Here is a 72,089-nt window from a genome sequence, read left to right as displayed (position 1 = left end):
TTGGGAAGTCTGAGGTCTTCTGCCAGCGTTCAGTAGGTGTTCTGTAGGAGCTGTTCCACATGTAGATGTGTTTCTGATGTATTTGTGGGGAGGAAGGTGATCTCTGCGTCTCACTCGTCCGCCATCTTGAAGCTCCTTGAGGATTTTTTTCAATAGTAGATATGACTACAGGTCCTGCAGGTGGTGGGATCTGCAGATGTGGAACTGCTGATCCGGAGGGTGGACTGTAAGGTTTTTTTAGTTCTTTTTTTTTTTTTTTTTTTGGATGAGCCGCACAATCTTAGTTCCCTGACCAGGGATCGAACCCGTGCCCCCTGAAATGGGAGCGAGGAGCCCTAACCACTGGACCGCCAGGGAATTCGGGTAGACTCTACGTTATCAGAGGACTTGGAACTGTATGGAAGGTAGCACCCCAACCCCTGCGTTGTTCAAGGGTCAGCTGTATTTTTATGTGCACACTGAGTCTTCATAAGGAAAATGAAGATCTGAAGAAGCAGGTAGGACCAAGAGCTTACACACATTTTAAACAAAGAAAGAATACATTTGTAAAGTGACAAGACAAAGAGGCTTGAGCTGGGGCAGTGGATTGTGGGATAGTGACCAGGAAATATATGAGGGAAACTAATGGAAGATCAGGGTTGTTTAGGTTGGTTTGTTTGGGGATGACTCCCAGTCTCTAGAGATAAGAAAGTTCTTCTCTTCCTGGTACCGGAGGGCCCATTTCTCACGGGAAATCTTATGACCTGTTTTTAGGGAGAAAGGAGGAGGGCAGAGAGCCCTTCCTGTATCTGACGTTTCTCAATTGCCTTTGTTTCAAAATAATCAATATACCAAAGCGTTAATGTTTTGGTGTGGCATATTCTGAACCCCTTCAGTGGGAAGGAAGAAACAAGGACAAGACCATCAGGACCTGATGCCGGATTAGATGGAGAAGGCAAAGAGAGGGAAGTGTCTTAGAGGACGCCCAGAATCTGAAGAGATGTGAAGAATAGCAGGGAATGGGGGTGGCGGGGCGGGGGGTGGTGGTGGGCGGGGAAGGTTGTATACTTTGTTTGAAGTCAGCAGCACAGCCCAGCTAGGAGAAACAACGTGCATACCATGTGATCTTGAAGCTCTGTTTGGCTGGAGGACAACAGCATATAGATGATTTGCCAGCCTGGAGAACTTAGAGAGTCTTTAATTGGAGAAGAAAAATATTAATGTACTGGCTTTGCTTGTCAATCTAAAAGACAGTAATGAAAATAGTTCTCTCATGGAGACCCAAAAAGTGATACTGATCTTTCTGGTTCAAAATTTGCATACACCATCAGTGACTTCTAAACTTCATAAAAAATCAGAAATATGAATATAGCTTAATATTTTGACCTTATTCATTACTGCCAACTGCAGATGTTAAAGGCAAAAATCCAATGATAAACATGATGAATGTTTAAACCAAGCAGATCACCAAGACCATCGTTTACCAAGGCCAGTGTAATGACAGAATACACACACAAGTTCCATGCCATCATTTACTATGAAGGAAGGGTTTCTTATAAGGAGTGAACTTTTGTAGCATGAACTACTCTGCATGAAAGAAAAACTGGCTTTGGTTTCTAGAACTGAAGATCTAAGTGTGCAGAAAGTGGGCCAGAATAACTACAAAGTGTCAGGACTGTAAAAACAGTTCTGCAGCTTTTCCCAAAGGTGTTGCCTTCGAGTCATCTGGGATGCAGTGTTGTAGTTGTTGGGTGGGTTTGTACTTGGATAGGTTACGGATTCTTCAAGAAATTAACAGATAGTCAGCAACTACAGGGCCAGGTATTAAATTACACAAATTTTTATTGCTGAAAAGTTGACCCTTCTGTGAATATGCCAGAAGCAATGATGAGACTGCAAGTCACAACCGGTCTATCAGGTCCTACCTCATTAGGCTCCCATCAGACTTTTGCATATTCTCTGCAGCCCGCCTTCATCCCACACAGGAAGCCCTCCTGACGCTTGGTGGTAGGTGTTGGGAGCCATATTGAGAAAGCCAAGAGTGTGACCAGATGGTAGCTCTTTCTTGGACTTCTTCCAAGATTTATTTTTTTCTATGAAGCTGAGGGAATTGGGCAAGTCTGCCAAGCACATGGCCTTTTTTGTCATTTCATTATATGAGGAAGCCCTGGCTAGTCTTTTGGCAGCCGGGAATTTGGCAGGCTGGCAATCTTGGCAATGCCATGTAGCTCACAGACTCAGGGGCCCTTCAGACTACAAAGCAATTCTTGCAGTTTGCAAAGTTCCTAGATGAAAGGGGGAAAAAAAAAGAAAAGAAATCATCCATCTCACGCACCTAAAGGCATTCTGGAACTATGACCAGCTCTGCCAAAATTGAGAGAGAAAAAGACTGTACTTAACAAACCTTTCCAATAGAAGCCTTATTTTGAAAGTTTTTAATGCATAAATGATGATTGGGCATTACAGAATGCCATCTGTGTATTGATTTCCACACATTTCCCAGAATCAGCTCAGACTCCAGGCATTTCATAGTGAGGGTACACACTTGTGATTTTGTAATTATATTAGTTCCATATTTTAAGGAAAGGATAACAAGGGCCCTAGAGGGTTATAGGCTTCCACCCTCCAATCTTTAACTTTTTTTAAGAAAAACAGCTGTATTGAGATATAACTCATATGCCATATAACTCACCCATTTAAAATGTACAATCATGGTTTTCGCTATATTAAATTATTAATTTAGTTAAACTGTAGTAAGATATATGTAACATAATTTGCCATTTTGACTCTTTATAAATGCACAATTCAGTGCCATTAATTACATTCACAATGTTGTACAAACATCATCATTATCTATTTCCAAAACATTTTCATCACCCTGAACGGAAACTCTGTAACCAGCAAGCAAAACCTCCCCATCCGTGCCCCCGTACACACAAGCCTCTGGTAACCTCTAATCTACTTTCTATATTTATGAATTTGCTTATTCTAGATATTTAACATAAATGGAATTATGCAATATTTTTCCCTTTATGGCTTATTTCACTTAGCATAATGTTCTTCTGGTTCATACATATTGTAGCATGTGCCAAGACTTCATTCCTTTTCATGGCTAAGTAATATTTCATTGCATGTATCTATCACATTTGTTTATCCATTCATCTGGTGATGGACACTTGGGTTCTTTCAACTTTTTGGCTATTGTGTTCAACTGACTTTTGTCAATTGAATGACACTTCAATGGGGATTATGTGTCCCAGGTGCACTTGAGAATCAGCAGCACATACATGTCGAATATCTTTCAACTATAAATGCTCTAAAGACAGGCATCCCCTGATGGGCCTTCCAGTGTCCAGCACCGATGAAGATTGGTTGGAATGAATTGCATCTATATAAAATAAAGGGAAGATCGCTGAACATTTTTCTTAACATAATCTATTTGGAAAAAGGTAATATGGTTCCCTTAAGCATAAATCATGCCTGATTAATCAAATAGACTTCTTGGAGGTGATACGTATTTATGTGGGAAAACAGACACAGAGAATATGGTTTGTTTAAACTTTCAAATTGTCTTGGAGAAAGTTTTACAGCAAGGCTATTAGGTTTTAAGGAAATCACCATAGAATTAGAAATAGGAGCCAAGTGTTCAACTGTTATAGAAAACTGACATTTAATTTGATGAATATTTATTACGGGCTTAGTTAGGAACTATGGAAAACACAAAATAAGACATACTCTGCCAAATCCACAACCCAGCAGGAAAGGAAGTAAAAAGAATAAAATAAAATGTGTATGGCATAAAGGGTCACACTTGTATAAAAAAATGTAAACAATGGAATTCCTTAGAGAATCAGATCTAAGATCAGTCCTATTTTAAACATATTTTACATAAAGTGGTGGAGACCATATATGAGGAAATCCCCGGGTTTACATATGCCAATAAATTCTTCCAGGAAGGAAAGCCACAGATGAATTCATGCTTCATGAATGAACAATAACAAGAAAAAATGACTAACACGGTCCAACTGAGCATTGAATAATAATAATATAATACAAATCCAACCTAAAAAAATGGATTTTAACTTATCAATGATGTTCCATCAAATGTGACCCAGAAAAAGTGACTAAATGTTTTCCCCACACCAAAATTATTATATTGAACCCACATGATTTTAAAAAATGGCATAAGGCAATAATAGGAAGGCTATTCAGGAACAAGCCAGAAAACATCTCCTAACCTAATCATAGTCTTGGAACAGTCATACCTAGTCCTGGAATTAGATGTTCAAAATTATCAAATTATAGAATGTATATAATCCTGCAGTTTCAAAAGGTCCATTTCATTGAAAACATCAACTTTATAAGATAATACAAATCTCACTACTAAAAGCATCAGAAATGTGTTTTTTACAGAAAAGCAATCCCTAGATTCACATTTTATGCAAGACATGAACAATACTGTGGTATGAACTATTGAAATATTTTGGTTAAAATTATGTTTAAAAAATGTATTTGAAAACTCAGAAAAAACACATCAAAATTAGCAGAATGATCAGAAACAGCTGTTCAGCTTTTAGCAAATGTTATTTTCACTGTCAATGGTTTCCAATGTATTTCCAGGTGGTAAAGTCTGAGTTACCTAATTATAGAAATAGTATAAAATAATATAAAAACATCATTAAACTAAAAGAGTTTAAGACGTGTCAGAATACTCAACAAATGCCAAACTTTAAAAGTTTATGCTACATAATAGTCAGTGATCTAAATTAACCATGGGGCTTGTTACACGCCAAGCTCTCCCTTTTTTTTCTGCTCACGAACACAAATTTAATAGATCTATTTGTAATGGGTAGAATATAATTGACCTGGAAAAGATCCAGAGATGACAAGTAAAATGATCAGAGTTGTGGTGAGCGATGTCAGGGAAGACAAATGAAAAAGTTTAGAATTGCAGTTGGAAAGGTAAAGACTAAGTGAGACTATTTTTGATGTTAAAAATTGCAAAAGGTGAAGATAGGGGAGAACATCAGCTAGTTCATCAGATCCTGGGATATTAGAGCAAGAAGGAAAGCTCTTCAGTCTTTAGGGAGGAAAGTTTAAGGTTAATATCAGGGTTATAACACTTCACAGTGCAATGTGAGCTAGTGTTACAGAGTCTAACCGTGAAGAGAAAAGAAAATGATTTAAGTCAACTCAAAAATTAACAAGTTCTAATGTAAGAGGACAATTAGTAGATGGTAGGATTTTCCTAACCTTTATAGCAGATGACTGTGTAGTCAAACATATCCATCTTCCAGAAACACATCTCTGCTGAGCAGGATATAAACAATAACCCCAATCTACTCTTTTGATTCTTAAACTCTTATGTTTAAGACAAGTTTTAGAGATGAGATCAGAGTGTGCTTTAATGAGAAATTAAGCAGAATCTATATTCTAAAAGGGTAGGGACTTTCTCCCCGAGAGCCTAACTCCATGCCTGACAGTAGATTTTGAGCCACTGTGCAGAAAGCTAATGCACGACATTCTCCTTATTCATTCACTCCAAGAGGTAAAGAAATCCACACATTTTAGAGAAACAATGGGGAGAAGATCTGAAACCACACAGATTCTGAAAATATAAATATATATGTGACATCACCACACTCAAAGTTGCTAGAAAAGAAAGTAATATTTTCAAGAGTTTTTTTTTTCTGGAAAACTATTAATGAATCTTACAATTTACATTTATTGTTAAAGTATTATTGTTACAGTCATAATATTTATCTAATTTTTCACAACTTTGCTTGCACGTGAAATGAGTTGGACTGTAAATCTTGCCTTTTCTAAGTTCTTCTTTTTTTCAAAATTAAAGCAAATCCAAGTTGAAGAAATGTGGTCTCAGTCAAAATAGGCTAATGTGTCTTTGTCTTTGGCAAAACAGATACTAGTTCATACATAATTTGGATCAGGGTTCACCTGGTTTCATGAAAGTTCCAATAACTGCATCTACAAAACAGGGGAAATAAGCTAGGATTTTATCAGGACAATAAACAAATTAGATCAGTAAAATGAGGATAATTATTTACTTTATCAGGGTCACCTCTAATCCTAAAATGTTCCAGCTGGAGCTAGAAGGATAAACAGACGACTCCAGTAATTTAGTGATAAAATAATGGTTGACTTAATTCAATTCAGAAACTATTGCCCTTTATCTGCTTAGGAACAGATGCACTAGGTGCTTCCAATTATGGAACTAGGATCAGAATTCACTCTCCCTCCAGTAAGAAAATTTAAAAGTAAAACCAATGTCTCTCTCCTCTAGGTGCAGATGTCTCTAGGTACTTTTTCTGGAAATAATGCATTGGTGAAAAATGCTAAATATGCTTCAGTTGAAGTGCTGTATCAGAGAGCACCATCTCAAGATCCATCATTCAACAGTTTAACACCCGGATCATGTGGGAGCACCGTCTGCTCACTGGCCAATTGCTGGAAGCTTCAAGAAATCTACAACGACACAGGAAAAGAGCTCCATTTTTTTCCCCACAGAAATACAGTAGTTGATACGTAAATGCTATGTCATCTGGAGAATTCTGTAAGGGAGCTAGGGACCGAGTTTAGGCTGCATGATAGGAGGACAAAAATCTTGATGAAAAAAAAGAAAAAAAAAATCTTGATGAAAATTTATTAAAGTCAAATCACCAAATTTCTTGAAGGTGGACCAGATGTCTAGAATTGAGTGTCTCTGTATGACTTGTGAGATTCTTTCCTTTTTCATCTGGATGGCCTGGCAGTGGGTGGACCAACATGTGCCTTACATTGCACCTGCTCCTGAGAACACTCTTTGTGTAAAGTTAAACTTTCCTATTTTCTCCTACAAATGATTTAACTATGTAAACTGGCTTGACTTCACCAACAAATTGTGGCTTTCATTAAATTGTTTTAACTGCCTGTTTTTAACCCTACACAAAACCCACCATTTGATCGGCCTGAATTTTCACTTTCTGAATTGGGAAGTTGATTAAGCCAGTGCTTCTCAAAATTAAATTCTGATTCAGTGGGTCTGGTGTGGGCGTGGAAGGTCTGAATTTCTGACAAGCTCCCAAAACAGGCTGATGCTGGTGGTCTGAGGATGACACTTAGGAAGGCAGAGTTAAGCAATTATTATTATTTAACCCATCAGTGATAACACTTGGGTGTATTCTGAAGATACTCTGACAGTGCCATTGAAATTCTACATTTTTATGTTCTGAAAATTGCCACATTTTCACTCAGGAACTGATTCTAAGTGTGCCTGGATCATTCGGCATGGATTTCCTATCTTGAATTCACAAAATCAGACCACACTTTCTAAGGACCACGTATAAATCAAATAAGGTCACCCAAATATAGAGAAATGCCTTTGAGTGAACACAAATCACTTTTTCTTTCAAGAAACTTCGCATATAAAGAGTGAAAGTTGTTTTCTACTTTCAAAAACTTCTTATCAAATGGAGCGAGAGTGAACATTTGGAAAGGTGAAAAGATTTACCTTGGGTTTCTACAGCTGAAGGGTTTCATTACTTTATCTGTGGAGTGTTGAGCTGCCTGGACTTTGAAATGAAATATCTACTGTTGCAAAAATTGATCTCAAGTATTTCAGTTGTTCACAGGTAAGTTTCTAGCTGGAAAAGTTTGTGAAATGCTGCCTAGCTGGTTCGGGACATTGCCACAGGCTGTGGAAGGATTCAGGCAAACCCTTTTGAAGCATAAATAATGATATAAAACATAATACATAATAGAATGTATTTAAAAAGTAGGTTGAAAACATAAATAATTTAATAAATTAAACAAGTTGCTACACTAAAGTAAATTGTAGATTTCTCACGAAAAGATATTAATACATATTAGTTGAAATTCTAATCAAATAACAAATTTTAAGTAGAAAAACACATAGGAAATAGATAAAGGAGGATTGAAGAAACATAGGTGAGCATTAATCTCTGCAGAGATTCAAGTGGATTAAATATTGAAATCTCCAATCTTCTCTCATACTCAAATCCCCAAATTTTATGGTTATGATTTCTTTTACATTAAAATTCCAAAATTCTTAGTGTATAGACTACAGAAAGATAGAAATTGATAAACAGACAAAGTGAAAATAGTGGAAGCAATTAAATACATGTTACACTGATTTCATAGGCTCTATTCAAAATTGAAAACCAGTGTATTAAATGTAGATATTAAACTATCTGATTTTATTTAGGATAAAGTACTTCTATAAGTAGAAAAGCATTAATTTGCACCATTTTATAGCATAGTTATTTTTATTTTATTGAATTGGTTTATTAATTTGGGAGGCAAATACCATGATGTATTTGTTTTGTTCATATCAATCAATATAGGTGAATGGATTCAATGAGTGATGGTGGCAAATAATATTCAGTAGTACAGAGAGTTTAAAGTAATGGAACATATATACCAACATTCTCCACAACAACTTAAGAACTAGATTTTAAAGTTAAAATAAATATGGCTAGAGAATCTGCTCTCTGAACATAATGATACTGCTAATAGTATAATAGGTAGAGGAATAATAAGAGAAAAGTTATAATTTGGACAATAATAGAAAGAAAAGATTAAAGATGGTAACAGACAGGATGGAGATAATCCCAAAGAGAGTACTAACTCGTTACAAGCACACACACAACACCTTGGGTTTCATAACCCAAGGAAATACTTCTTTCTAATTAGATTTGGCAACAAGGGTACAAAGGAAGTGCCCTTAACACAATGCATCCTTAAAAAGGTCTCTTCCACTGTAAAAACTGAAGCAGTAGTTATATTACATAACAGGTTATGGACAATGTTGTGCTTTATACTTTAAGATGTGTTTCTCCAAATGTTCACAGAACTTATTTTTGGTTGTTTTGGTCTTGGCTGATGGTTTAACTCAGGAAAAGATTTCCTTTGCTATGCCAAGATTCCATTTAGTGGAAATTTAGGATTATTCTTAATGCTGTGGCTATTGGGAAGAAGAGAATTTGTTTAATAATGATTTTGCTAACATTAAAAAGTTTTCAAAGCTCAACTGTGAAATTCAACAAGACATGGGAAATATTTGCAGGAGACTCTGCATTAAATCACCACCTTGAAATATTTTTTTTATTCTTTTCAACCAGGTGGTGTTATCAACTATGGCTGCTCTTCTCCTCAGGGCCACTGACCCTGGCAACCATCTCTAACCTGATGTAGGGTTGCTTAGGTTAACAGGGCAACGACTCCTGACTCCTCTGGAGGGCTTCTTATTCTTTGGTCCTCTTCCAGGATCACATCTGTTTTAAAGAAAACACACTAAAATGACTTTACCGTGGCACGATTTCAATATTCCTAAGTTAATAAAGGCAACTTCTTGTTGATTCCCCTTGCTTGTCTATCTCATATCCTCTCCTTTATTCCTTCGTCAGCCTCTTCTATACCCCAAATATCTTTCTGCCTCTGCTTCTCTTATTTCAGTATCATAAAATTGATACAATTTAATGAAAAGCTTTCCCCACATTTTATCTACACTGAGGGTAGGGGAAGCAAGACAGGCGCCTACAGAAGCATGCGTTTGACTCTTTAGGAACATATTTTTATTCCTGTTCTCCTTTCTTTCAATTTTTAGCTTCTAAAAAGTTTTAAGTGGTCACACATAAATGAATTTCTCATTGAGGCCACCCTCCAGTTAATTATTTATTACTTTTTTTTTATTGGAGTATAGTTGATTTACAATAATTATTTATTACTCTTAAAAGGATTTAATGAGTGCTGTGTTCCCGGCACAGTACCAGGAGCTGTAGGCATAGAGATTGGGACCACACAGCCTTTGCCCTCAAGAGACTCACAGAATGATAGAGAAGACCAATATTTTCCCAATAAGTACCTGATGACTAGTATTAAAATGGAAAAGGGATAGAATTCTTCATTTGTGAAATTGTCCATTCATATATGAGATGTTCATTCATTCATTCATTTATTCATATATGGTGAATAGAAAAAATAAGGTCTCTGTCCTTGGGAGCTGGGAGCTGAAAAAGACTGCCCACATGTGCCTGCACGCCCGTGAATGCACACGCGTGTGTGCACACACACACACACACACGCATGCACAGAACCTATACAGATACTGACTAGAGTTTTGTTTTCAAAGGTCATGTTTGATTTTGCCATTGCACGTGCAGCAGGTAAGATCTGTGAATGCTCCTCCATGCTCTGGTGGGACTGTGTTCCTGACATCAAGCTCAATATAAGCTCTGTATCTCCGATTTAAAATACTTTCCTGGTGAGTATTTTACTGACTACAGCTCTACCTGCAGCTGATCATGCAGGCAGGCAGGATACTCTTTGGAAGAAGTGTCCTGCAGTGTCAGCTATGCCCGGCGGGACACCAAAGCTTGGCATTTAGCTATGTTTATGGAAACCCATGATCATGTTTGGTATAGGGATGTAGGCACAATATAGGCAAAAAGAAATCTCTGTGTGTGAGAGTTGTCAACAGAAATGGCTTGATGAGCTAACATGGTAAAGAAAATGTGTCAATATTTTCTCACATTGATAAGCAGCTACTATTTTTTATTACTTTAAAAAAATTTTTGTATTTATTTTTGGCTGTGTTGGGTCTTCGTTGCTGCGCGCAGACTTTCTCTAGTTGCGGCGAGCGGGGGTTACTCTTCGTTGCGGTGCGTGGGCTTCTCATTGCGGTGGCTTCTCTTGTTGCGGAGCACAGACTCTAGGCGCGCGGGCCTCAGTAGTTGTGTCACGTGGGCTTCAGTAGTTGTGGCTCGTGGGCTCTACAGCGCAGGCGCAGTAGTTGTGGCACATGGGCTTAGTTGCTCCACAGCATGTGGGATCTTCCTGGACTAGGGCTCGAACCCGTGTCCCCTGCATTGGCAGGCAGATTCTTAACCAGTGCCCACCAGGGAAGTCCCGATAAATAGCTACTTTTGACTCCTGTCGAATTTACAGATTTCTTATCTGTTTGGAATAAGTGAATCATTGATAGGGAATAAAAAATAAGCCTGGAAAGAGTTCGTGTTCTCCTTGAACAAGGAAAGAAGGAGCCTTCAAAACTCACTTGTAGAACTAGGAAAAGCTCAACCCTTTTGAAAGTGAGTTGTAAATATCTTAGAAAAGGGTGTGTATGCTAATTTCCTGTTTCAATGGAGTAACAAAATGAAGAGAAAATAAGGGAGGGTCTTATCAAGATAATAGGAGTGAAAAGAAGAAGAAATTTGAATCACAGGGACTAGAAAATAAAAAGAGAGTACCCAGTCAAAATTCCAGCAAGTTACTTTGTGGAAAGCAACAAACTGATTCTACAGTTTATATGGAAGGCCAAAGACAGAATAGCCAACACAATACTTAAGAAGAAGAACAAAATCAGAGGACTGACACTACCCAATTTCAAGCCTTACTATAAAGCTAGAGTAATCAAGACAGTGCAGAATTGACAAAAGAATAGGCAAGTAGATCAATGCAACAGATAGAGAGCCCAGAAATAGACTGACACAAATATAGTCAACTGAGCTTTCACAATGGAACAAAGGCAATTCAATGGAAAAAGAATAGTCTTTTCAACAAATGGTTCTGGAACAACTGGGCATCCACATGCAAAAAAAAAAAAAAAAAAAGCTATGAGGGCTTCCCCGGTGGTGCAGTGGTTGAGAATCTGCCTGCCAATGCAGGGGACACGGGTTCGAGCCCTGGTCTGGGAGGATCCCACATGTAGTGGGGCAACTGGGCCCGTGAGCCACAACTACTGAGCCTGCGCATCTGGAGCCTGTGGTCCGCAACAAGAGAGGCCGCGACAGTGAGAGGCCCGCGCACCGTGATGAAGAGTGGCCCCCGCTCGCCGCAACTAGAGAAAGCCCTTGCACAGAAACGAAGACCCAACACAGCCATAAATAAATAAATAAATAAATAAATAAATAAATAAATAAATAAAAGCAAAAAAGCAAAAAAAAAAAAAAAACTAGACACAGACTTTATACCTTTCACAAAAATTAACTCAAAATGAATCATAGACATAAATGTAAAATGCAAAACTATAAAACTGGAAGAAAACATAGGGGAGAATCTAGGTGGTCTTTGGTTTAGTGATGACTTTTTAGATACAGCACCAATCAAAAAAATTGATTAAGTAGGACTTCATTAGAATTAAACACTCCTACCCTGGGAAAGACACTGTTAAGAGAATGGGAAGACAAGCCATAGAGTTGGAGAAAATATTTGAAATACACATATCCAATAAGGGCTTGTATCCAAAATATACAAAGAACTCTCGCAAGTCCACAATAGAACCTTACCAAAGAAGTTATACAGATGGAAATAAGCATACGAAAAGATGCTCAACATCATATTCATAAGGGCACTGTGAATTAAAACAACATTGAGAGATCACCACAAACCTATTAGAATGGTCAAAATCCAAAACACTGACAATGTCAAATACTTGTAAGAACATTAAGCAACAGAAACTCGCATTCATTGCTGGTGGGAATACAAAATGGTACAGCCTCTTTGGAAGACAATCTAGCAGGAGGGAGGGGTATTCTCTAATTTCTACTCAATTTTTCTGCAAACCTAAAACTACTCTAAAATATATAGTGTATAAATTTGTTTTAGAAAGATATTCCTGAAACAAAACTCAAATAAAAATACCAAAAAAATAAAAAGAAAAACAGAAGCAAAAGCCTACCCTTTAGAAGAAATCATAGGACAAGAAACTAAAAGTGAAGTAAAACTGCCAGTAGAATTTAAAAGTTTTTCAATGGGTCTATGATTTTTCAATGTAGAAACAGAAACAGCAAACCCAAGATAAAAAAATCAGGGGGATTCAATCTCACATTGCTTTCATAGCCAAATCCCATCAGGACCTCAAAATTACATGGCTATTCTCAGTATCCCAAAAATTCATTTGTCTCTTTTGGCATATGCAATATTCATATTCAACTCTAATTGATATTATAGTAATTAACAGTCTAGGAGATGGGCCAACTAATTTAATTAAATTTTCACAGGGAATCATCATCATACATTAATATTTAATGTATTACATGTTGCAAAAGTAAAATAACAGAATCATAATTCCATGTTGCAACGATTCCTGACATCTTCGTGAAATTTTTTAAAAAGTTATTTTCCTGCTACCTGGTATATTGGTAAATGAAAAGGGGAAATGATGTAGAATTGCAGGTTATTGTCTGAAGACTCAATAATAAACAGCTATTTATAGATATTGGCAAATGGCACAGTATTCAAGCAGCCAAATATACCCGCCCTGTGAATGAGTATAACACCAAAGAGGAAAATTGGGTTGGCCCTGAAAGCTAAGAAGTACTATAGTTACTGTTTTGGTTTTGGAGGGTTCCTTGGGCATTTGTCACTATGATTTAGGGTGGTATTAGCTTTTGGCAATTAAATACTCTCTTTTTAAAGGCTTGATTGTTACTTGATTATTATTTATGATGATGTCTTTTCTGTCTGTTAAGATAGATTTTTTTCTAAGTTAGACTGTGGGTGGTGTAAATTGACTCTCAAGTAAAATTGTAGCGTCAAATTTGCCCTCCATCTTTGGGACCAAGCACAAATACTTTGTACTTCAAAAGACAGCAGTGGCAGCAAACTCGAGTATGTGGAGTATGTGATGGCAGCCATTTTTCCTGGATTTCACATATCTGAGAAGCTTTCTTTCTACCATGCAATAGACAAAATAAAATGTCACCATGTTCCTGAGCCTATAGGACACAGACATTCTGTCATAGTTTCACTGAGTAATCAATGCCATTTGCTGTGGACATCTCCACCTGCTCATTACAGTGCAGAAGGAGAGCTATTAAACTCTCTGGTCTCTTTTATAAGGGCAATAATCCCATTATGCAGGCTCCACCGTCATGATCTAATTACCTCCCAAAGGCCCCACCTCCAAATACCGTCACACTGGGGATTAGATTTTAACATGAATTTGGGAAGGACTCAGTCATTCAGTTCCTAACATCATCTTTACCAACAGAATGCCTAAAATAAAAAAGACTGACAATACCAAGTGTTGACAATGATGTGGAGAAACTGCAACTCTCTTACATTGCTGTTGGGAAATCTAAAATGGTACAGTCACTCTGGAAAACAGCTTAGGAGGTTTTTTTTTTTTACAGGTACATGATCAATTACCATATGACCCTGCAATATTCTTAAATATCTGCCTATATTAGTTTTATAGGGCTTCCATAACAAATTACCATAAACTTTGTGGCTTAAAAATAACAGAAATTTTTTCTCTTACAGTTCTGGAATCCAGAAGTCCAAAATCAAGGTGTTGGTAGAGCAATGATCTGGCTGAAGAGTCTGGGGTGGAGGGGAGAATCCTTCCTTGCCTCTTCCAGCTACTGGTGCTCCAAACATTCCTTGGCTTGAGGCAGCATCACTCCAATCTCTGCTTCTATTTTCACACCATCTTCTCCTTTTTATCTGTGTCCTTTCCTCTTCTGTTTCTTATAAGGACACAGTCATCAGATTAAGGGCCAACCCAGATAATCCAAGATAAAGGCAGTGTTCCAACTGGATGAAGGCCACTTAAGGTCTAGTGCCCAGAACTCAAACAATGTCACTTCCACCACATAAAGGGAATAGCTCCTCTTAAGGGAAGGAGCTGCCAAATATCGTTGCCATGTTTTTCAATCATACTTTGTCCTCTGGTCACAATTACATTTTTCCCACATGCAAACTCACCGTCTCTCTCAAAAGTTTCATCCCATTAGAGTTTCAGACTCAATATCAAAGTTCAGAAAATTATCATTTAAGTCATACCCAGAAGCAGATGCTGCTTTTAGGTGCAGACAGGTCAAAAAAAGTAACAGGTTTCTCATAACACTCCTCTCCCTCAAATCCTTTGATGTTTTCCCATTGCCCTGAAAATAAAATCCGAACTTCCAGTAATGTCCTATGCAACCCCAACTCCTATCCCATTTCTGCCCCTCACTCACTGCTCCAGACACACAGCCAGAGTCTGCCGCACCACAGAGCCTTTACGGGACCCTGTCCTCTGCATGGAACCCTCTTCCCCAGTTCTTCCCAGGACTTCTGAGCATCTGTGTCTCAGCCCAGATGTCAGCGAGGCCAGCCCCATCCCTCCTTTCCCCACTCCCAGTCTTACTATGTTCAATGTTCCTCTTTCCTTTTCTTCATGTTATTTATAACTATCTGAAATTATTTCTTATTTTCAGCTTTTCATTGTGTTGCTTCTCCTGCTACTGCAAGAGTGCAAGTTTGATAAACACATATGCCTTCTCTCTTTTATTAACCACTGTCTACCAAAACATTAGAGCACAACCGGATAGACACTCAATGCACTACGGAAGCAACATTGCTCTGTTATTAATGGAATAAAAATTTAAGACTAGCCTGACCTTTTCTGTAGCTAATTCCATAGGTAGGTTTTCTCGACCCAACCTTGCATGCATTTATTCTAATACTTGGTGTTTCAACGTTACCGAGATGCAATTTACATATTATACAACTGACGCATTTAAAGTGTATAATTCAGTGTTTTTCAGTATATTTAGAGTTGTGCATCCATCAAAATGCAAGTTCTTTATCAGATACATGACTTGCAAATATTTTCTCTTTTTCTGTTGGTTGTGTGTTCATGTTCTTGACAGTGTACTTTGCAGCACAAAATTCCTTAATTTTGCTGATGTTCATACTTATTTTTACTACAAGAATTTATCTTTATCAGTAAGATAGGCATATAGCTTCCTAAAGGACATTAAATCTGTGTCATATAATGAGCACTACCTAGATGAGTTTACTTAGGATGATGATTTTGATAAACAGTGAAAATTTTTTTTCCAGGATAAATTCACTATAGAAAAACTTGGGGGAACAACTCTTATGTAACTATCTGATATAGTCGTATTTCAGCTACCCTTCTGAGAATTCACCAGAGCAATAAAACTTCTCTGGCCATTATAACTACTAAAGCACTTACTGGATTTGTTTAGTACAATTAGGTTTAGTAGAATCAGCTTTAGTAGAATTAGCTTCACAAAAGGTAACTTTCAGGTTGGTTAAAATATGTGTTAATTAAAGAAGTTATGGTGTTGTGATGTTCCATGGGATGGGGCTCATGCATTCTTGTTCCTTCTAAAAATCTGCAGATAGAAAAGAAAGAAAGATAAGATTTACTAAGCTCATAATAAGTGCCAGATACTTTATAAGGCATTTTACTACATGGTAAAATAATTCATAATAGAGTCATTCAAGAGAAGGTTGGCCGCCACAAGTTATGACACACCTTTGTTTCCCTTGTCCCTGTAACATAAAAATGAAGAAGTCATTCAATTTGTCAAAGAAAATTTTGCTGAGTGCCTACTATGTGCCACGTATTGTACTAGATATTGCAATTACAAATGTGATCTTATCCTCAAAAGGGTGGTAGTTTGGGAAGGCTGAGGAGAAAGATGTAAACAAATAAATACAATGAAGTGTTACTGGCAAAAAAAGTTATCTGTAGGACACGGAGAGAAGAACAAAAGACAATACTAGCAAATATTTAGGTGTTTTACATAGTTATTTCATTTTAATACACATAATAACCCTAAAAATCAGATTTTTCATTTCCACTTCACAAACAAGAGATATAGGGATCAAGAAAGTTAAGGAACTTTTAAAAGGTCAAAACCAAGTCCTCCCGGGTTTTTTTTCCAGTTTGTGAAGTAGCTTCTCAAAGACTCATTCTGCTTATCCCTTCAGTCAGGCTAATCACACAGAGGTCAGCAAAGAACAGACCCGGAAGCATCAGACATTCTGCCAGCTCATCTGTCCACCTGTATCTATTGATTATTATTATATTCTCAATATCACTCTTCTTCACATCTAGACTCACCCTACTTCACTGTCAGACTACAAAAGTTATCAGGAATATCTACTAACTCTGGAGAATCTTTTTCAAACAAAGCATTTTGGAGCCCTTATTTTGATCTGAAAATGATAATCTTTGTGGTTAATTGAATCATTGACCAAAATTCTTTACTCACAGGAATTCCCCTGGCGGTCCAGTGGTTAGGACTCCGCGCTTCCACTGCAGGGGGCCTGGGTTCGATCCCCGGTCGGGGAACCAGGGTCCCACAAGCCCTGCGGTGTGCCCAAAAAAAAAAATTATTTAAAAAAAAGTTATTTACTCACACCCTCCCCTACCCTGATGCCTTATATATCTACAAACTTTGCCACATGCTTTTTCAGTATTAATGGCTAAAGTGGGCAGAGTGCAGTGCCCAATCCCATTGACACTGGGTTTGGCCATTGACTTTATTTGAACAATGGAGTAAGAGCAAATATGATTATATGCCAATTCTAGCTGAGTCTGACAAGGTAATGGGTGTGTCTACATGAGAATGTCGTTCTGTCGTGAGCATCATGATAATGATATGAAGAAGTTCTTTCGTAGCTGCTGCATCTTAAGCCTGAACCCCACAGTAAACTCCTTTGGACCAGACCAGAGCCCAGCCTGCACTGAGAAACCCAGCCCAACCCAGATCAGCTGAACCCCAACTGTTCCACAAATGCATGAGAAATAAATGCTTTTGGTTATATGCCACGGAGATTTTTGTGGTTATTACACACCCCGAAAGAGCTAACAGAGACAGCCTCATTCTCTTGCTCATGGGGAATTTAGACTATGAGCATTCCAGATGTACTTACCCAATTTATAACTCCACTTGGCTGCATCAAACTTAACAGCTCAAAAAGCACTTTGTTTTCCCCACTTAATGTATTCCCCTTTTAGTTTTCCCATCACAGTAAATGGCACTATTGTTTAGCTAAAAACCCAAGTCATCCTTAACAATTGCATGTCACTGCTCACCACGTCTCATCCATCAGCAGTTTTCCCACAAATTTTCTGGAATTCATTCACTTCTCTCCTTGGCCCCCTACAGTCTCTACTCTGCAACCAGAGCCATGTCTTCTCCTCATCAACACATACCATGAAGAGAAAGACAAACCACATGTACACGTACACAAAGATATGCTACTTACCGAAGATTGGTATAAGGCTAGAACAGTGGTATCCAATAGAAATATAATGTGAACCACATATGCAATTTAAATTTTCTAATAGTCATGTTCAAAAACATCAAAAGAAACAGACAAAAATTACTTTAATGATATGTTTTATTTACTCTAATTTATTAAAAATGTAATCATTTCAACAAGTAATTAGTATAAAAATTGGTAATAAGATAGTTTACATTTTTTTAATACTGGCTTCAAATTCAATTTTTATGTTAACACTTACAAAACATCTCAGTTTAGACAAGTCACATTTCAAGTGCTCAACAGCCACGTAACTACTAGAGTAAACAACACAGATCTAGAATATACAAATGCTTATAAATCAATAAGAAACAGAAAACAGGCAAACGACATGAACATAAAGATGAGTACATTCAGCCTTCTTTAACTTTGTTCATATTTATGGATAAAGTATATTTAAAGTGTTTTTCTGAGATCAGACTGAGACACCACTGGGGGAAGGGGGATTTCTTTTCCTCTAAAAGGGGTAAAAATGGCTACAAATCTTGATTCTCCATAGTCATGATTTTATTTGTTATATAGAGATTAAAGAGGCTGGCCACATTACCACTGAAGTTTCATGTTTGGTTCTATTATAATTTAATCGTTATCAATGTCCTTAAAATTCTAATTATTCAAGATAATTTTTATTCCAATAGCCAATTCATTCCTCTTAGGGAAAACTGAGCTTCTATGTGACAGAATCTTCACCGTCAGCCTGACATCCACCCCAAAATTAATGAGGGAAAGGAAAAAAAATCATGAAGGTGTACAAATTTACATATTTTCCTAAAGCTACAGGAAAAGAAACTAAGCAACCAAGTTTAACTTCTAGTTCATTGCCGACAGCATCCCCAACAAAAGGACATTTTCTTATGTCTTAAGAACATTCACCTTGTTAAGTCCATTTCTTTATATATACCTGAGAGTTCTGTCCTTTTAAAAGAACAATTATCGTAGCAATTCTACTAGATGGCTCATGAGAGCGCTGAAAAGGTTATCGCTTTCATAAATGCAACTATTAGACTTCCTGGAGTTCTTTGTTCATGGAGTTCCCGGTAAGCCTCTTCAGAGAAACAAAAGAATACGGGAAATAATTATTGAGTCCCAAGAATAAAACTTTTGAAAATCTGGGGTGGGAAAATGACTCATTCTGGGGATGGAAGGGGCTAAACATTTGAGCCTCTCCTAGGGTGCAAGTTCATTATGAGCAGGAAGGAAGTGCCAATTCTGCATCTCAAGTGTCCTATGACCCTGACCATGAGATCTAGCATGGATTTTTTTCAAGACAGGGAGTAAAATAAATAAAAGCCATACCTGAAGACATGGTAAAAAAACAATAAGAACTACAGCAACATTGTAAGGAAAAAAAAAAGAACCTAGTAGAGGGAGGCCATGTTAGCTATAGGCTAAGAAAGGAGTAATGACACCAGGGGTGAATACTGGTGACCACGCAGCAAGCCTGTGAGTGATGATTACCACTGGGTCCAAGCCACTCAAAGCCCCCAGTCTGGCCATCAGGATGGACGTTGCCATGGAAACCAAGAGGGGGCTACCTCAGCCACCACAAGGGTGTAATAAAGAAACAGAAGAATTTTGGGTGAACCTCCCAGATTTTCCTGCCAAGGTAAGGGAAGTTGTTGAGTGACTTGAGAGTCCAAAGAATGCACTTTGTGGAAACACAGGGAGACAAAAGCTATTTTCCTTTCACTGGAGTCCCCATCCCCACCCTGCGGTACCCTGGAGATTGTAGCCTCCAAGTCATTCTCATCTTACTTGTTCTGAGTGTTGCAAAAGTTTTCAGTTTCCCATAAGCACTTTTTTAAAACCTACTTACCAATTTATGGACTACTTATTTTGTGTGGTAGGTGATTTATAATGTGAAAAATCCCAACCAGTCTAGTTTATGACCAGGAAGATGGTTCTACTGAGCTTTGGAATTGCTGTACCTGTTCTTCGAGCTATAATATATAGCTCAAGTATTTCTGGGATATTGCATCAGAATCCAAAATTTGAGCTGAAAGAAAAAACAAGCAGATTACTTTAAGTGGGGTCTTTTCAAACAATATTTCCCCATTTTCTTTCCTTATTTCTCAGTTTTCCTCTAGGCTGTTAAAAAGTAAAACACTACTTCAGAAGATACACATTTAAACTACATTGTAGCGGGCATGTAATCTGAATCTAAAGCACCCTAAATTACCTGTCCATTAGCAAAAATCAGATCTCATACTCCCCAAACTATTTTGTTTAATTGAAAGTGCTCAAAGAGCAACCCTTCATAAATATTCAAATTCAGTGACTTGAACTAATATAGCTCTATTTGACTATTCTTTCATGGGATGAAATCGAAAGTAATAACGCTAATAAGTAAAAGTAATGAACTACCTCCACCTGGATTAATATAGATTAATGGATTAATCTACCTTGATTAATATGGAAAGCCAGTCTTAAAAATTTAAGCAAAACAAACTATTTCTTTCCTTCTTGGTAGCAAAAATATTTTAAATTAAAAGTACATATTGGCGTTTTCCCCCTAGTTTTCTATTTTGAGAAATTCTAAACCTTTAAGAGGTTTATAAGAATAAGACGATGATTGTTCATGTGCCATTTACCCAGATTCATCAATTACTAACATTTGGCACATTGCATTTGCTTCTCTCTCTCTTTTTTATTTTCATGACCTATTTAAGAGTCCGTTGATATCTTGACAGTTCACCTTTAAATGCTTCAGTCTTTATTATCTAAGAACAAAGGTATTTTCATACATAACCATAATTCGGTAATCCTACTCAAGAAATTTAACATTGATACAAGTCTATTTCCTACATTCAGTCCATATTCAAATTTCCTAAATTTTCTCAGTGATAGCCTTTATAACATTTTTAAATCAAAGATTTGATAAAGAACCATACAGTGAATTTAGCTGTCATATCCTCATCTACTTTAACCTACAACAGTTCACCAGGTTTAAATTCTTATTCTTTTTTTGGACACAATTCTGAGAGGAATTTGCAGACATTATGCATAAATAACACAGTATGTATTTCTAAAGAGTAAAGGCATTCCCTTACATAAACACAATATGATTTTTTAAATCAGTATTTTTTTTACTATTATAAAATTTATTGTTTCTTTTTATAAAAAATTTAGGAAACACAAAATAGTAGAAGATAGGGAAAAATCGTTACCTTCCCTTAGTGAAGAATGGTGACTATTTTGTTACACTTCCTTTTAGTCATTTCTTTATAAATTGTTCATTTGCCTATTTATTGATTTCACATCATTATATGGGAGGAATATCCTAATTGAAAATTTTAAATAATATATTTTAACTTCCACTTAACAGCATCTCTAAAGCCAGAATAACACAAACCAGAACACAGCTGGAGCAATGAGATCAGAAGATTCAGGTTAATGACAGCAGAAACCAATGTCAAGATCCCCCAGACTGCAAAATGTTACGTGGAATTGTGGCAGTAAATTGACACCTGGAATCTTTCCATTATATTATTCTTTAGAGTTTCAAGGTAATTTGTAACCAATAAAATGGTAACTTTGGCCAAACTAGTCTGAACTCTAGAATTTTCTACTGTGACATCTAATTGAAAAATTTGAAATGGATGAGAGAGCATACGATGTTTGAGAGCTCCTTCAATTGCATGATTGTAAATTACCCTAATTCCTCTTTAAGAACTGCCTAGAAGGTATTAGCAAGATAAAAGTATAGTTTTAAAATAAACTCAGAGGCAATAAAGGGCATCAAAAAAGTCATAAAATTTGAGTTGATACAGTCTCCGAACAAATTCAAAACCTTCAGCATTTCACTAGATTTTTTTCCCTTTATCATCGTGAATGTGCTTTATATTTCCCGAAGGGAAAGGGTCCTCAGAGCCATTCAGAAAACATTTCAAAGAAATGAGGATATATTACATGTATATTGACCTGAAGAGGCACCGCAGAGACCAGCACCTGATTAAATGAAATGTCTAAGGTTTTCTTTGGTGTTTCTTTCAGTCAAAACTCTATGGGAAGCCAGACCTAGACAACTGAGATTAGAATACTGCTCAAAGCATATATATTTATTACCAATCTGTGAGAGTTTAATATTCATGTTTGATGAAAGTATGACAAATTTTTAAATGACTGGACTCTTCTGTCTTCTGAAAGAAAAGAGCAAGAGAGAAAAAAATGTAGGAATCCTTGGCCTCTTATAACCACAAAGGCATAAACGTAAAAGGAGAGCAATTTATTACTTTAGAGCCATGTATTATTTTCTTTATTCAAAGTATTTATGTACTTTGAAGATTTCTAAAATAATTTTACATGACCTCTCTTCCCATCATTGTTGAAAGGAACAATTCATTATTTTATGCATTTATAATTAAAAGGATTAAAGTAATAAATTATAAATAATAGCTGTTTGTTCTTTGAGAAAGACAGTTATTTTTCTTTTTTGGTAGCTTTTACAGTTCAAAACAAAGCTTCTGCTTTTATGATATCATTAAATGTAATTGATATTCTTGATTTTTCCTATTACATTTTATTTGTTTTTTTTAAAAAGAAATATCCATTTGTTCATATTAACACGTTTAGATAGTTCTCACAGCCCATATAAAAATTAGACACCATGTATTTTATATTGACCTACTCAGAAAAATCCATTTGTAGCATAATAGTTTAATTGGTACATTTTTAAATGAAAATCTAGCTATTATTTGTTACTATAATGTAGCATAAAAGCGAGAGAACATTTCAAGAAGTAAAGTAACTTTAAAACCCTAATTGTATAACTTCCATATGAATGTAATAAAATTCAAAATTAAATTTTCATCAAGATAAGTTATATGTATGAATACATACATACATGCATATATATATATATATATATATATATATATAGTGCAAATTCTGTAAGTCTTATCTGATTGACAATGTCAGGAAACAATGAAGTAAGAAATATATTCTTAGCACGAATCATTATCTCAACCCACAGTACATGCCTTGACACACAGGGTATTGCTCAGCTGTGTGAATGAAGATAGAAAATAAATGTATGCGTCATCTTTTCTCAGATGACACAATTCAGTTTACGTAAAGGGCTCTCTAAGATGACTGTCAAATTACTTCCACTAAAGAAAGAAAATATCCACCTAACGCAGGACCCTCCATTTTCAATCACAATCAGACAACTAGACATTTTGAAACAACACTTAACGGGATTTGTATCTTCCAAAAGGAGAAGTTCCTACTAAAAAAGAGACTATGCAACAACTAGTACCTCAGATGCTAATTGTTAAATTCACATCCAAGATATGAACTTTGAAAACCTTAGGTTATGTGCTGCAAAAGGTAGCAGAAGGAGCGGATACCAAAGGATTCGGGAAGTAGGCTTCATGTTGCAGAGCATGAAATGGTTGGGATGACGAATGCACTGGAATATACCTCGTCCGTAACCAGTAAAGATCTATTAAAAAAAAAAAATGTCATGACAGTCGTGATTGCAGAGGGCCATTTGCTAGGGCGTAAAATGCTATTAGTGGTTTCCATCTGTTCTATTAATGAAAAGGAAAAACAGCAACTACTTTAAGAGGATGAGAACCCAACTGCTTCCAGTCTCAACAGCAGAGATCACCATTCTGAGTACAAATGTACTTTGAACTCAACCATTTCTCAACAGACTTAGCTGTCTGATTCTCCCAAGCACCTGCAGGGGTTGAAATAGCATTAGATTTAAAGTCAGAAACCGTGGGTCCAAGTCCAGATGATGCCATGTCTCGCTAAGTACTTTCATCTACATTATCTCCCTTAATATTTGCAGTGATTTGATGTGGCAAACATTATCAATTCCATTTTTACAGGAGCATACGAGAGTTTGGAACATAAAGTTCCAAAACTAATAAGCTGCATAACTGGGCTGGAACACAGGTTACCTGATTTCTGGTTCAGTCAGAATTCTCCCCTCGTCTCCACACGCCATTCATTCACTCCTTTGCAGGATCACTATTTGTACAGTGGCTCCCTCATAGCTGAGCCATCCTTGTACTGTCTACATAGGAGCTGCTCATTAAACGTTTGTCCAATAAAGGTTATATGCTGAGCTACAGGTATTAGGCACACGTCCCGTTACATGACATACAGCAGTGAACAAAGCAAAACCCGAATCTCGTGGAATCCATATTATATATAGAGAGAGGGGAGGCATGAAGATTTATGAACAAATCCTTATATATCAGAGGGTGATAAGAATCTGGAAGAAAAATAAAACTGGACCAAGGGAGAGAGGGATAGAGACGTACTATTGTAAATGAGGTGAGCAGAGAAAGCTTCTCCAAAACAGTAGCAGTAGGCAGAGGTCTGAGTGAAGTGGAGGAATGAGCCATTCAGGAATCTGGGGGTAAAGCAACCATACTCCAATAAAAATTAATAAAAAAAAGAAAGAAAGAAAGAAATCTGGGGGAAGAACATCCCAAGCAGAGGAAACAGCCAGTGCAAAGGCCCAGAGGCAGGGCTGTACTTGCTGTGATTGAGAGACAGTGAGGGCACCTGTGTGGTTGGAACACGAGGAGGGAGCCAGGAGTGGCTGCAGATGAGGTCAGAGAGAAGGTCGCTTGGCAGGTCAGGAGGCACATGGTAGGGGAGGTGAGAATTTTGGATTTTACCCCTAGTGAGGTGAGAAATTGACAAGAGTGACATAATTACACTTCAAAAAGATCCCTCTGGATCGTGGAGAACTGCGAAGGGCAGGAGTGGGGAGGGCTGGGATTGGAGCTGGGGGTCTTCGGAAAACGTCTGCAGAAGCAGCAGCTTTGATAAGGAGTAGGGGCTGCTGACGGAGGTGGTGAGAAGTGGTCTGATATTTTGGATTTGGGGACTATTTCTATTTGAGCCAGTAAAAGGGTTTAATGGGTCATTTTGGCTACTTATTAGTTCAGAAAGCAGAGATTACCCCTCAGAAGATGAGGAAAAGCTGGTTTAATTTTGGGGTGGTCTGTGGGTTTACTTAGACTAGAAAAAGGAATTTCCCGGCACCCACAGCATCAGTACAGCCAAGCTAAGGCTCCTCATTAAATAGGTATGAGGTCGGGCTTAAGGGGGTTGGCCAGCCAAGCTTACTGAAAACCTACTTGACCTATTGCACAATTTAATTAAGAATTGGATTCTTACTTGATGGACTCATGGCTTTTCCATAATATCATCTTAAAGGCGGGGCAGGGAGGGGGAGCTTGGAATCACCAGATAACTTTTTTTTTTTTTTTTTTTTAAATTTATGACTGTGTTGGGTCTTCGTTTCTGTGCGAGGGCTTTCTCTAGTTGCGGCGAGCGGGGGCCACTCTTCATAGCCGTGCGCGGGCCTCTCACTGTCGCGGCCTCTCTTGTTGCGGACCACAGGCTCCAGACGCGCAGGCTCAGTAATTGTGGTTCATGGGCCTAGCTGCTCCACGGCACGTGGGATCTTTCCAGACCAGGGGTCGAACCCGTGTGCCCTGCATTGGCAGGCAGACTCTCAACCACTGCGCCACCAGGGAAGCCCTCACCAGCTACTTTAACTTTAAAAAGGCTGAGACGAAAATGGAGACGCTTCATCTCTATGAAGAGAACTCTCCGACTATCATAAGTGATTTTATTTTTAATGCATAGAATCAGTGCCTTCCTTCCCAAGCAATTATCTAAATAGATATAAATGTGCTTTGGAATTGTCTCATTTTCCAGACACCATTACTGTGACTTTGGTTCTGCCATCCTGAAGCCCAGAGTGCAATCATTTTTGATAGCTAAGGACTGTTTTTCAGGTGGGTTTCCTTTGAAAAAGAGGAGTTTTTCCCTAGGTTTCCATTTCAAGAAAATTAAATTGAATTGGATTTTCAGGTACCATTAATTGATATAACAGAGAGAACAGAAATCTGATGATTTGGCTCAAGGCTTTTTTGTTTTAAAGAAAAAGACTTCAGTGGGGAAAGCCTCCAGGCCTAAAATACCAGCCTTCTTGCTGCTTCCACAGCAATACCTGCAGTAAAGAAAGGAAACAGCATGCTGGATCATTTCCCTAGAGGCTGCATGTTTTTAACTGCAGTTTCTATATTCCGTATTTCAGAAGAAATCCCAGAGATAGTTTATTTATAGCAAAAGTACGTTTAAGAGACACAAACACTGAACAATCTAGAAAAAACTTTTAAGTATGTTTCACTTTTTTTCCCCCAATCTAAATTTTGATTTCTATTATTTCTAATGATGACATAGAGAAAGCTTTATTTGACACCATTATGTGCCTTGTAGGCTGACTGGATAATTAAAAGGCTCTTCTTGTGGGCAATGATATATTAGGTCAAGGGTGGGTTTTTCTAGATTGAAAAAAATGTGGGTGTTGTTAATTTCATTTTGGAAAATGTGCATTGAGATGCACATGTGTATCTAGAAAAGTTGTTATACTATACTAAGAATTTCTTGTCTGGAAGGATATTGACCCCCAGCTGGAAAGCCCAAAGATGAAGAGAGAAGGGGGAGATGGGAGAGCTGATATCCAGAGCATGTGTTCACAGCAGGGGTGATATTGTCCCCAATGGGGTGAAAATTGGTTCTCAAGGGGCCAGAAAATATTAGGCATTACGATGGTTGTTGGCTTTCTGTGGCAGGCAGAATAACAACACCCTCCCCCAATCCTGGCCCCATCCCATCAAAGAAGTCCATGCCCTAATCCCTGGAAACCGTGCACATGTTATGCTCTGTGGCAAATGGGAATTAAAGTAGTAGATGGAATTAAGTTTGCTAATTCACTGACTTCAAAATGGGGAGGTTATTTTAGATTATCTCCGTGGGCCCCCTGTAGTCACATGGCCCCTTAAAAGTAGAAGAGGCAGATAAGACAATGAAGAGAAGTCACAGATGCAACATTAGCTTTGAAGGTGGAGGAAGGGGACCCCAGCAGAGGCATGTGGGTGGCCTTTAAAAGCTGGAAACAGATTCTCCCCTTGGTTTCCGTAAAGGAATGCAGCCCCTCCAGCCTCATCGTTTTAACACAGTGAGTCACACTTCTATTCCTTCAGATGTATGATAACACATTTGTGTGTTTAAGCTGCTAAATTTGTGGTCATTTGTTACAGCAGCAACAGAAAACTAATATACCATCCACCCCGCCCACGGGCCATAGTATATAAACAGATGTATAGTGTGTCTATAGTTCTAAAAGCTATCGGTTGGCAATTAGGGAAAATGTCTAAATAAGGGCAATAATGAAAAAATTTTGAGAAACATTGCCCTGGGAGGTGGAAAGCAGGCTCTTCTGCTTGTATTTCATAACAGGGGACATAATCAATGTTTGGATGAGTAAATTTTATAGCACCAGGATCTGTTGCTTTCTCTGGAGAAGATCAGAAAATTAACACAAATAGAGTTATTCCTAAATATGAAGAACTACGAAAATATTCTTCAGGGAAAAGGTGGAGGGAAACAAAATAGCTTACGTGAAATAGAAACCTGAAAAGCACTGACATGGAAGAATGCCTATACGTACTTTCTTGGTGGAAGAAAATACTTGAAAGTTTTTAGGCCACTATGTTAATAGTGGGTTCTCTGGGTGGTCGTTCTCCTTCTGTTTTGTTGCTGTTTGTTTCTTATGACTTTCCTACAAGAATTATATATTAGAGGAGGTTTTTACTATATGACAATAGTTGGTACCTAGATGGGGACAAAATTTTATAATAAATACGTTTTTAAAATTCAATTTGTATAAAATGATCGGATACAAGGTTATATTGTACAACACAGGGAATATAACCAATATTTTATAATAACCATAAATGGAGTATATTTAAAAATTGTGAATCACTATATTGTACACCTGTAACTTCAATTCCAGTTTGAGTTGAGTCTTTATCTTTAAAAGTAGGACAAGAATTATAAAATAAATTTACTTCATCTTATATGTTGTTATTATTAAATTTATGTTGCAAATAAAACTATATTGTTAGAACTGTGTTCTTAGAGAGTATAGATTCTTGAAAATAAAAGTAGTGCTAATTTTGTTTTTTCTTTCTTTCTTGGACAAATTTATATGATTCCTTGGAAGATCTTTCACTTCATGTCTAATAACTGTGGCATAACTATACAGAGGGTCATGTTTGCAAAAATATTTGAAGGCTTCATTAGTTTTCCCAGGGGTTTTGCCTAATCCTTCTATAATCAAATTATTCCCTTTTGAAATAACTATTCTGTGGTCACCTTTGTGCATTTTTTTCTCTTCCTCAGTCTCTCCCTCAGTTTAATTGGTAAATTGTGCCAGACCCTCATTTGTCAATGATGTGCCCTATAGTTGGAAGAGTTCACCAACATTTCTTTTCATCAAATTCATTACTCCCATATTTTTAAACAAGATTTTCAATTTCATTTTGCATTGGATAATTAGATGCTTAAGAGTTAGGCATGGAGGAAAATTTGAGTGAGTGCTAATTTTATAATTTTTTAAAAAATATTTATTTATTTATTTATTTGGTTGTGTGGGGTCTTAGTTGAGGCAGGTGGGCTCTTTAGTTGTGGCTCCAGGGCTCCTTAATTGTGGCTCACCGGCACCTTAGTTGTGGCATGTAGGCTCCTTAGTTGTGGCATGCGAACTCTTAGTTGTGGCATGCGAACTCTTAGTTGCGGCATGCATGTGGGATCTAGTTCCCTGACCAGAGACGGAACACAGGTCCCCTGCATTGGGAGCGCAAAGTCTCATTCACTGCGCCACCAGGGAAGTCCCTTATTTTATAATTGTTTAAGCTCATTAGTTAATAATATCCTGAAGACCTTTGTTTCTCTACATAACATCAAACCGGCAAGAACTTAGATAATGAACATTTAGATAAGAAGACCACCCTGCATGTGAATAATTTTGTAATATTTCATCACACACACATAAATGCACACATACTCTCTTATTTATATTCTGTATCTTATTTTCAAATACATGAGTGTAGAACTTTTGAGAAATCTGCTGCCATACTTTTAAGAGAGACCTCAAGGCCATTTTACCACCACAAAACACATAGCTCACAGGTTTTTAATGAGAATTTAAGTATATTATGTTAGTTTGATTTAACAACAAAAAAGGGACAAATGTGCGATGGTTTCAGCATAGTGTGCAAATATACATCCTCACGGATAAGAAACTGAATACATATTGATGGCACCAACAACCAGCAGAGATTCTTTTGGCCTAGGTGCTGGGGACACATAGAACTTACAGCTCAGTGGGTTAATGAAATTGCCCATCTCTGTTACTGAAGTTTTCTCAAAATTCTTGTTTAGTCCATTGTCTTTAACAATCTCAGAGAATGAGCGTCTTTTCTAAAGAATTGAGGGTTTCCAGGGCAACACCCCCCCCAACAACCGCCCCCCCCGCCCCCCGCACTGGACATGTGTCCCTGGCCTTTGATGAGCATCTTGGGGTGGAGTCTTCACCCCTGTCTCCAGCAGTGAGGCTTCACTCGATTTTGACATTCCCAAGAGCCGTTCTTCCAGCCCCTGTGTGTATTGTCTCAAAGCAAAGACTGTTGGAACTGAGAGTCTCCTGTTGAACATCGAGCCGTACGTCATCATTTCATGGATAGAGAAACAAAGTGCCTTGGGCACTACTGGTGGTACTGCTGACAGCAGAGCTCATCAGACATAAATACTCCCAAGGAAAATTCCTCTGAGAAAGGAGGCTGTGAAGATGTGATCGTTCTGAACAATTCTTAATCCACACAAGGCAGATTCATCCCAACCTGGGTACTCACATTGGTCGAAGGGGCAGAGTCCTGGGGGATGAATTGAAGAAGAAAATTTGTCAGGGCTTCAGAGGACTCCACATCCACCTAGCCCTTATCTGTAGGCTCTCCAAGATGCCCTTCAGTGCCCAGGTAGGTAAATGTTGTTGGAAGGTTGAACACTGTTGTCTTAAGCAAACAGGAACACCCTTCCAGATGGATCAGAGAGAGACACAAGCTTTGGTCAGAACCAGAGTTACCATTGGAGCATGTGCGGCTTCGGGCACCTTCCCCTCTATTTGCCCATAAACCAGGCCTTCCTGATCTGTGGGATACATTTCTGAGTAAAGCTGTACCCCCCTCACATCCTCACACTTCTCCCTACAACACCTCTCCCTCCCTCCTGCACCAGATGCCTGGGGCTCACCCCCTCCTAAAACCCTTTTCTATACATCCCTCTTGCATCCACTTTCACATTCCCTATTTCCCTTAGGACACACATTTCAAGAGTCAAATCCTTCCAGAAACTTCTCTGGCTTATCTCATAATGCTTACCACTTTACTCTGTTCTCCCAGCTTTTGGAGAAATACTTTTAGATAGTTAGATAGACAGACATAGTAGATACGGCAACATAGATTTGGTTTCCTCTATTAGATTTTAATCTCCTAAAGCCCAAATAGCACATTTTCTTATTTCTTTTATATTCTCCTTCTCCAGTTTTTTACACTGTTTCACCCCCCCCACTCCACACACACACACACACACACACACACACACACACACACATGTACACACACAAACTCTTTGAACCACCTTCCTCAGCTCTGGCCCTGGATGAGCCTCTAATGTGTTATCGGGCTCCATTCTTGCTGACAGCATTCTGGGCCTATTACTTATGTTGTTGAACCCAAGTATGTGTGCCCGATGCACAATGAGGCCAAATAAACCAAAACTTCGGAGTTTGGAGCAGAGAAAGGTTTATCGCAAGAGCCGTGCAAGGAGAATGGGCAGCTCGTGTTCAAAGGACCCAAACTCCCTGATGGGTTTCAGGGGAGAAGTTTTTACAGGCAAAATTTAGGGGGAGGGCTGCAGGGTGTGAGACCCTCCTCTGATTTGTTGGTGGTGATATAAGAGGGTGGTGCTCTAGGAATCTCAATCGTCAGCCTTCTTTCTGCTTCCAACCAGTCTGGGGTCCACGGCTCGTGCTCAGCCTGAAGTTACCATCCTCCACCTGGGTGGGTGCCTTATTTCCTGCAGAAAAACTCAGAGAAATGTATCAAACTGATATGCACATGCCCCCCGCATCGTGAGGAGGAACCAGAACCAGGTCCCGTGCTACACTGTAGTTTCTCTCTGCATTCCCTCACTCTCCTAATTGGTAACTGTTTGAATCTGCCCTTCGGAAGTCAGGGAAGGTCTAGGAGGCTGAAAGCCTCTTCCTACACATAAGAAATGGGGGACCCAGAAAGGCTTTTGTGTCCAGGAAGGCCCCACAGTGTCCTGCTCGGTTTCACTTGAAGCCCATGCCTACCTAGATGCATATCTCTTATAACTTGAAATTTCTGCTTAGGTTTGGGTATCCTTGCACCCTGATCTTGGATTTCCTGACACCCTGGTCTTTCCTGGTTGCACCTCTGATGTCTGAGACCATCAGATTAGTTCACTGGTCTACCCCATGTGGTCCTGACCTGCCCTGGCCTGCCAGCACCCAGCCTGGGAGGAGGATGGCACTTCAGGGCGATGGGTGAGCCTGAACTCTCCGTGCAAGCTGATTGCCATTGGGATGACATTTCAGAATGATGGTTAGAGTAAAATAGAGGCCTGTCTCTAACATCAGCCCCCATTGTTGTCTGACCCTCACCTGGCCTGAGTTTAAGGACATGTTCTATTTCCAGAGACTGGAAATCATGTTTCTTTATCATCTTTAAGACCTTGGATATCAGCTATGCTTTGTCTCACAGGGGATCTATATTGGGATTATGTTTTCTGGAACGTGAAATCCTCTATTCCCTAAAGCAAACGAAAAATACAGAAATTTTCTCTGTCTATTCTCAAAGATCCTTTTAAAACCTATCTCCTCACTCTTTATCTGACATCTGTTGCCTACACACACGCAATCCACATCCACTTTAGCCAAACAGACCACCCGTACTCTGGTTCCTAAAACCAGAGTCCAGAAACCTCTGCCCCTTCCCAGGAGCCAAGTCAGCGGCCATCATCTTTCTCCCCCTGAATCTGGGGCTCCCTCCACAAGGGGCAGGAAGAGGAGAGAGCAGAGAACTGTGAAGATTTTATTGTGTGTTTGAAATTGTCTTGGCCAAGGGCCCTGTGTGTGTTATCTCACTGAGGCGACACGGTGCTCTGAGAAGGAGGTGCTGTCGTGTCCATTTGGTAAAATAGAAAAAAACTGAGGCTCAGAGAGCTGGAGGGCCTTGCCTCAGGTCACACAACCAAGATCCAAGTGGATCTGAACCCATGGAGCTGAGCTCAGGGTGGCTCTCCAAAGGAACAGGAGGCATTCATTGTGTGAACTCACTGTTCCTCAGAGAATATGGTAAGGGGAGGAAAACCCCACATTCAAGGCGAGGCCACCTTTGACCTAATAAACTTGGGGGTGACTAATTGAGATGCTCTTCAATGCGAACACAGGCTTGACTGTCATTAAGCTGAGCATTCTTAGAAGGATCACGTTATGTTCTTGTTTTCGCTGTGGTCCTTTAAAGAAGCTCTTTTTCTCCTGTGTCCATGTTTAATCTCACAGAGTCAGTCACTCCCTTGAGGGAAGTTAAGCTGGTGGGGTGAGACTGAGTGTGCCGCCAATATTTCCAGTCATGACACCAATGAAAAGACAGTCTTGACTGCCAAGACGATTAAAACAAACGCCTTGTCTGCCTCGGTCCAGATAGCAAGGCTGGTGCAGAGAATCTTCACCTCTGAGGGAGATGGAAAATAGCCCGTGTGGTGACTGCCCGCAGCTCTGCAGGCTGGCATGAAGCAGAAGAAGTACTTCTTCCTACTGAAGAGATGCTGGACTATAATGTGGAAGCCCTGCAGGGTCATGGCCAAGGTGACCTTGGCTCTTGACTGACTCTTGAGAGCTCTGGGGCTTTGGGTGGGTAACTTACTCTCCCTGAGGCTATACTCCCTTAGCTGCAAAATAGGAGCCCTTGTACCTCCCTCATAGGCAAAAGAGTGGCTGACTTGGGAATAAAATATTAATGATTTTCTTTTCTTTTCATTTCTGGTCAACACTAGTGGTCTCGCTACATTGGCAAAATGAGTCCTATACAACATAAAGATACAGAATGCCACCAAAGTAGCACAGAATAAGTTTGACAAAGCTCATATTAATAAAACTATGAGAAAGATGCATTCCCATACACGGAATGTGGGAATGTATCCTTTGGGGAGCGTGATGGGGCATTATGCATTAAAATTAAAAATCCACTTACCTTTTGACTCTGCTCTTCTATAATTTTATAGTATAAGTGTGATGTGGTATGCATGTATGTGGGTGTTTGTGTTCTAAATGTCCAAAATAGGGGACTAATGTTTTAAATGTACAACATTCAAATAATGGGCATTGTACAACTATTTTTAAAAGGATGTATTGATATGAAATGTTATCTAAAATGGATTAAATGAAAAAAAACAGTTATTCAGTGTAATATATAATGTCAACCCACTAATTAAGTATATATATTCACACATATTTATATACATTTTGCATACACACAAGTATATATTTATTTATGTACAAAAGATCTGAAGGGATGCCCAATATAGCTGCTGCCTCCCAAGTCCTTGTATTTCAAGTGGATTGAAAATACTACTTAAAGTCAAGCCTGCACAAGCCAACTATAGTCAAAAGATGTAGGAGTTGAGGGATACTTGATGAAGGAAATATATGGAAATTCACATATTTAAAGATTACGTAGAACTTGTATTAAGAAAGCCAGAATCATAATTCCCACTTCTTAGAGTTCCCCACAGTCCTGGATACCTGGACCAATTGATTGCATACCAGGTGTTAATAGCTATAGCCTAAGTTTCCCGAAATGAAAAAGTAATACACTTAGGAGGCAGCTTCAGGGAAATATGAGTAGTGGGTAACACTCAAACCAGTGAGAAAACACAATTGCTTCTCTCCTTCATTTATTTATCAGGGATAAGCTTTGCGTATAGAAAGTAAGGACAAAGTTTATTAGTATTTTTGAACTTTTTATTTGACTTTTCAGTGAGAAAGAAGAAATATTGTACCTAAATCCTGGAGTTTATTATCCTGCAATTGTTTATGGCTTTTGTTACACCAAATTTCAGCAGTTGAAATGCATCTCAATATATTTTAAAGATGGCTTTACTTAGGTGACAGCTTATACAAGTTTTATTCCTGAATCAGCCTCCCTTATAGTGGAAAAATACCATTATTTAAATAGATCTCCTTATTTCGATTACAGTTTTGAAGGACTGAACATGAATGTGGGAGAAACTGGACCAGTTTAGTTGTGAAGGGCTATGGAGCATGTACTTTTCTCTTGATGTTAAAGATGTTTTTGAAATATTTTGGAGGCACTGTGTGGGTGTGTGTGTGTGTATGTATGATATCACTTCACACCACATGACAGTTGGCAAGGATGTGGAGAACTGGAACCTTCATACATTGCAGGTGCGGCTGTAAATGGTGTGGTCAATTTTGGAACACAGTTTAGCAGTTTCTTAAAATGCTATACATACACTTACCATATGACCTGGCAATTCCACTCCTATCTGTTTACCCAGGAGAAATAAAAACGTATGTCCACATGAAAACTTGTACACAGATGTTCATAGCAACATTATTAATAATAGCCAAAATGGGGGAAACAACCTAAATTTCCATCATCTGGTGAATGGATGGTTATAACATTGTATATCTATCTTCACAATGGAATCCTATTCATCAATAATGAGGAATGAAGTAGTGATACAGGCTGCAACGTTGATGAACCTGGAAACTTGATGTTAAGTGAAAGAAACTAGTCAAAAAGACCACATGTTGCATAAGCCCATGTATGTGAAATGTCCAGAATAGGTAGGTAACTGTATAGAGACAGAAAATAGATTAGTGATTTCCCAGGGAGTGAGGCTGGGGGATAGGGGTCCAAATGGGGAGTGACTGCTAATTGGGACGTGGTTTCTTTTGGGGGTGATGAAAATGTTCTAACTCAGATTGTGGTGGTGGTGGTGAGGTCTGTAAATTTACTAAATGCCATTAAACTATACATGTCACAAGAATGAATTTTATGATATGGAAATAATACCTCAATAAAGCTGTTAAAGAAGATGGGAAGGTTACCAGTGTGCAGAGGACACTAGCAAGAGGTCAAGACCATGGTCATTGGAGAGGTCTGGACTAGGTATGTAACCAAAGAGCCTTGTGTAAAAAATTTTGATTACAAAGTCTTTATTTTAACAGGACATGAGTATAGAGGAACATGTAATCTTTAACCGGAAAACATTTCGCTGCTGAGTTTTCTTTGAAATAATGTATCGACGTAAGAGTGCTGTTGGAATGTTCACCTTGACAGGTTGCTCTTCAGATTATTTTTCCCTCAGAACAAGTCGAGTTGTTTCCTTCTTCTTTTTTAAAACAACCATAAATAAATGGAAATTTTTGACATACTGTACAACACAGTTTGTTTTTTTTTCTTTAGAGACTGCGGGAAATGTTTTAGATTTTATTCCATGTGGAATTCACAAACTAACAAGAAACATAACAAGAAAATCCTATCCAGTCTTACCCACTCTTTTTAACTTTCTCTGAAAGCCGGCTAAGATACCAAATCTGATTCTCTTTTCATCTACCCAAGGGCAAGGATCCTAATTAGCAAGGAGAAGGTTTGCAGAGCTAAGAGGACTAAGTGAAGAAGTTCAAGGTCATCTCACCAGGGCATGAAATGCTCACAAGGTGCCGAGTTGACAGTAAGAGCCAAATGTCCATGGAGTGAAACAGAATACATTTCAGCGCTCAACTTTCACCCACATTGATCCCTTTCCTAAAAGTTTTGTTAATGAATGATTACAGAACACCAGAATGTGGGCAGGGGAGGAGGGGAGAGTTGAACCTTTGTTTTAATCACAGTGATGGCAGAAATAGTGCTTTAGAAACCTTCACATCAGACTACTCGTTTCAAATCCAAAATAGCATTATTATCAATCTGATCATCAATTCCAATGTTCAAAGAACACCAGTGCACAAAAAACTCTTGGACTTTGGTTACCTTCTCAAATTTATTGAGGTACAATTTACATATCATAAAATTCATCTATTTTAAGTATACGATCCAAAGACTTTTAGTAAATTTAGAGAGTTGTGCAACCATCACCACAATTCAATTTTCTCTACAGAGAACATGGTTAGAACCTGAAAAGCTGAAAGAAATTAAAGAAAGGGCTTACAGAAGGTGAAACGACCTGTTAAGAGTAAGGTATACTGAGTTCAAGAACTGCTTAATTTTTTTAAAAAAATGATACCATTTATACCATTGTACCAAATTATAACATTTAAAAATGTTATATCTTTGGGATTTCCCTGGTGGTACAGTGGTTAAGACTTCACCTTCCAATGCAGGGGGTTCAGGTTCGATCCCTGGTCGGGGAGCTAAGATCCCACATGCATCACAGCCAAAAAACCAAAACATAAAACAGAAGCAATATTGTAACAAATTCAATAAAGACTTAAAAAAAATGTTATACCTGTTAGGTATATGTTCCTTACTTCTTATTTTAAAATTGAGGCATACTGTTACTGCTATTTCAGGGATATTACCAGAAATAACGGTAAGCTATTTTGGTGCCATCTATATTTGCTTCAAAAAAAAAAAATCCTTGATGCATGAATTCTCAAAACATTTTAAAACTTGAAGTGTTTGAATTCTGCCTTAAAAATAATTGAAAAAAAGAATAAACTCTTGAGAGGTATTCAGGGATTTGGCTGCTTCTAACAATATGTCTTCCTTTAAGGAAAATGAAAAACAGATTCATAGAAGTAATCAAACAAAGTTGTTGGCCAAAATGGTAATTATTCCCATAAAATGATAGTAAAGGAAGCTGTAAGAAAGAAGAGAAAAACAGGTTCTGTTTTTCTTGATCTGTATTGACTGGGTGTGTAATGGAATGTGTGTTTCTCCCAAATTCCTTGGTTACCTGCTTCATTAAACAAAGAAGCTTACTTTTCTACTCTCACCCGCACAGAGCAAAAACGCATTCAATGCAGATATGGCGAGACCAGGTCTAGACAATAACCACTGGGGTTGGCCGTAAACACAGTGCCTCCAGCTATAAACTCTGTGTAACTGACAATGACGCTCGATGCAGTCTTCGGGCCACCAAGGAAACCATCAAGACTTCTTCAATTCAAGGTTGTCTATGGTGGCCAAGAGAATTATAGAGTTCTGGTCATATTCCAAGTAACTTTGGATAATTATTAAGTAATCAAAGGGAGTTTAGCCCTAAATTATTCTGTACATCATCTGACAATGACCAAATCATCTGGAGAATAGTAGTGTTAACCCGCATATAGTCTGAGTAGATACAGTTTTATGCATTCATTCATTTACTCAGTCAGTCAACTGATATTTACTAAGTTTTTAATATGAGCCTCATAGAGTTTACATAGCATGAATCTTTTTATTCGGTCCAACATATGAAGGCCACAGAAAGAATTTCTGCTGAACAACTTTACTTTTCCCTGTAATGACAACATTTAATAACTGTGAATGTGCCATTATCTTTATGTAAAGAAAATTCACTGAGTTACCCTACAGTTAATAGCCAAATAAGTCTATCAATTACATTTAATCCAAATCTGACACCTTTTCTCCACTATCATTTTCCCCCAAAAGACATATAATTATTTCAGTCAATTTCAAGCAGCCCTGACTTTTAGAATAGTTATTCTTTTCCAGGTGTTCACAGACATGAGATTTATAGCAGGAGGTTGGGAAGAAAGAACTTTTGGTTCCCATCTAACTTTTCTGGACTTGGTAAGTGAAATGAAAAAAGCAATAGCTACTTGAACGATCCTAAGGAGGAAAACCGGAAATGAGGTGTTGAGATGCGTGGGGCAGAGTCTCTTGCTCCCTACACGGACCTTTATGGCAGAGCTGCTTTCCCCTGGCTTCAAAGGCACCTGGCCAGTCACCCACAGGCCCAGTTATGGCTATAAGGACACTGCATAAAACTCACATGACACCAAAATACCAGACATATGCCTCTAGGTGACTGATAGGAGACAGAATCTCTCACATAAGCCTTAGTGAAACACTTCAGACTGGAATTTACATGCAGTCAGAGAAATGAAAGCAAGAGCGTGCAAATGCCCCATCCAAGGTCGCTGAGTAAGCCAGTGTGTAGGCCAAGTCAATCCGTCCTCAACTCACTATGTAAACTAGTAAATTCCACTGTCTGCATGGAAAGCCTCAGACTGAATTTCTGGGGAAATGTCATCTTTTTCAGACGGCGCTCTCTGTAGTTTTATAGAGATTTAAAAATCGTGTTACTGTATTTTTTTATTAGGTTTTATGGTATTCTTGTAACTTATTCATAGTTCTGTATCTGAAAACACTTTGTGGATTTGGATTTCATGGATGCAAATATTTATATTCTTAATAATAAACACAATAACAGACACATTTTGTTATACATTGTTCTTAGCTTTTACTATAATGTGTATCGACAAAGGATAATAAGTGTACTCACATTTTTAGAAATCCATTATTTTTCTGTGTGAAGTTGCACGGAAATATAAACAAAATGCAGTTCCCAGTTAAACATGCTTCATTAACATCATTAATGATGGTAACATACTAACATTAAGGTCCAATCTTTGCTACTCAAAAGACACATCAAAGTGCTAAAACTGGCTCAAAATCAGAATAGTTGTTAAAAAATAAGCCCCTGATTTGATTCCTAGCAGCCTTTATTCTTTCCTAGGGCCATATGCTCCCCATGGAAAACATCAGCCCTATTGTGGCATTTGGGCATTATCTAGTGAAATGTGTCCCATTTGTATGTCACTTCCAGATTCAGGGCAAAAGGTCAGGTTGGAAGCATTTTTCCTGTTTCCTATCCACCCTCCCATCTTCTCACCTGCCCCTGGCAATGCTCTCTCAATCCTGGAAAAAAACTTTCAAGGCAAGCTCACATTTCTGGAAGCCACGCTAAATAGCAACAATTCTGGGTTGAAAATTTCCACAGATGATCTACTTTCTGTCCTCTCCCTCTCCCCTTCAATATATGTGTTTCCAATATGCCTGGTGTGAAATACTCAAGACCAAGAATTAGAGGTCATACAGCTCATTTGAAAGCCGCCAATGAGAAGCAAGCCTCCACGAATCTCTCTGCATTCCTGTGATTTCACTAAATAATAGAAGAAGCCCAGTACACAAAAGGACCAAAATGACTATGGAAGCTCATTGTCAAGTTACTGTCTGCAGCATTCAAGTTGCTGTTGCTAATTAGTCACATTACTGAGACTAAGACTTACAGGGAAAAGAATTCTGAAAACAAGGTATCAGAGATATTTTGTTTAAAATGTACTGGACTCAGGGACTTCCCTGGTGGTCCCGTGGTAAAGAATCTGCCTTCCAGTGCAGGGGATGTGGGTTCGATCCCTGGTTGGGAAAATAAGATCCCACATGCCACAGACAACTAAGCCCGCGCGCCTCAACTAGAGAGAAGCCCGTCCTGCAACGAAGGAGCTTGCATGTCACAGTGAAGATCCCGCCTGTCGCAACTAACACCTGACACAGCCAAAATAAATAAATAAATAAATAAATATTAAAAGAAAATGTACTGGCCTCACACAGATAAGCTTTCTTCTTTCTTTCCTTCCTCCTTTCTTTCTTCTGTCTTTCTTTCTTTCTCGTCTTTCTTCTTTATTTCTTTCTTTTCTTCTTTGTTGCAAAGATGCAGCTGTATTTATTGTGTACAATTGATTGCTCTAAAAGATTGTTGAATTAAAGTACAATAATGGGATGCACCAAATATATTCTCTTTAGCAGTAGATTACTGTGGATGCTCAAAATGACTCAAATTTAAACAAGAGCAAGTCAGGACTTAAAATAAAACCCCTCTGAGTTTCAGAAATCAGAAGCAGAAGCTACAAGTTCCTTTAATAGCAACCACTGTTAATTGTATCTGAATAATTAAGGATGAGAAGCTAAAAAAAAAAACCATGGACATTCATCTAAGACTGACGTGCTTGTGATACTGGTTTACAATTCCTTGTATCTTTGTTTTTTGACTAGTATCCTTTATGTCTTTTTTTTCCCTGGAGAGGAAAATAGAGTTATTTTGCAATGCCAAGGAAATGTGATGATAAACTGCTAAGACATTTGTATCCTTATTCAGTCTCACCCACTTGAGTGAGATGCAGAGTAATCTCAATGGATATAGGCATTATGTAAAGCTGAGAAGGAATTGAGCATCTAGGAATTTCAAAATATAGTGCAGATCAGTAAAGACGGTCCATAAATTGTGATCAACGTCAGGACACAATTGCTCATGGCCAATGACCAAGCATTCAATATGATTAATTCACAGATTTTGATGACAAGATCCGATAGAGGGAAATTATTGTCATTCCACTCATATTTTCCATGTGACAGTTTATTCCAATACTTCAAAATAGAAAATTATTACTAGAATAATGTAAAGATGAGAGATCAAAGGGGGAAAGGAATACTTTGGAATTTGCGGAGGTCACCACTGCTGTGGAAGACAGTTAAAATGTGTTTCATTAATATTCTTCATGCGCCAACACCAAATGAGAGAGGCACAGATGTAAAGTGGTACCATTTTGAAATACTCCAGATCAGAGTGGGGCAACTGAGCATTGTAACATCACTGTCCAAGGATGATCGGTTACTTTGATGCAGCATTATGCCCTAAGAGATCGTAATATTTAGGACTATTTGACATTTTCATTTAGAATATCTTATGACTAAGATCCAAAATAAGCCAATATAAGCTCTCTATTGAATACTTAACTCTGTCTTATTGTGGGTATCTTGTAATCTACATCTCAGTAATTATGATCTCAATGTCTTTATAGCCTCACACTTTTGTGCCGTGAATACATCTGTTAGAACTTAGATCATAACAAGGTATATTGTCCAGACTTATGCACAGAGTAAAAATAGTAACTAAAAAACTCACAGCAAAAGGAGAGAATAATAATTACTCTTTTAGCAAATTGGCTTATTCTTATACATTTCCTTCCCCTTCTGTGAAAAAGAATGGTCCCACAGTTTAAATGAAATCTGAATGAAGCACCCCAGTTCATTTCCAGCTTGATGGGAAGGGGACAAATTTATAGGATAAGAAAATCAACCAACCCAAAAAACATTTTCAAGGCAACTAATTTATTAACAGTCCTCAAATATACAAAACTGAAAAAGTAAGAATAAATCTCTACATTATTGTTTCAAAGAGGGACACAGTGATGTAAATTTATGAAGACTTCTTTCTAGAAATATTACTTAAGCAAGCATCTTGTAAAGTAAATATTAGGTGATTGAGTACATCATTTGAACAATATTTTAGTCCAATCACACCTGAATTGATTATACTGGACAGTAAATAAATACTAATAGCAAAATTACCACGTAAGTATCATGAACTTAATTCTTATCGTACTTCAATGAACAACACCATATAAATATTAGACTAAAGGAAGAAAATGATAATTGAATGTAACCGTTCTCCCAAGACTGGGTCCTTACTAATATGTAACTGTGGTTCTGTGACTTCCTGAAATGTTTCTTGCCATCGTGCTGTGTGGTGAAAAGACTCATCACTGAGATTTCCACAGACGCCAGCAGGAAAGCAGCCCAAAACAAGGCTGCAGGGACTGATGTGAGAAATGTCTCCTTCAAATGAGATTTCCCAAAGGACACAGCACCAGAAAAATTCCACTGGACAGTCTGAACTAGGAAATGGGTTCTGTGGGCTATAACTATCAGAGTACAAACAAGATGTTTCAAGAAAATAAGTTTATTCATCTTAGGAGGAAAATAATCCTCTTTGCTTGACTCCAAATATGGGATATTTCTCAGAGAGTAAGTTCTAATAGTGATATTTGCTAACACAAAATACACCCTGACAGGTAGAATTTTATCACTTTAGAAAAAGAGAAAGAATTCAAAGAACACCTACAACTTCATACCTGTCACTTTCCTTTAACCCATGACTTCTTTTCTTGTATCAAACATTTAAAACTTATGTATAACCTTTCCTAGCCTGTGTCTTCTGAATAATCCATGATATCGCTTTCTGTGAATCTTCTCTTTTAAGTAATGTTGGCTTACTACATTGTGGCACTTAATCATATTTGCATAGTTTCATGAAAAGGTAATTAGATACCCTATCAGTCTAGAACTCCAACATCCCAGAATATAGGAATTTGAAAGCATCAACAGAACACAAAGAGTTAATCATTTTCATAAATTTGAAAAATGTCCCTCCAACCTTCTCCTTGAAGTTAGGTGACAGAGACTGAGGTCTCTTTCGGAAGTCATAGCCCACAGTAACTCTTTTCTGGATGACTCCATGTCTTACTTCTTTTGTGTCCTCCAACAGGCTAACATGAAAAAGACGCCAAGACATTTATTAGGTGTTGTTAATTTAGTTGTTAACCACATAAATCCTCCAAGTTCCTACTGGGGTAAAAATGTATTTTTTAAAAAGACAGAGTTCTCAAATCATATTATTTTACATAAAAACAGTATCTACAATTTATGTAGCAGTCACCAAGCTACGTATTTCATTTAATTTTCATAGGATTGCTGTGAAATAGGTATTCTGATAATCACCATTTTACAGACAAAGATATTGAAGTTGAGAAATGGTAAAGACCTCGCCCTGGAGCAAAGAGCCAGCAAATAACAAAGGTGGGATTTGAAATTAGATCGATCTAATTCATAACCTGTATTACAAACCCTGCCACCACAAGAATCTTAGTCCGCTATGTTATAATTTTTTTACTGTAGACTGTATAGGGTTGAACTGTATTACTACTACCAAAATTATATTTTCAGGGTGTTATTCTGAGTAAAATACTCTTTTAAGATGTCTCTAGGATTTCTGCTACCAGATTTACCCTTTCACCTGAAATAAAACAAACAAACAAAAAAGAAATCTAGACAAAACATGTGAAACAATAGCTTTAAGACCCTGGATATCAGACGTGAAGAACAGTGTCCCTGAGATACAGGAAATGAATGGGCTGAGCTTACGGTTGCTGCATCTCGCTGCGTGGAGCGGATGTCCAGACTGTAGTGCCGGGGAGAATGTTTTGCTCCTGACTTGAAGAGACTGAGCTTGGAGTCTGAAGAGGTAAAGAAGGCAGAGGACCAGGGAGAAAACTGTATAACAAGAAGACTTAAAATCGGCAGAGGTTCCCCTTTGGATATTTAGCAAAAACATACACATTAGGAGGTGACCCAAGTCTAGAGAAAGAACCACCAAAAAGACTACAGGCAAGATTTCTCCGGACTTACGTAGAGGTGGAAATAGTACACATACTCATGGGACATAAGGAAGAATATTCAGAAGCGTCTTGAATAGCAATGGAACCAAATCAACCCCAAACTAAAAGCTGCTGTGGTCCCACCTAAAAACTTCATTTACATGGTTTCTCACTTCTTTTTTGTCAACTTAGCGTTCCTTGTCTGAACCATGAGAAAGAATAAAATACAATGATGAATTGCCAAATATATAAATAATCAGTAAGTTTTATGCAGGTATGCTAGGATTTGACACTGATATTTGCTACTAAGTTATGCCAGAGTTCTTGCAATATTCTCTGCCACACAGAAATCCAGTGATTTAAGTGATTAATCCTCTCCTTTCCTATCAAGAAGATACTCAGAGGAAACTCTGAGAGATCCCCATTTTTGTAGAGATTTTTAAAAGTGCCAAAGATCTATCATCTACACTAGAAGAAATAATCTCTGAGAGGTTTTGCCAATAGATGAGTGTAATAAAATGAGCTCACGTACCCTTTCTTTCAAATGTGGTCACGCTTTCAAATGCGTGCTGCCGTGTGCATTGGTGGGCTAGCTGCCTGCATTAGGCATGTGAGGTAGACCAAAAATGACTGCTTCATACGGAGACAGAGCCTTTAATTTTGGCTGTAACAGGACCTGAGAGATGGAAGACAATGGTATTGTTTAACTCAGAACTGAGACGATGTGGCAGAGCAGAAAGGTAGAAAGAAGCTCTTCCACGTAACTTTTTTCTGGAATAAGGCAGGGCATAAATAAATAGTAAAATTTTCCTCTGCCGTGTGCAAGGAAGATTATCCCATAACCCTCAGTTTCTCAGTGTGGTTTTTCTCTTTTGCTTTCCTCTTAGATTTTTGTATTTGTATCCTAGAAGGTGTGTGCTTTGGTATATAGTTCTGAGATGAAATAAGGTCCTGGAAGCTACTTAGCCCTTACTCTGCTCCCTGCACCACACACAGTATCTCTAGTGAGAGGCTCTATTAAGAGTAGAAAGAAAGTTGAATATAAGCTTCGCACAGGAAACATTCACCAACCATAATCTGCTGGTCACACATCCAATGTACACTCAAATTATGGATGGTTGCATGGTCACTCGGTAGAAAAACTGGACCCAACTTTGATAAGATAACTCAGAAGTCACTTCACAGAAACACAGCACTTGAGAATCCAACCTGGGTTCCATGCTTTCCTCTTAAGGAAATACCAGAGGTACCAAGTGAAGGAGGAAACATTGTCCTGGCTTTGAACCTCTGCAACTGCTACAAGAGGGAGCCTGGTGTAATTGACACAAACGGGCAGCTCTATATCCTTTTGCCAATGAAAGTATTACTTTAAACAGTATTTCTTCAAAGGAAGGAAACCTGTCGTGTATTGTGGGGTCCCTTTGCCTTCGGTTTTACTTCGTGCTTTTAAAATGCCTATACTGTCTGGTATGTGAAATAAGAAGTGGTGGGTTAGGGGGTGTGTCAGGTGTCACAGCGCATCACCTGCATCTGCTCACCGATGTAACAAACACCACAGTTCCGCGTGAAACTCCACCATCACTGCCATCAGCGGGGCTAAAACCAGTAAGAGCTCATCATGATTGATGATAAAGGTGATTCCACCCTTCATTGATTAAGGAAGAAAATATTTTTTAAATGTGGTATAACCAATACAATCATTGTTTTCACACCATTCTTGCAGCAATGTATAGATCAGATCTTTCAGGGTTTTCAACTTCCATGGCTTTCTTCACACGTTCATCCAGTTCTAGAAGATCTTGCCCACACGGACACTGCAGCAGATCATCTTGTACTTGGAGGTCCCTGGAATAGTTTTCTATGCAGGATGCATGTAAATGATATTGCTTCTGTTGTCTTTAAAAATCCCAACTTCTTCGGGATTTTTATCTAACCAGTTCTCACCATATGACCAACTCAGCTCAACTGAATGGCTTTATGATAAGGCATCAAGTAGCATTCCTTTCACAGGATAACACACGTGAATGTCTGCATAGCAACAGCAAAATTAGGGGAGCGGAACTTCTTAAGCATTTGGTATTGATTATCCATGTAGTGACGCTTGGGCAGACACACACAGCCTGCTCTCTTGGGTTCTCCACATAGTTTAAAAATTCATCATATATCTAAGGTCCTGTAGCCTGAGATCCACAAGTCTGATTTCTAAATGAAACCTTTTCTGACAGTCTACTGCCATTCAAGGCTTTGGACATTTTTACCCTGAGGAACTTCATCTTGGGAGAAATGGGGCAGTGGAATATTGATGAAGCATACAAAGGTGCCTTCAAGGAAATGAATTTCCTTCTGAGATATTCCAGAGACACATCAAAAGGAAAGGCCAGGCACCTCTCATGGACTCAGTCAACTTTGAACCATTTCTCTTTCAGGGTGGCTGATACCAGATATTAACTTCACTGTTAGAAACACAAAGTTTTCATCATTCCATGTAGAATTTTATATTGTCACAAATAAAAGTGGCCACTGAGAAACATTTTACTTTTCTGGAATGAAAAATCATCTATCATACTTTTTTTTTTTTTTTTTGATGTGGACCATTTTTAAAGTCATTACTGAATTTGTTACAAAATTGCTTCAGTTTCACATTTTGATATTTGTCCACGAGGTACGTGGGATCTTAATTCCCCAACCAGGGAGCAAACCCACACCCCTCTGCATTGGAAGGAGAAGCCTTAACAACTGGACCGCCAGGGAAGCCCCTATCATACGTTTTTAAAAGTAACAAGAAATAGAAAAATAATTACCCATAATTTTATTATCGAAAGGAAATTATTAATGACGTTTAAGTATATTTTTCTAGTCTTTTTCCTATGAAATTTTAAAAGATTGAGATCATAGAGCATGTACAATTTTGCATCATGCTTTCTTGCACATAACATTTTTTTTTAGAAACAGATGAATTAATTTTAATAATATTTTTATCTAACCCAATATATCCATAATGTTATGTAAAATATTCCTGTTTCTTTGCAGCAACTTTTTTATTTAACATTTTTATTGGGGTATAATTGCTTTACAATGTTGTGTTAGTTTCTGCTGTATAACAAAGTGAATCAGCTGTATGTATACATATATCCCCATATCCCCTCCCTCTTGCGTCTCCCTTCCACCCTCCCTATCCCACCCCTCTAGGTAGTCACAAAACACGGAGCTATCTCCCTGTGCTGTGCGGCTGCTTCCCACCAACTATCTCTTTTAGATTTGGTAGTGTATATATGTCAGTGCTACTCTATCACTTCATCCCAGCTTACCCTTACATGAGTACCCCATGTACTCAAGTCTATTCTCTAAGTTTGCATCTTTAATCCTGTCCTGCCCCTAGGTTCTTCAGGACCTTTTTTTTTTTTGTTAGATTTCATATATATGTGTTAGCATACAGTATTTGTTTTTCTCTTTCTGACTTACTTCACTCTGTATGACACACTCTAGGTCCACCTACCTCACTACAAATAACTCAATTTTGTGTGATTTTTAATCACAGTCTCAATTTCAGTGCTTGTGATTAGTCTGTTTATATTTTCTATTTCTTCCTGGTTCAGTCTTGGAAGGTTGTGCTTTTCTAGGAATTTGTCCATTTCTTCCAGGTTGTCCATTTTATTGGCATATAGTTGCTTGTAGTAATCTCTCATGATCCTTTGTATTTCTGCAGTATCAGTTGTTACTTCTCCTTTTTCATTTCTAATTCTATTGATTTGAATCTTCTCCCTTTTTTTCTTGATGAGTCTGGCTAATGGTTTATCAATTTTGTTTATCTTCTCAAAGAACCAGCTTTTAGTTTTATTCATCTTTGCTATAGTTTCCTTCATTTCTTTTTCATTTATTTCTGATCTGATCTTTATGATTTCTTTCCTTCTGCTAACTTTGGGTTTTTTTTTTTGTTCTTCTTTCTCTAATTGCTTTAGGTGTAAGGTTAGGTTGTTTATTTGAGATTTTTCTTGTTTCTTGAGGTAGGATTGTATTGCTATAAACTTCCCTCTTAGAACTGCTTTTGCTGCATCCCATAGGTTTCGGGTTGTCGTGTTTTCATTGTCATTTGTCTCTAGGTATTTTTTGATTTCCTCTTTGGCTTCTTCAGTGATCTCTTGGTTATTTAGTAGTGTATTGTTTAACCTCCATGTGTCTGTATTTTTTACACCTTTTTTCCTGTAATTGATATCTAGTCTCATAGCGTTGTTGCACATAACATTTTATGTGTTTTCCCATATCATTAAAAAATCCTTCAAAAAGACTCCATGTTATGCCATAAATGAATGCATTATAATTCATTAATCACATTCCTATTGTTGGATATTTAGATTATTTATAATTTTCTCAATTATTAATAATCTTTAGTAAACACCTTTATATGTAAAACCATGACAGATTCTCAAATTACCTCCTTATGAAATATAGATTTGTGAAATTTTAATTATGGGATTAAAGTTATGATCTTTAAAGCTCCTCACACATTTTGTCAAATTGCTTTTCAGAAAAAATTTCACCAATTTAAACTCCCTCAAGCTGGGTATGAGAATAAACAATGCATTTTCTGTCATTTATGTTAGGTCATCTCGTTTTTTAAAATTTTTGCTAATTTGATGAGTGAAAATAACATCTATCCAAAAGATATCTGTCCTCTGAAAAGTACTCTATGGATTCAAAGCAATTCAGTAGAAGTTCTAACAGAATTTTTCATGGCACTTGAGGAACGTATTCATAAATGTATACAGAAGAGTAAAGAGCAAAGAAGAACCTAAATATTTTAGAAAAAGAAAGATAACAACAGAGAGTCCCTCTTTATTTGATATCTGCACTTGTTTTGAAGCTCGAGTAATTAAGACTATGTGGGAGCATGTGGAGATAGACAAATTGACCAGTATAACAAGCAGTATAGAAATAGACCTGTTAAAGTATAGAATTTGACTCATGATGGTGATGCAGGGCCGATCAGGGGGAAAAGAAGAAAATTTTCAGTAAATGGAGCTAGATACATAATTACACATACTAAAAAATAGAATAGGATTCCATTTCTTCCGAAACACAAAAATAAATTCCATATAGATTAGGACTTAAGTGACAAATATAAAACTTTGAAGCTTTTACTTTTACTGGCAAATGTCTTGTTGACCTTGAGAAGGGTATAGATTTTTCAAACAAGACTCAAAAAGTGTTAGCTAGACATAGGCAGTCATGAAAAAAGAATGATGAATCTAAATACATTAATATTAAAATCTTCTTTTCAATAAGATCTAATCATGTTACTTCGAGCAAGTGATTTAACTTCTCTGTGCCTCTGTTTGCTCATCTGTAGAATGGGATAATAACAATACCTATTTCATTGGATCTTGCTGAGAATTAAGAGTTAACTCATGTGTATATGTATAACTGAATCACTTTGTTGTAAACCAGAAACTAACACATCATTGTTAATCAACTGTACTCCAATATAAAATAAAAAGTTAAAAAAATTTTTTTAAAAGTTAACTCATATAATACATTCAGAACAACTATCTGATATTTAGTAAGCACTCAATAACTATCAGCTCATTATTATTATCATATGAAAGGTTTTTATGTTTTGTATAATAAAATAATCTTTATTATTTTCTTCGTGATTTTATTGGTTGATCTTAAAATTTTCCTCATCTAGTTCCCATTGAGATATAAGACGCTCATGAAAAAATATGCTTAATTTTTATGTACTGATTATTATTAATATATTTCACTTTTTCATGATGTAAAAGTTTATTTTTGTGCATGTTCTGAAAAAATGGGCCTAAACATTAAACTAATTGTCCAGGCATTATTTGTTTCATAATCCTTTTCTCTCACTGATTTATGAAGTCTACATGATAGAATATTAAATTTTGCCTCTTGATTTTGTATTAGTACCACATTAATTTACTCTTTTTAACTCTGTATTAACTAGTTGGAGGTGAGTTCTTTTGACAATATTATCAGGGAAACTTCTTATGTCTTTACATCATTTTCATATTTATGTGTCATAATTTTGATTCTTGAGGTTCCCTCATTTTACCAAGCGCTGTTTCCAAAGGCACAAAATAAAAGCTCCGGAAGTCATCTAGTCACGTAATTATAAAATCAATTTCAATCCACATTAGTCATTCAGTTATAAGCAAGCCGAAGTCAGGCCTCTTTAGCATGAAAGACAGTTGTAAAATATATACTTGACAAGTTCAGTCTGGACCTTTTCTGCAAAAAGGCATCTTATTATTTTGCACAAAAATGAAAAACTTACATGATTGCTTGATATCGGTTTGCGAGATTTAAAATCATAACATAAGCCCCAAATCGTGAATGTACAAAAAACATTGAATCCCTGGTGCTCTTTTGGACCTAAGCTCACGACTGGAGACAAAAAGCCTGCGACTTCCTTCTAGGCAACATGTAATGCAGAACAATGATAGCAGACTTAAAATAAATATGCTTTGATGTGCCACATTCTTAGACATTTATTATAAGTTACCATTTACAGTCCAAAGAGTTTCAAGAAGGTTTCTGAGATAAATGAGAACAGACACGAAAATCGCTGCTGTAAAATCCATACAGCTGAGATTTTTTTTTTTAAAAAAGGCAATACATAGTTGGTCAAAATCTTTGGATGGTCTGATTAAAAAGCCGACCTGCCTAGAAACATAAGGAAGTGGAGTTAGCCTGGCAAAGCTGAGGAATGTGCAGGTGATGGGAGAAAAACACTTAAAATTATTAGCGCTCTTGATGAATGAAAAACAAAAAAAAGAAAATCATTAACCTGAAGTGGTCAACCTGTGTTCTTTTTCCCCCTATTTTTATTATGTTTGGGGACATCTTGCTTCTGGGAAGTGTCATAATCCATTATAAGCACCTAAATAAAATAAGCACTTAAAAAATGTCACTTACCTGGACTTGTTACAAAATGTCTCTGTTACAAGGAACTCAAAATGTGATCCTTGCCTGGTGTAGTAAGAATACACTGGTTTAAAAATGAGGGAACCTGGTGTAACACAGCCTCTGCCCCTGAATACTTGAGTCACTTAAGGCAAGTTATGTAACTTTTCTTGCCTTCATTATCCTCATGCTTAAAATCAAGGGTCTGAACTAGCTGCTGTCAATGTCACCGGGTTGTTGAATGTGTAAAGTGCTTAGAATATTGAGTCCCTAATGAAAACACTAGGAATTGTTATGTCCATCACTGAAATCTACAATACTATTGTTCAGAGCTCGCTCAGCACCTCCAGGCACCCTCAGAAATCCAGCTTATTCTAATAGAACTAGCCATTATTTTAAGTCCTTTGTGATCCTTGTCAACTCTTTGAAATCAGAATGGTTTGGGTCTTCTCAACATGGGCATGAATAAATCTTTCCTGCCCATGCCAGACCTTGACATTCTAGGGCAAGGGGAGGAAAATGGAGTGTCTTCTCAGGGGGGACCCTAATATCTCTGAGACCTGTTAGTATGTTCTGTAGTTTCCCAGGAAAATCTCACCCATAACACTTCACTGTGCCTCCCATTGGCATTATCCCTCCATGCTGGGGCTAAAACCTAGCAGTTCGAAATCTTAGAATTTTCTTCCTTTTCCATGAATCCTTTGTTTTAAATCTGTGTATTACAAATCAATTTTCACTGCAAAGTAAAGGAGCTGCTACAGTGGAGGATTACTGGACTGAATGTCAATATTATGACATAGTATGAGTGTGTTTCATGTTTGGTAATTGCAATCATTGTTGCTTTTGTTGTGGTCATCCATGTACAATGCTTGATGTCAGTCTATTTATCTCTTGTAAAAATAAAATACAGTATGTGTGTGTGTGAAAAAAAAATCAAATAACCATAGATATATGGTTTTACATCTGGACTCTCAGTTCTATGCCATTGATCTGTATGTCTATCCTTTTCCCAATACAACACTGTCTTGATTACTATAAAAAAAAATCTGTGTATTAAATTATTTCACAAGAGACATTTTATTTGGTAAGAAAATGCAGATTGTCGATAGATAGATGATAGATCGATCGATAGATAGATAGATAGGTAGATAGATAGTTGATAGACATGAACATGAACTAAAAGGAAGCCTGCTAATAAGACTTCCTCCCAATGAGTCTCAAATTTGGGACTTGTTTTTATATAAACTCCTTAGAGGGACATGTTGATATTTCCCTAATCTAGGAGAAATAAGTGTGTAGATGTGAGGGAAGAGGAGGGAAGATCTTAGGTGAGCAATCAGTACCCATCAGAATTTTTTAAATCCAATTTAATTTTGGTGTCTTAATTATTCCTGAGGTCTGGCGATTTTGACAACCTGCTAAAATACGTCAAATACAAGTGACAGAGCTGAAGACAAGACCAAGTTTGAGACTTATAACTAGAAAATGATAAGACAGTAAGGGCAGAGGACACTGCCTGGAAGAATTAAGAAATAGAAATGGTCCTTAATGAGGGCACCTTAGGGTAGAGGTGTAAACAGATGCGTTTTCCCCTGAATTCACCTTTGTTTCAACTGCTCATTAAAATATGCCATTAACTAATCTTAGGTCTGTGAAGCAAAGAGGGGAAAAAACTTAAAGAAAGCTGTGGGGCAAACTTCCTGAGCCTCTTAAGGGTTTGCCAAGGAGTGGAGGTGGCCACAGTGGGGGCAATACCTTTTTGCTAAATAAGAAAATTTTCCTTCCCGGTGAGCCAGTGGGAAACCTAAGCTGACTCACCAGCCTGTTGTTCAGCACTGGGCAAAAAGACCAACCAAATCTGCAGCACTGGAGAATTTCATCAGTAAATGAAATGCTACGTAAGGGGTTAATGATTTATTTTTTTTCTGGCTTGGAGCACAAAAGCAGTCCCGATCCTATCATAAATAAAATTGTTATTAGTGGAGTTTTAACTCAGTGAGGCTCGCCAGGCTTTAGAGTATGTGGAATGTTAAAAATACACATTCTCTTTTACTTAATAACATTATTTTTGTGTGTTTTTCTTATAAAAGTATAGGTCCTTTGTGAAAAGTTTGGAAGATACAGTGGCCTGTGCCACCATCAGTGACTAGCTGGGGAGCCCTGAACAGGGCTGGGCTCCAGGGCCCCTCGGCGGCTCGGGATCTTGGAGGGGCCTCCGGTTTGGAGACGTGAGTGGCAAACTCAGCTCCCTGAGCACCAGGCCAGGTCAACGTGCCCTGTGGTTCTTGCTCAGAGGAGCTGGCTGGAGTCTATGCTGGAAGGTAAAGCACAAGTGTAGGGCTCTCGGTCTGTTTTTTCACTGAATTATTCCAAGGCACTCGGTACATACTCAAATAGTGTTTGCTGAAGGAATGACTGTCCTTAACTAAACTCAAAACAGACCAATTCCTGAAACCAAAATTCTAATGTTAAAAATTAGTAATACTTTTACTTTATCATAAAACGCAGACACACACACACAATGAATATATTCACTGCAGAAAATTAGGAAATAGAGATAACTGAAAAGGTTTTTGAAAATCCATACCAATAATCCCACTATGCAAACCTAACCACTATGGAACTTTTTAATATATGTGTGTATTGCATTAACTCTTTTTCTGTGTGTATGGGTATATATTTTTAAAAATTAAAAAAATGTGTTATACTGTGTTGCTACACTATAAAGTGATTGTTTTACTTGAAAACACATTATTTCTAGCTTACCATGTGAAAATACTATTCATAGTTCTCATAATTATTTAAGGATAAATAAGATTTTGTTTGGGGGGCTATACTAAAATGGATATAATTGATTCCCTTTGGTTGTATATTTACAGTGACAGAAACACTGCAATAAATACCCTTATAAAAAAAATCTTGGCATAACTGAGTTATTCCTCTAAATGCATTCTTAAATTTGAAATTATTAAATCCATGGGAATGTACATTGTTGAAGCTTTTGATAAAATGGGCCAACTGCTTCTCAAAAAGACTGCATCAATTTATAGTTCTGCAAGCCATGTATGATGGTGAGTAAATCCTCAAGCACCAGATATAGTCTCTTTTTTGTCACATCAATTGGCTAAAAATGGTATTTTTTTTAAAAAAGTAAAATTAACATTAAAGTGACATCCATCATCGTTTTTGATTAATTCACCAGCTTTCTTATGGGGATAAACTACCATTTAAATTTTGGGGCACTCTCCCCTCTGGACAAGGGCTGGATGCTTGCTGGGGTTTTTAGACTCTTTTTCTTTGATATTTGATATTTTCTAATATCTTCTTAGTCCCTACATTATCTCTTCCAGATATGTTATTACACTGATAGCTACAGCTTTATATCATATTAAATTCAACATCAATTAGACTTAGATCTTGTGCTTCCAGTTTTTTTTTTTTTTTTTTTTTTTTAGTCTGGGAGGTTTTCTACCTTCTGAGGGGACATTTACAAATGTAATGATCTTATCTGTCATGTTCAATTATAAAGTTCAATTAAATATTTAACTTTCAGTGGGTAACCTTATTTATCTGTGTTTCAAGTTTCTGAGAGAAATTCGTTACTGTTGCTGCTAAATGATCCATGGTCTATGAATAGTGTGTCCCTGCATGCGGTACTGAAGACCCAGCAATAAATAGGACAGCTGTGTAACAGAACTGGACCACAGAACATCAGAACTGGAAAGAACATTAGAAAAATCCTAGTCACATTAAACAGAGAACATAAGACTCAAGAAGACACATTTCCAAAGCCTATGACAACATTTGTTTGCAGGCTGGATGTTTATTTAGGTTAAACTACAACAAGGGTGCACATAACAACATAATACTTAGGAACATACCCAGAGAATATTTTATGTTTAAAGCTGTGTTCCTTAAAGTGAGGGCCACATACTTCCTGAAATGAATCAAAAGAGGTACTTGCTAAAAAGGTAGACTCCTGTCCCCACACTAGGGTTGAATAAGAATCTCTGACTAAGCCAGAGACCAGCCTTATTAACAAATTCTGCAGATGATTTTTGGACAAAATCAAATTTGAGAGTCAATGCTTCAGCCAAAGGAAAATCGCCACCAGGAAAGTGTTACTTCACTTTCCTGAACTTTGGAGAGTGTCCAGTTGAAAGATGTTCTTTATTTCCTGAAGGAGAAGTAAAAATCCCTAAAAGCACGGAAAGAGAACCAGAGATCAGAGAAGGATAACCAGAGACACCTGACTAACTCCCTGCTTGCACCTGACTCTAGCCAAAGAGAGTTTTCATTTGTAATGGGAATGTCTTTGTTTTGGACATATACTAAGGAACTAACTATGAGAAGTGTAGAGAACCACCTGCATATTTTTTCCCTTATGGTCTATAGACCTCCTGAAGCAGATGTATATCAAAGAATGTACTAAACAATGACATACTTTTCCTCAAACATCAGATGGATAGAAATATTGTTATAGGATGGAAAAATCTCTTCTTGGCCAGGATATGAGGATAAAAGAACTCTTGTACTTGGCTGGTGGAAGCGTTCATTGATGCAAACACCACGGAGATCAGTTTGGCAAAATTTAGAAAAATTGAAAAGTTGGTCCCTGTGCCTTGGAAATTCCATGACCAGTTACATTTCTAGATAAACTCTACTGAACATACATGAGTAGACCTCACAGTAGCTGATGTTGAGTGAGGCACAGTGTGGTGCTTTACATGTAGCTCTTCTAACAATCACCCAAGAGACAGATGGGTTTTATTGTAGGTGAGTTCCTGCAAGGTTGAGTAGCATGATAAAGTCACGTGGCTAGCACACAGACAGTCAGTATCCCACCTAGGCAGGCTGACTCCAGTGCCCTCACTCAGAACCCCTAGTCTAGACTGCTTCCAATTGGCACTAAATTGTGTCCTCCCCAAAATCCATATGTTGAAGCCCTAACCCCAGTACACTTCACAATGAGACTATATTTAGACATAGGGTCTTTAAAGAGATAATTAAAGTTACATGATGTCATATGGGTGGGCCCTAATCCAGTATGATTGGTGCCCTTATAAGAAAAAGGAGAGACACCGGGGATGGACGTGCACAGAGAAGAGGCCACCTGGGGACACAGAGAAGGCAGCCATCCCCAAGCCAAGGTGAGAGACTTCAGGAGAAACCAAACCTGCCAACACTTTTATTTTGGACTTTTAGCCTCTAGAACTGTGAGAAAATAAATTTGTTATTTAAGCCAACTAGCTATGGTATTTTGTTTGGTAGCCATACAAATTAATACAGATACTACAAAAATGTACATAGTCACTTTATTAGTAATAACGAGCTATAAGAAACAAACTCAATAACCATCTACAGGAGGAGTAAGTAAAATGTGGTGTGTTGACGTGACGGAGCCCTGTAAATGTGGTAAACAGAATGAGCTAGATCTTTATGAATTAATATGGATAGATCTCAAAAACCATGTTAAGTGAAGAAAGGTGAAGAATGATATGTCAAGTATGAAACCAGTTATGTGAATTTAAAACAGGCAAATACAACACACGTACATAAACTGATATAAACACATGATGCAGTTTTTCCATATTGTGTGGCATTGCCCTGGGAGATAAGAAGGAAAGGCATCTGGGGGGGTGGGTGGGAACAAACAGGAGTTGGAGCTTATCTGGCTTTATAGCAAAGTTTGCTAGATATATTGTTACCGAAAGTGGGGGTCCGGCTGCTCACTATTCAAACGCCAATAAAGAGGCAAGTTTGGTGGAAAGGAAAGTTTGCTTTATTTCAGAGGCCGGCAACAGTGGCGGGGTTTGGTGGGAGGAGGATGCCTGTCCAAAGCCCAACTCCTCCCCACTTTCAACCAGGGGGCAAGAGCTTTTATAGACGGAGGGAGGGAGCTACATGCAGAAACAGCACACTCACCTCTGACTGCCATCTTGACATTGGTCATGCGGTGGTCTGACCAGGGTCATCTTGATTGCTTTAGGTACAGTTAATCTTCAGTTCCAGGGTCAGTTTGTTCCCATTTCCTTGAGGCCAGTTCTTGGAATTGTGGCAGCATATGTCATGGCTACAATCTGGTCATCATGTAGTTAACTTCTCCCACCTGGTGGGGCTTTCTATAAGCATCTATAAGACAGCTCACAGGATATGGCTCAGAATGTTATCTATAGCCCTTGAGGAGAAACCAAAGGTCCTTGACTTTACTTAATGACTAAACAGTTATTACTTGGACTCATTTGTTTTCATTTGTTTCTGCATTTTCTCACTTCTCTGATTAAACTTATTCTTCGGCTAGCATTTTTCCACAGACAAAAGGCAGCCTGAGGACATGGGGGGCAAGCACCATAGGGTCCTGCTCTGTTTAAATATTAAGAATTTTAGAAGTCTTTAAACATATGTGAAATGTTAATACTTGTCATTCTGGGCAGTGGTTTTGTGAGCATTCATTAATTATTCTTTGAGATTCTCTAGATTTTTTATTTCTCAAAATCCAAATAGTCTTAGAAAGAGAAAAAGAATATTCTAATTGGTGTTAGATAAGAGTAGTCCAGACATTCCTGAGGAGACAGAAAACATACAGGTTTGGCTGTTGGCGTGGTCAGTGGCTTAAAATATGCAAGTGCTCAGAATAACGCCTAGTACATTCTTAGCCTTCACTATGTGTTTGCTCCTAGGATTATTATAACACATTTATCATAGGATTAGAAATAATACATGAAAAATATGTGGTACTTAATTGGGATTTTATAAGCAACAGCTCTGCAGCCCTAATTAAGAGTATTGGACCATTTGAGAAAGATAGAGAGGAAAGTTGGCTGTAAAATTAATACAAACCATCATGAATCAGAAAAGCCTGGAAGAATGCTCTTTCCCAGGCCTTAAACTGTGCCCTCATCTTTTAATCAGGCTTCTCCAGATGTGTGGCATTAACTCTTCCTGTCCCCAAAATTGCCTTTCAGACTTGAAAATGACATCAGTCTCTATAAAAAAAAAAAGAGGTTCAAAGCCTACAAATGAGAATGTAATAATACAAGCAGTCCATGTTCGATCCTTCTGGGAGTTAGGCTGAGGTGTTGCAAGTTGCTGAAAGCTGATAAGTCTCTCTGAGAAGTAGTCATTTACAATGCCCCTGTGGCCTGGCAGAGTTAATGCAGCTTTCAGCAGCCCCTAATTATCTCCTGGAAGTAGTCTGAGCTCTGGGATAACTGGACTTATTGAGAACACACAAAGAGGTGAGGGTACTAATTACCCCCAAAGAGCATTTTGGCTTCTTGTTGTTGTGGCTGAAATGTATGCCAAACCTTACTCTGGCTTTCATCCGTGTGCCCTGCTGATCTAAAATTCAATCCCCAGATTTAAATGCATGGATCAATGGGAGATTAAAAGAAATCCAGACAGAAACACAGTTGGCAATTTCAAGTTCAAATAAAAATGAATTTATCCCCTTTCGCTCCAGCCCATTCTACACACATTCTGCTAGTAACTTAAAAATGACACGACTAACATTTTGAAGCCCAGCTATTATCACATAAGAAGAACAGCAAAGTGGTTGAAACAGAGGTCCTGTTGCCAGACTATCCGCTTTGGAGTCTGCATTTGAGTTCCTTGCCACGTGGTGGTGGACAATTTATGCAACTTCTCGATTCTTCAGTTTACTTATCAGAAACATAAGGATAGTAAAAGTAGCTTGTTCCTGGGATTGTCATGAGTCGTCATGAGTTAAGACGAATAAAGCACCTAGAACACTGCCTGGTGCGTAGTAAATGCTAGATGAGTGTTAGCTTTTGTTATTACTATATAAACACATCTAAACATAAACATGGCAACAAAATTTGCAAATAACTGGTCCTATTGTCTATTTCCACTTCTGTCCAGCAACTCTGGCCTTCTGAGGCTTTTCAGGTTGAGTCCTACTTGAGTGCTTTTGCTATTGTCTATCTCTCTAACAGAACGTTCTCCCCCAAGACACTTCTGTGGTCCTCTCTCACATCTTATTCTGGTCTTTGCTCAAAAGTCACCTTCTCAGAGACAACCCTCCTGGCAATGCCGTTTAAAATAGCTCCATTTTAGCGCCATATTTCCCTGCCTTGTCACTCTCTATCCCTTTTCTTTGCTTTATTTCTTTCATTGCTGTTTTCACTACATGAAATTTCTGTGTATGTTTATTGGTTTACTTCTTTTTCTCTCTCATATGGGAGAGGGCGGGTACTTGTTCTGTCTTGTTTATTGAGAAAGGGGTTCGCCTAGCACATAAATAATAAAAACTATATTATGTGAAGGAATGAATAAATAAATGCTACCTAAATCCCTGGAATTTCCCTCATTCCTATCCTTTTCTAAATCCAGTAGTTGTTCAGCTTTTCATTTTATTTTTCCAATATATTTTTTTCTCTTTCTTTCTTTATGTTTTGTTATGTTTAAGGTAAAGAACTTAAGCTTCTGATGCTTACAGCTAAAGAACTCCAGCTGATGGAGTTCAAATGCAAAAGTACTTTTAACATTGTTCTTATTAAAGCATCTCACAGCATTTCTGGCACATAAGTAGCACAAAATTTGTATGAGTTTGTATCCCTTTCTTTTCCCACTCCCTTCTAGCTAACCTCAGGGATGGCCGAAGTAGACTAGAAGATATATCCGATAGTCCCAGGCATATAGTAGGTGCTCAATAAATACTAGTTGCACATTCTATTGGAACTGAAAATGACTACTGAAAACTGTCCCCGGCTCTAGAAAAACTATATTCTTCTGGCACAAGAGTTGGGACTTAGCAGGTGGCTGAGAAACGTCATGCCTAACCTGGCATATGGGAGGATGTGGGTATAAATACTGCTTTTATCAAGAAAATATACCAACTTCCTCTTACTCCTCTGCCATGAATTAAGACTTTTGAGCTGGGTCTTGAGGAAGGCATTTGCTTCATGGAAAAAAGAGAGGACATCGCAGGCAGAGGGAGGGTGTCCTAGTTTCCTAGGTCTGCCTTACATAAGGCACTATCACTAACTCAGTGTCTTAAAACAATGGAAATGTATTCTTTTACAGTTCTGGAGACCAGAAATCTAAAATCAAGGTATTGGTAAGGTTGGTTCCTTCTGGAGGCTCTCAGGGAGAATCCACTCTTTGTCTCTCTCCTGGCTTCTGATGGCATTTGGCAATCCTTGGCGTTCGTGGCTTATAGGTGCATTACTCTAGTCTCTCTCTCCATCTTCACACGGCCTTCTCCTTCCGTTTGTCTCTGTGTTTTGTCTCTTACAGGACACCCGTCTGTGGATCTGGAGTCCACCCTCATCCAGAAAGATCTTAAGATCCTTATCTCCAAGGATACTTATTCCAAAGAAGGTCAAAGGAGTTCCCTGGCAGTCCAGTGGTTAAGACTTCACCTTCCAATTCAGGGGGTGCAGGTTCAATCCCTGGTCAGGGAGCTAAGATCCCACATGACTTGCGGTCAAAAAACCAAAACATAAGACAGAAGCAATATTGTAAAAAAATTCAACAAAGACTTTAAAAATGGTCCGCATCAAAAAAAAATCTTCAAAGGTCAAATTCTGAGGTTCCAGGTGGAACTACATTTGTGGGCCACAATTTAGAGGTCGTATTGCAGCGCGTGAAGACATAAGGTGTCTGACACCACTGTGGAAGGTGAGACAATCCATCCAGCTGGGAGGGTCAGCGCTACATCGGCCGGTGGAGATGAGGCTGCCGTGGTGTTTGTTCCAGACTGGGAAGAATGTTGGCATTCTTCTGTAGGTAACAGGGACTCAGAGGAGAATTTCCAGCAAGAAAGTGATGCGCTCTGACTCCCTTGTGGGTTTGTGACTCTAGAAATAAAAATGAAGATGGACCAGAGTGAAGAGAAACTGACGGCATGAACAGCAGTGGTTGCTGGGAGAATCCTGGACGAGGTCCCCGGCTTCGCGGGTAGTTCTGCTGGAGAGAAATAGGCAAAGCCCTACGGGTGGTATCATCTGAGCTGAGAATTTACTCCCACATCTGTTTTCAATTTTGTCTACCTTAGACCAGGGGTCCCCAACCCCTGGGCCGTGGACCCGTAGCGGTCCGCGGCCTGTTAGGAACCGGGCCGCACAGCAGGAGGTGAGTGGCAGGCAAGTGAGCAAAGCTTCCTCTGCTCCCCATCACCTGAACCATCCCCGCGCCCCCATACGTGGAAAAATTGTCTGCCACAAAACCAGTCCCTGGTGCCAAAAAGGTTGGAGACCGCTGCCTGAGACACATCAACATATTCTAACTAAATCTAGAAAATAATAAAACCCTTTTGACTTTGTTTTTTTTTTTTTAATTCTTTTTGGCTGTGTTGGGTCTTCGCTGCGATGCACGGGCTTCTCATTGCGGTGGCTTCTCTTGTTGCGAAGCACGGGCTCTAGGCGCGCAGGCTCAGTAGTTGTGGCACACAGGCTCAGTAGTTGTGGTGCACGGGGTTAGTTGCTCCGTGGCATGTGGGATCTTCCCGGGCCATGGATCAAACCCGTATCCTCTGCATTGGCAGGCAGATTCTCAGCCACTGCGCCACCATGGAAGCCCCCTTTTGACTTTAAATTAATGGGCAAATGTTAAACCAGTGATTGGAATTATATCTATTTGACTCTGACAGATCAAATGTTGAATAAGAGTATTAATATCCAATAGGTCAAACAATTAATATCAATTGATGTAAACGGTGAAATAAGTCGATGATTCCTGAGTCACTACCTTGTATGAGCTATTCCCACTACAGGTCTGTGCTTTCTGATCAGCTGCTTATACAAACACACAATCAACAAGAGGTTCATGAAATGATTGCCTGGGCGCCTCCTTTATTACCAGCATAAATGCCTAGCATTTGCCAGTGCATAATGAAACTTCCAACTGCATTCAAATTATGACATTCGAATGCTTAAAATTTCGTGTTGTCAAAAAACAGCAACATTATCAAAGGGAAATGAATATGATATAAATATATACTCACATTTAGAAAAATGTACAGCATTCCATTTCCATAATAATCACCAAGTTCTCTTGTCGAGAATCACATTTCATGTTAAGAAAAGCAGCTCTGTTTATTTAGAGGTTTTTGAAGACCAGAGCCAGGGTGGTTTCAATTCTGGGAAAATACTTTAAATGATTTTCAGAGAACTGCTTTTTCAATTTCATTTCTAAGAAGTATGCTTTCTTATTAAAAGAAATGCTTTCTTGCTCCTCAGATCATACATCTTTTAGAACATTAATTGCCCATCTTTTAGTTCATTATTTGTGCTTCATTTAGCTGCCTTAGTAACTTAAGAACACTTATGCAAAAACCTTCATAATGACTTCATAGTTGGGCTCTTTTATTTTCAAGTTTCCACAGAGTTCCAGTACTGTGTAACAAGAAAAAAATGTTCAGCTTGTCGCATTTTCTTTATAAATTCTACATTTGGCAAATATTTACATGTATATGTGTCTATAGAGTTTTTTCCTTGAAACTTCTTTACCTTTTCTCCTTTAATGTTAATATTCTTTTACTTTTAATTCTGAGTTTCATGTCAGCTTCTCTAGTCAGATTTCATTTTAGATGCAGATTAATAATAAATTTTTCATGAGGCTATAAGATGCTCACAAAATCCATCAGCTCTGCTTTTTGATAGTGAAGCTCAGAAATGATAGTTAATTAACAACAGGTGTTTCTATTTCTTTTGGAAAATCCAAAATGTCCATGGATTGACCGATGTACCAGAAAACTATTAAAGTTCAGGACAGTGTTACCTTTAGGGGTTGGGGGATGGAATGGGAGGAGCATGGAGGAGGAGCACATGGGGGCTTCTAGGTGCTTCCTCTTGTTCTATCTCTTACACTGGGTGAATAATACAGGCACGCCTTGTTTTATTGCACTTCTCAGATATTGCATTTTTTACAAATTGAAGTTTTGTGGCCACCCTGCATCAACCAAGTCTATCAGTACCATTTTTTCAGCAGCATTTGCTCACTTCAAGTCTCTGTGTCACATTTTGGTAATTTTCACAATATTTCAAACTTTTTTATTATTACTATATTTGTTATGTTGAGCTGGGATCAGTGATCTTTGATGTTACCATCGTTAATTGTTTTGGAATTTTTTTTAGCAATAAAATATTTTTAATTAAGGTGTGTATGTTGATTTTTTAGACATAATGCTATTGCACACTTAATAGACTGCAGTATCGTGTAAGCATAAATTTTACATGCACTGGGAAACCAGAAAGTTCCTGCGACCCGCTTTATTGAGATATTTGCTTTATTGTGGTGATCTGGAACCAAACCTGAAATATCTCTGAGTCAATCATAAATATGGCTGTATATGTGTGTGTTTTATGCTTAATATTTAGACACTTCACATGTTTTAGAAATATGTATTTGAATGTATTCAATATTTAGTAAAGACAAAAAGAAGAACCGACCTGTACCAGATGGGAAAATGTACAAGGTCCTTAACCTTGGTTCTATCCACATCCTCTTTTTCTTTGTCCAAGTTTGTTTGGTTACTTTTCTTCTGTTACATTTAGCTCTTTGTCCTCTTCTTATACAAAGACCATCAATATATTACCTTGCTGGCATCTGCCATATAGATCAGTCATATGTGATCTCAAAAGTCAATACACATATAAAATTGAAATATTTCTGAGGCATAAATTTGAAGAAGGCACCCACTTCGCTTGTTGGTGAACTTAGCCAACTGTTCAACAGCCACATTTCCAAGAGGTTTTGTTGTTCTTGATGCTTTGTTTCAAAGGCAGTGACACTCAGCACCCTTTAGCGTTTAATGGGGTAAATTATGAGCTGCTGTTGCATTTATACATTTGGGAATGTACCTCCCGCTGCACTAATTGCTGAGAATTAAACCATTCCTTTATCTACACATCCTCCAGATTTTAAAAACTTCACCATAGAGCATTCCACACTAAGCTGATCCCCCAGGCATTTTAACATCCTCGCCATGGGCAGCAGCCTAGGATTTTACTTCCCCATCCAGAATCCTTGCTTTCTGGGTTCAGGGAGACACAATGGCTGGGCGAGCCCTGCGAGAATAGTGGTTAATTGCTGTTGTCCTCCTCTGTCTAGTTGGTCCCACTTCCTTTGGGGTGACCTTTGAAGGGACGTACAATATGTCATTTATAAAACAGTTTCAAAAGAGGAAGTAAAAACCAAAATAGACGTTAATAACATCCCTGTCCTGGCAGCTGATACGATACGGCAGTTGACAGCCATAATATGAGGTAATATTTTCATGGACAAACATTGAGATGGGAAAACAGAAAGAGGGGATTAGGATGGAAGTTTCCTCCTGCTCTTGGCCCCATAACAAAATAATGGTAACAGTGTTGACTGCCTCTGGGTTTGGCCCTGACCGTGGAGCTTTATATGTGCTTAGAACAGGGCCTGACACAGGCACGGATTAATGAGGAGGCTCTATTGGTATTTTATTGAGGATGATACTAAGGAAACAGAGGGATTAAATAAATTGCTGAAGGTGGAGCCAGGATTGGAGATACAGGCAGCAAACAACTCTATCTGCGGATCTCGTACTGCCCTCTTCGTTCTTCCATGGAAAGGGCAGAGAGTGGGAACGAGCCAGGGCAAACCAGAGGGCAACTCTCAGATGTTGACACTGTCTGGAAAAAAGCTCAGTCCTCACAGAACATGACCTGATGCCCTAAACAGGGAAAGATGAGACCAGAAGGAAAAGCTAGCGTTTAACTTTCCCTAGTCCTCATGTGCTGTATTTCCTAAAATATTAGACCTAGAACTTGAGTCAGACTCAATATACATTTGATTCTTACCATGGTGAGGTCTCCTTACACTAAATTAATCAAGTGCCTTTCATTTTTACCCAATGAAATTATTCCATTAGCATTAACATTGTCCACTGATGGAATAACCGGTATATGATTGTCTGAAGTTGTTTGATATTTTGTTATTTTTGATATTTTGTAGTTTGATATTTTTCTCACAAACACAGATATTTCAGAAGAAATCATCAATCTTGAGTATCGTGCTGCTTTATGCCTTGAGTCTCTTTCTCACTCTGATCCAGCTTTCATCTCCCTGGTTTAATCTTAGGGAGCATGTTGTGAATAATGTCATTTTCCTGTTCAAATCCTTTCAAAGATTCCCTATCATCTACAGGATTAAACTCACTCTCGTTATCCTGGTGGAGCTGATTTCCTCTCCAGACCAAAGGAAGAGTCAGTCTGCCCCACAGGTAGATTGAAGTCTCAACTCTCATGCATGGAGAAAACTTCTTGTAAGCTTTTCATGACTCTTTTTCCAGCTTCTATCAGCAAGGTCTCCAAAAATCTCAGAAATCAAGTTCGAGGTCATGCATCCTATTAATACTGTCACTCAACATTTTCTTCACTGATCCAGATGTATCTTCAAGACTTTATCTACATGAATTCAGTCAGTGAGTTCTATACACGATCCCCTGGGCAGTACATCATTTGAAATTTTATTCGTGCTACTTTCTCTGTTTGAAGTTACCACCCACATTTTTCTTTATAGGACTCATACCCTTCATAGAGAGGTCAATTATCATGCATGTAGTTCCTTAATATTTTGGGACACACTTTCTCTGATTGAGAGTAGACTACATTATGCATTCTGTTCCTAAAGTAGAAACTAATGGATCCTTCCAAATTCCTTTGCTGCCAGGGTGAAGGCATGGGACCTAGGCTCTGCCAGCCAAGCCTGGTTCTGAAGGACATGGCAGGAGCAGTTAGGTGAGCATGGCGCCCTCTCTTGGCAGCTGGGTGGTGGAGCCTGTGGGGTCCCCTGTGGCTGGGGTCTGTTAGAGAGGCAGCCTCTCTGCAGAGTGTGGTTTAAGCTAAGCCCTGAAGGATGAGAATGAGCGAAGCATGGGAAGAATCTGAAGAAGAGAATCCCAGGCGTGGGGAAGCGCAAATACCCAATTATGAGCTCTCAGCCAGAGAAGAAAGAGGAGACTTTGGAATCAACCCAGGGGAAAATCACAGTGATGATTAAAGGCCCATAAATATGAGTCATAGACGAAGGAGAGTGACCAGCTAGCCTTCATCTCCCTCCCAGAAAAAGAGGAAATTAGAAAATAAAGGATTTCATCTAGCATATTTTTCTCTCTGAAGATAAATAACCCACGGGCACCCTCCATTAAGCTGACCTGATCCGGAGGAGTTCAGTCTGGTCTCAGGCTGATCAGACACAGCAGCTCTAGATTTCTGAAAACGTTCCAGTTCCTTAAATGGGAACCTTGGTAGACCAAACCTTGGAGAGTGCAGCTTATGTTGGCAATACTTGAAGACTCGGGCAAACTACAAAATTCTAGGCCTTGGACATATAAAGTCCTGTGGGGTAAAACCAGCCTGTGTGTGCCTACCTTAGTATGGCCAGAATGGAAATGTCCAAATTCATTTATTTAAAATTGATAAACACACACCCCATGTGACCTGAGTATACTTGATACATAAAACTGTAAGATATTTAAAGTATAAATGTGATGATTTGATATATGTCTACTTTGTAAAAGAATTCTCCCGTTGAGTTAATTAACACAGGCAAGCATTTGTCAACATACCTTGGGTCAGAGGGATCCTGAGAAAAGTACTGGACATTTCCGTTCTGAAATCAGGAGAGGAGGAATAACATATAATGAGAACAAAGAGAATAAAATAGAAAAGGGTCTGAAATTTTACTGTTTTCAAGCTAACACAGTTTCATGAGACTCCTAGGTCAGAGATAAAGGCCATTATCGTTCACAGCACACGGGCAGCATGAGGTTCATGTTCATTTTGGCCCCCTTGTCCCCCAGGTTTTGCAGGGGCAGTGAGACAGACGCAGGTGTGTGCCAGGCATCCAGTGTGTCTGTGTCCCAGCTGAGGATCCCCAAGATTAGAAAATGCCCAATCTTATAAAGAGGGTCTACAAGCAAATCTGCTTAGCATTTGCCCCAGAGGGAGATATTATTTTATTATACTAGTCATGATACAAATCTGCCCTCTGACCCAGATGGAGATGCTCTTTCTAGTGTCCAAGGTGTCTGCTATACAAGCATCCTTCAAAACGTAGTCTGGAACAAATACTATCACAGATAAGTAATCGCTATCACAGATACGTAAATGTTATCACAGATACGTAATCGCTATGGAGAATTGTGCCACAACACAGGGTATAAAAGATATAAGAAGGTGAAAGGAAGAGATATATGGATTAGGGAGAAGAAATGGAAATAAGATTTAATACAGGATATCTCTTTAGACTGTCATATTACAATACTAACTTTATTAGCAACTGTTCTGTTTAGCTCAAGATAAGTCTTACTAGTAATGTGTCTCCCTTCATCTGAAATATGAGTGGGTTTTACACTTGTTAGCAAAGTTCTTTGAAGCGTTTTCCCCAGGGAGGGCTCAAGGAAAAGAGGGAAGTTATTGGAGATCATTTCCACCGTGCTGGTTCCATTACTACAATAGTAAATAAAAACATTAAAGTCTTTCACTTACCGCTACTCTCACTAATCAGCAGCTGAAAATTCAGTGCTTATCGTTGAAGAAGCATTCCCTTAGCAATAAAAACCTCTTTACTGCAGCTTCTCTTAATGAAGAGTACGTACAACACCTTCCCCCATGAGAGACAACGGCTGAGCAGGGGCAGATAAACATCCTTGGTAAGTTCTGAACACAAGAACCAAAATGAAACTCTCAAGTAAAAACACATCTGCCCTCCCTCTGCCCTCCACCCTCCTGCTGGACTATTTAGCTCTCAGTGATGTCTAACGATTCTCTTCTTGGTAGTACAAGACTCCCCTAAATGTTTCTCACATATAAAGGAATCTAAAAATCCTCCAAGCTACAAATCAAGAGCTATTATTTTGGTCTTCTCCTCTTCAGGGCAGCTGGTTTCTGAAGTCGTAACAGCATCAGATCTGGTGGAAATTAGGTGCACAAGGCTATGAGGAGAGCCTCCCGAACCAGTTTCACATTGTGGTCCTAGAGGCAAGAAGATGAGGCCTTGACTTATTCGTGTAGTGAATCCTTGGATGTTCTTAAAGCTGCCAATCATGAACTAAGCTTGGTAAAAATTATCTGGAGAACTTTGAAGAATGAAAAGGAACTGATGCTATATTGCCTTGAACACTACTATAACAAGAAAAAGGTTGGATTACATTTGATTGAAGGCACAGTTGGAATAAGTACCCTTAGAGCTATGATTTTTCATTTCAACCTACAGGCTTTAGATTACTTTTCAAGTCTCTGCAACAGCCAACAGCTAGTTAACCACTTGGTTTGATATGCGTGTTTGTGTGTATGTTGGGAGCTGTTGGGAGGGAAGGACAAAAAGCTCTTTTGATCCACTGAAGAAAAAATAATTGAATTTGTGCTATTTGAAGTCAGTTTAAAGTGGTATCTGGATTCCTTCAATATGTATTTCTTCAAAAATTGCACATTTTTACAAATATAAAAAGAGCTAATAAGGAGCTCCGTGAGTTGGACAGGAGAGTCACAGAAGTCACTGCTATCTCTCAACTAGAAAAGCTAGTTTTACTCAGACAAATCGGATTTGATTAAAATTCCCAGTGATTTGAAATTTTAAAACTACACAAATTAACGAAGTCTTTAATGTCAGTCTTAATTATTAGAAAATTATTAAGATTGAAAAAATCTTTCTGCACAGACTAATTCTTGCCTTGGCTAATTCCTCGTTGTATGGAAAAAGCAGATGGAACCCAGGAGTTCATATTATTTTTAATAAAAATATCAAATTGGTCACACCATTAATTTTAACTATTACTGGCCGCTAAAGGAGAGGCCAAAATAGCACAAACTCATTTTTTCCCTCTCCTTACAGAAGTATTTAAGGATCTTTCAGATTTTTCTCTCAACAGTTGAGGAATACAACGAAAATAATTTAGGAGTAAGGGGGAACTCTACCTGTATCTTTTAAGCAAATTATGGATTATCATTATTTTGTTCTTCTGAAAAAATCAAGAGAATAAGATTATGTCTGACTGATCAAACACAATTAATTAGGGGAGAAAAAAATATTTTTAACGTCAACAGACCAGGAGAACAATTTTAGTTCAAAGAGGTTAAAAAAAATCTTGCTGGGCTGATTCGTTCACACTGAATTTACTGTTTGTTAAGTTGAATTAGCTCTACCCACCAGTGCTCACACAGTTTGCCTGAGTTGGAATTCCAGTTCTACCGTTTACTAGCTGGATCCTCTTCGTTATGTTCATTGTCTAAATCTCAGGTTTTCTGTTCATAATAGTCGTTATAGTAATTGATTTTTACAATGTACTGGGTACTCTTCAAAGGGCTTTGTATGAGGTATTCATTTATTACTTATAACAACTCTATGAAGTAGGTACTACTATTATCACTCCTCTGGTTTTTCAGATGAGGAAACAGAGACCCAGAAAGACTAAGCAGTTTGTCTGAGGTCCCAGCGCTAGTATGTGGCAGAGCAAAGCTTTGAACGCAAGTAGGCTGCTCCTGGCTTCTGGTGACTGTGTTGGTCTCTGTCAATATAGTTCTCCAGCTTGTCAGGATTTCATGCAAAAATGCTGGTCAAGCACATAGCCCAGTGTTTGGCACGTATTAAGTTCTTAAAACTGTTACCTCAAACTGTCATCCACGCAGAACTCCTAGGAATGACCATCAAGTCTCCACTATAAATGAGTTTAGTTAAGTACCGCGTATTTGATGAATAACATGTGCCTTAAGCTATTTAGATGTCTCCCAGTTTTCCCCCTGAAGTTCAATGTTTCTAGTACTGGTAACATCATTTTCTCAATCACTCAAACTTGATTTTTTAAATTGTCTATATAAACATATATTATATGTATATAAATCTTAGATATATATTTATAATAAAAACAGTAACACCAATACTCATGTACCTGCCACCCAGCTTAAGACAAAGAACAATGCCAGTAACTTTGCACCCTCCACATACCTCTCTCTGATTGCACGCCTACCCTGGAGCACAGATGTTGCCTTGTAGGTCATGCTCCTCAGCGCTGACACATTGATATTATCTTTGGCCATTTCCTCCCCACTCGAAGACAATCGTTTTCAAATCTCATTTTTCTTCATTGAGAGATTTCACGCCCCATGTGAGTTTCCTGTTGTTGCTATTAAAAATTACCACTAACTTAGTGGTCTAAAACAACAAAAATTTATTTCCTGACAATTCTGACAGTTCAGAAATCTGGAATCGGTGTCACTGGCCATAAGTTAAGGTGTCAGCAGGGCTGGCTCCTTCTGGAGGCTCTGAGGGGAAAATCCAGTTCCCTGCCTTTTTTCAGCTTCTCGTGACCACCTGTGTTCCTTTGCTTATGGCCCCCCTCGCCCCCGTCTTCAGAAGACACCACCTCAATCCCTACTTTCAACCTCACATCACCTTCTGCTCTGACTCCTCACATCTCCCTCTTATAAGAACTGTCGTCCTGGATAATCCAGGATCCTCTCTCCTTCCCTTAATCACATCCATACGGTCCCTTTTGCTGTGTAAGGTAATGTTCACAGGGTCCAGGGATTAGAACATGGACACATTTGGGGGCCGTTACTCAGCTCACCCCACTCCCATCCTTTTATTTCTTTGTTTAGTTGCTACTAGAGTCCTCAGGCGGACTGTTATTTTATTCTTCTAACACATTGTAATTACCTTCTGGTTAGTCTGTCCACTCAGAGGCGAGGCAAAGGTGGTATCAAGAAGTATGTGTATCCTCAAGGCACCAACTTATGAGGGTCCGTTAGATGCCAGAGAATGTTTCTATTCCAATTCTGTACTGACTTACTAACTTTCCATCTGTTGTGCATGGCGTGCATAAAAGTGTTCCCAAGTTTTGCTTATGTATGTATTCATTTCTCGGCAAATATCAACCCTGGATGGGGGGAGAGGGCTGGAACGGAGTGTGTTGCTTCTGGGTACCATTTATCCTCAGGGCCTCAGGAAACTTGCTGCACTTGCTCTTCTCCATCATCAGTCCTGTATGGCAATACCAAAACCACTCTTTCAAAATACAGGACCCTGGCTTGTCAAAAAATAAAAATAAAGAGCAAAATAGTCAACAGCTAACGTCATTGCTTACAGTCATGATTCTCAAACTTATTAAGCTGAAGAGTAACTGGAAGTCCTGTTACTTCACGGACGTCATAAATGGAAAAAATAAGGACTTTGGCCCCAGCTAGACCTGGGATTAAATTCCGAAGCCCCACTTTCTTAGCTCCACACGCTTGGGCAGAATGCATGTCCTCTCTGAGCCTTTGTTCCCTAATCTTCAGCTTTTTATTGAGAGGATAAAATGAGATATTACATGGAAAACAGTTATCCTAGCACCTGGCACTTGGTAGGGGCTCAAAAATCTTAACTCCCTTTCCTTTAGTGAAAAACTGTGCTCTTTGCAGAAAATCATGAAATATTAATCATTCAGGCTAGAGTAATATTTGCAGCAGACTCTGTGACTATGTAGTACAAAAATATAAACTGTGAGGACAAGTTCTTAAGAAAAAAGTTATTACAGTAAACCCAATTAGCTAATTCTACCTTTTGGGGTAAATAATCCTTTGCTACTTTTTCATCTGTTGACACTGACAAACATTTGCTAGCAGAGGAGCTGTAGCAGTGGGTGTCAAACGTTTAAAGAAAATATTTTGGATAGAAAAATTGCCCCCAAAATTGGGGGAAGAATACTCATTCATTACATTTTCAGCAAACTGAAAAAATCTGACGTTATTTGATTTTTAACCTCAGAACACCTCGGTACAAGTCACAAAATAAACATATTCCATGGAAGCGTGGTGTGAAGGAACTATCACATAAAACCCAAATTGCTTATGCTGACCTTGAAAATGCCCTCACTTTGGTTCCAACTTGTCTTTTCAAAGTTTTCTCCCTGGAAATCCTCTGTCTTATTCAGATTAGTCTGAAGGCCCCTGGCTAATTGCCTTTCTGCCCATCATTTCTGCCTGCTTCTCCCTTGTTTCCCTGTCAAGGTGACAAACTCAAATGCCACAGCTCCGGCAGGCCATGAAGAAATGCAGACCCAAAGCGACCAGGTCCTAAAATTTTTCGAGAGAAGCCAGAACTCTGGGATTTGCTGTAAACTTCCCCAATTTTAAAATATTTACAACTAATTAAAAATGTTTAAAAATTGGATGAGTCAGAGAAAACATACCCAGAGGCTAGATTGAACCCCGGTCTCTAATAAGCAGCTCTGATCTTTGCAAATCAGTAAGAAGCCGCTCAAGTGTCTCTCCTCAGAGGCAAATCTGGAGAGAGTCCATCTCCGCATGAGCTCACCTACGTCTGATGCGCCCTCTTGCACTTCCACCCCTTCCTCTCTTTAGCACATATTTACAGGCTGGTTTAACTGCTGCTTAATATTTTTCCTTTTAAGTTCTTGGAGGACAGTAATCATATACTGAAAGGATTTTTGTCTTGTACTATTTTTCTTAACTCAGAACACACTGCTTTTGGTAAATGAATAAATTAGTCACATCAGAGCTTCTTTCCCAAATTCCACTGACATCATGGTCATCGTCTATTTATCCAATGAATTCTTTTTTTGTTTATTTTCACTTCCCCACACTTCTGGCTACTCAGCAGGAAGTCATTTAAAATTTTTCCACCTTTACCCCGACTCAAGGAGGGCACGATTAACAAATATAGATGAAAATATAGGCATTTAGACTTAAAGTTACTCTCCCCAGTCACACTGGTGTGTGTTCTGCACACACTGGACTTAGGGAGAAGACTCTGGTGGGTGCAATTGTTTGGGAGGCTTTTTCTGAGTTATTTATTTAGAATCTGTCTTCAACATCTTATTTGGGGTATTGACACTTCCTGTTACGCCAGAAGAAACCTATACTCAATTATAATATCCAAAAGTTCTAAACTA

This window comes from Balaenoptera musculus, chromosome 2 (genome assembly GCF_009873245.2).
Source record: "Balaenoptera musculus isolate JJ_BM4_2016_0621 chromosome 2, mBalMus1.pri.v3, whole genome shotgun sequence".
Taxonomy (NCBI): domain Eukaryota; kingdom Metazoa; phylum Chordata; class Mammalia; order Artiodactyla; family Balaenopteridae; genus Balaenoptera; species Balaenoptera musculus.
This window is presented reverse-complemented; position numbering follows the sequence as displayed.